The 60,948-nt window shown below is 43.7% G+C and overlaps 2 protein-coding genes across 2 annotated transcripts; both read right to left on the bottom strand.

Moving 5' to 3' along the window:
• Positions 1-2,026: 2,026 nt before the first annotated feature.
• LOC147456179 (protein NRT1/ PTR FAMILY 8.1-like) lies at positions 2,027-22,950 on the bottom strand. Its single transcript, XM_086514727.1, has 6 exons — positions 22,825-22,950; positions 22,644-22,723; positions 22,427-22,557; positions 4,429-4,646; positions 3,465-4,036; positions 2,027-3,048 (listed from the first exon to the last, which is right to left on the bottom strand). Exons 1-6 carry the CDS (start codon positions 22,933-22,935, stop codon positions 2,208-2,210), a joined length of 1,953 nt encoding a protein of 650 aa, XP_086370853.1. The 5' UTR covers positions 22,936-22,950; the 3' UTR covers positions 2,027-2,207.
• Positions 22,951-43,922: 20,972 nt separating this feature from the next.
• Positions 43,923-46,111, bottom strand: LOC147456178 (uncharacterized; the record flags this gene model as incomplete). The annotated part of the gene is made up of 4 exons (XM_086515415.1): positions 43,923-44,615; positions 45,479-45,686; positions 45,785-45,811; positions 45,938-46,111. Coding segments are annotated over 4 exons (588 nt in total), but the record flags the coding sequence as incomplete, so codon positions are not given.
• Between the last annotated feature and the right edge of the window lie 14,837 nt (positions 46,112-60,948).

Below are 60,948 nucleotides of genomic sequence, written 5' to 3'. Positions count from 1 at the left end.
GACGACGACGGCGCCTTGTCCGATGGCGTGCTTACAATGGTGGTCGGCGGCCTAACTGATGACGTGGCAGGCGTCCAACGCAGGCCAAGTTCACACACCGCTAGGTGTTTTGAAGGCAAGGGGGGAGGGCATTAGCGATGTCGCTATTGCCTCCCTGGTGCATATTAAGGAGGCAATCCTGCGAGAGAAGAGAGAGAGGAGATGTGGCCGGCCAGAGCAGCCGGCGGGCCGGAGCCTAGTAGGAGACGAGTCCAACAACAAAGAAAGGGACCCGCAACGACGAAAAGAACCCAACTTCCATCCCTGGCTGAAAACGTGTTGCAGAGAGGTGTGTAGCTTTTGTTTGCCGGCTGAATTTGACGAGCTGACTTTAAACACTGGCTTGGATTATACTGAATTTGACGGGCTGACTTAAAACGCTAGCTTGGCTTATATTAGCTGAGGTGAAAATAATGCCAAGTCAGCATTATAAAACTTACGCAAAGGGTGCAAGGACGAAGGGCGAGCCCAACAAAAGGGCGAGGACGAGGACCCATGGTCTAGGGCGAGGGCGAGGCCAACACTGCTAGCATGGGCCTCTGTTGACCGGCCGGCTTCAAGTAAATCGGGTCCTCAATTATTGTCATGTTCTCTTATACTCTCTCTCTCTTGCAAAAGTATTATTCATGCCAAGTTAATTAAGTACTATGTTTATGTTGCTACCATCAATTAAGTTCACCCTCTATGTTCTTAAAGTAATCTCACAAAAATGCTCACTTGAATCCTCCTAATTTTTCTATTCTCAAAGTTCATAGGCATTTCCATTGCAAAATAGATTTGAGCTTAATTGTGCTTTCTACTTGAGGGGTTTAGGTTCTTGCACTTTGGGCTTGCTGAAAACTATTGGTTTTCAGAATTGTCTTTACCTTGAGAAGATGATGGAGAGGGACTCTTCTTCATAGGTCTTGGCATTAAAAATCATCACACGCACACACGCACACGCATGCGTGCACACACATACACACACGTTTGTATGGTTATGTATACAAACATGTGTGTGTGTGTGTGTAATTTGATGATGCATGGGCATATGAGTGGTTTGGTTGACTAAGCTTATTTTGAATTATGCTTGTTAAGACTTTTATTAGCGAAGAAGTCTTCTTCTTCATAGGTTTTTCCTTTCAATACTTGCTCTGGATTAGACTCCTTGCTATGTAAAATTTATATATTGAAGGTGAGTTGGTCTAAAATAATGGAAAGTGAGGGAGAGCATGGCTTAAATCTGCATTAACACTACCATTTCCTCACACTTTGGGTTTGATCTTGGGATTGATAGGCTTTGCGATGATCTACTAACAAGGTTTACGAAGAATGATTGAGGTCGTTTTCGATTCTAGTAAGCTCAGATGACTGAATAGATTTGAGTTTAGTTGCGCTTTCTACTTGAGGGTTTTAGGTTCTTGCCATCTTTTTTTGCAATTTGGGCTTGATGGAAACTAATGGGCTTAACTAATGTCTTTAACTTGAGAAGATGATGGAGAGGGGTACTCCTCTTCATAGGTCTTGGCATTAAAAATTCTCTCTCTCTCTCTCTCACACACACACACACACACACACACACACACACACACACACACACACACACACACACACATGTTTGGATAATTTTATTAAATTATGTGTGTGTGTGTGTGTGTGTGTGCACGGCCATACATCTTTGTGCTTGTAAGTATTTGAGCCACTTTGCGTGTATGCGTGCATGCACGGCCATTCATTTGTGTGTGTGTATTTGAGCCACTTTTATGTTTGGATGTGGACTTCATTCTTGAGATTTTGATGATGGTAGAGGTTCGAGGACACACTCAAATCACAGAAAATTGACAGTGCCATTTCAAATACTCAGGTAGAGGAATTTAAGGTCTAATATATATGCTTATGCTTCGAGTTTGACCTTTGGATGATTCAATTATGCATGGGCATGTGAGTGGTTTGGTTGACGAAGCATATTTTGACCGAAACACGATTGAACAAGACCACTCACAACACAGAGATGAGTTTTATTTTATCAGAATCAAAACACAATTGTTCTTGTATTTTAATGCCATTCTCCTGAAAAATAGTTATCTTACATAACAATATTTTTTTTTTCCTCCTTTTTGGGGTCATTCCTTTAGGGTTGCATATGCAAACAAACTAGGTTGCAAAAGCTTTCTTCCTAATAAGAGAACTCATGGATCTCTTGTGGATGGCTCATCTTCAAGGTACTCCACATGTTTGTAGCGTAAGGAGCATACAATGAAGAGCACGAGGCCAAGCATGGATATGCCTGCCATCAAATAATAGAAGAAATCAAGGTGCCCTTCATTGATGTTTTGTGGCAACCAGCTCTTGTTTTGCTTTGATGTTGTCTTTGTCACCACATAAACAACTAAGTTACCGATATACGACCCGAGAGCATTTGAACTCCAAAAGAAGGCACCTGCCATGCTCTTCATACCCCTAGGAAGCTCTTCATAGAAGAATTCAAATTGGCCTATTGCTGCAAATGTGTCCGACACGCCAATGATGACACATTGCAGTAGAAGCCACTTGACACCTAGCAATTCTCCATGTACATTGAATGCAATGAGCCTTTTATGCTCCACTTGGCCGGCTACGATCATAGTGAGAGCAAAACCTACTATACCAATTCCTATTCTTTGCAGCAAGCTAAAGCCGCGAGGATTTTTGGTAAAGTGTCGCGCCATTGGCACTATCAAGATATCATACATTGGAATCACTATTATGAATGTAGCAAGAGTTACAACAAATAATGATGCAGGTGCAATCTTGAGGTGTCCCAAATGAGGGTCGACGAAGGTTCCTTGGATCACAGTGAAGAGTCCAAGCTGAGCTTGCACAACCGAAAGCAGAATTGCGCAACCCCATATGGGAAGAAGGTTGAGAAATGTTTTGCACTCCTCCACTCTTTGAACACTGCAAAGCCTCCATGACCCTTTGTTGGCTTCCCCACCACCCTTACCCTCAACATCATCCCTTGCTTCCACAATAGCAGCTTTGTCCAGCCACCTGTACTAATTAAAGATGGGAGGAAACATGCTTTAGACATGTATTCAAAGTTTAGATAATTGAATAGTTGTGTTTGTGTGTGCAAGCGAGCGTGCATGCACGTGTGTGTGTGTGTGTGTGAGAGAGAGAGAGAGAGAGAGAGAAGAAGAGAATTTTAACGTTGCATGAAGTTGTCCCACGAGACCTCAAAGATCTATCTGACAAGTGTTGAACTCAAGACCTGTTATTCAAGAGAGAAATGGCATAACCAATCTACCACAATTGGGTGATAAAAAGATTATACCATTTTACGTCTTCTTATTAACACACGCACACATACACACACCTGAGAAGAAGAGAATTCTAATGTCGAAGGAAGCTATTCCAAGAAACCTCAAAGATCTATCCAGAGAGAGAGAGAGAGAGAGAGAGGTTACCGAAGTCGGGTGGTGTGCTTGAAGAGAGGACCACCATCTTTCATGTTGTTGGTGGAAGAGTTGTGGAGCTCAATCGGATCCGAGGGCAAAGGGAGGTGATACTTGGAGGTAGCGGCAGTGAGGACTTGAATGATAGCAGTGTATGGACCACTATCAGTGGGGAGGTGGAGATAGAAGCGAGTTCCGGCAAGAAATACAACAACAGACAAAACCATGGAAAGAGCAAGCACAAGGTAACCTATGGCCCAACTTATGTCATTTTGAATATAAACAATGACAGTGAGCCCACACAACAAAGAGAGACAACTACAAAAATAGAACCAATTGAAGAAGCTTTGTCTTGCTCTTTTTCCTTCTGGTGTGCTCCCATCAAATTGATCTGCTCCAAAGCTATACACGCACGAGCGTAGTCCTCCGGACCCTATTGCCATAAAAGCAAAGGCCCCCATCAAGAACCACACTTGTGATTTGCTTGCTTGTGGGCATTCATACATGAGTTGTGGACTTGATGGTGTGCAGTCTTCCGGTTGTAAAGATTTGATTGTTGCGGATATACACAACAACGTCAACCCCTATAGTATTTCAAAAGTATGTTGGTGTAATTAGACCTAGTTTGTAAGCAAGACATGCATGCATGCATAAAAGGTTTAAATTAGTTGCATAATCTCTCTCTCTCTCTCTCTCTCTCTCTCTCTCTCTCTCTCTCACACACACACACACACACACAATTCACACAATAATACCCATTTTAGGTACATATATCTACATGGATAGCACGTCAATGCACATAAGCTCGTGCACATGCATACATACACAAACACATCAAACATACATACTCATTGCCTAATCTCCCTCTCTTTCTCGCGTATACATGTGGCATGCATGCACACACGCCCGCGCATGCGCGCGCGCACACACACGACTTAATTGGTGGTACACAATTTGAAATGGGGTGAGAGATCACCATGAAGGCAAAGAAGGAAGAGCCCAAGATGGTGTTGTAACGACCAAAATAAGAATCTGCAAGGTAAGCACCAAGTAGAGGGGTCAAGCTGCAAGTGCCTGACACTGTGTTGACGATGTAGCCTGCCCTTAAGTAGGTCATGTGGTACTCCCCCATCAAGTAAGGTGCCATGTTCCACAACACGCTCAATGATCCCATTCTCTCGCATGCCTCATTTCCTGCATTTTCAACTCTTTTCAATATTACTGCCTGCTCAAATAGGCCTTAGAGAACAAGGGATTAAGGTGTATATTCATAGGATTTTAATCCCAATATTGACTCAATGAAAATTTCCTTAATATTTTACTTTGTAAAAGAGTCCTTCCATTTAAGGACCTCATAAAAGTCCATTTCATTAAATTGCTTGCATAATTATTAGACCTATCTTTTCTTATGAAAGCATTAAAGCATTCTTTCGTTTTAGTTGTCAATGGGTTCCTATATTTTATTGTTTTTATTTCACCTTTTTTTTTAATTTTACTTTGTTTTAAAATGCCAATGTGTGCCTTTCACCTTGTTGTTGAAATGGGCTTTTCGTAATATACATGGTACTTGTGATTGTGTGTGTATAATGGACAATAAAATTTTATATTAAAATACAACAAAAATGACCTGTGATTGTAGACACATTTAAACCTGTTATCCATAACTCTCATCCCCCTTAACTTTAGCAAGGCTTTGTGACTCCTCACCTTGTTTTCTTGATTTTCGACTTTTTCTTATAAAATCTAGATATACGAGATATACTCTCTTATCTAGAGCACTCAAAAAACAATTACGTGATAGATAAATAGGTATTGGTGATACAATTTTATATAAAGACAAAATTCACATGCGATTGTAAGCACTTATTTAGACCTACTCCCCATGATTGTCATCCCTCCTTAACTTAAAATAAGAAAAGACCATAAAATTGAAAGAGTGTAAATTATGTAACTTCCATTTAAACACACTTTGTGAGGATATGTGAATGTGCAAAATGATCTCTATTGTTTGAGCAATTACTGATTTTCTTGAGTAAATTGAATGATGGAAGTGTAACCAAAAATGCAGTTTTCTTTCATAGAAAGCATTTGAATTAACTTTGCGAACCACATGAGTCTTCTCTCAACATAAATCTTTCACAAGGGAATTTCATATTTGAATTATGTTTTGGACGTTGATATTTCTTCAAGGCATTTATTTTGCCTATATGGATAACCAACAACTCATTTATGGCTGAGCGTGTTCAGGCGCTTTAAAAAAAATCATCAGCGCAACATGAGGAAGGAAGTAGGGAGAACTCATACATAAGCATGTATTTACAAGTGTGCATTGTCATACACGAGGGGCCATATCAGGGGAATAACTTTCGCCAATGGAGAAGTGGGTGGCACCCATCAAACGAAACCTGTGAGCCTTGAACCCTCTACCTTGAGGTTACATCACAAAGGCTCAATTAATTGAGCTATGCTCTTTGGGAGTACCTAGTGCATGTTCAACTTTTAGATATAGAACAAAATAGTTGTTCTAAATACGAGTCAAAGGTACAAACATGTGTTACTTTTGGTTGGTGCTCAACACAATCGTGCTGCCTTGATTGGCACTTTACATGGGAATTATCATAGACCATCTCACTCGATGATCTATGTGCTATCTAATGTGTGTGCTTGTAATAGGCAAATATGGGTGATGCATATTGATGAGCAAGAAATGATGCTTAATTACATACTAACATTTATGATATTAGAACATATGGTACTCACATTATGATCTGAGTTTCTTCCAGGTGTCATGACTTTTGCCAAAAGGAGGATTGTCACTTACAAACGCAATGGAAAGATTGCCTCTAAATATGTATAGTAGAGTTATGTGAAAAAAATCATGTATATGTCAATCAGGAGGTAATTCTAAACTATAAAAAATCATTAATCTTTCATAGAATTTTAAAATGGCTAGAATTCAGGTTTGCATGTATGCAATTTGTATTGTGAAGTCTTTGGGTTTAACACGCATGGTAGGTCTAGGACACATGAAGTCTTTGGGTTTAACACGCATAGTAGGTCTAGGACGCAATACTCGACACTACCTACTCTCAATCAGTTCTTGAATCACACAAGTAAATGTTTTCTAATTAAATAACTTGACATTTCTAGGATTCACATCTTTCGTTGCATCTCTTTCTCTATTAAGTTAACATTGCATATAATGTAAGATGATTTATCTGGAAGTAGTAAATTTTATCATATTACCAATCCATTATTTGTTGGCAAGCCCCCTTATTTTCTCACTTGTTTTTCATGGGATTCTATGCTCACTTGGTTTAAAACCATACTGAGGAGGCAAAGAGAGCTAGTAAGACCTTAACGTTAATCAATATGTTAAAATGTATGCATAAATATTAGATTTCAAGTCCTGACAACCAGAATTTGTAGTAGTTTGTTTTATAAAATAAGGGCATGGTCACGCGAGGCTTAGTTTTCCGTAAGGCTTCGACCAGTTCTGACCATGGCAGGTAGGGATCTGCAGAGGTTGACGGGCAGCAGTGGGTAGAGAGAGAGAGAGGTAGACCGGTGCAACAAAAGAGAGAACGGGAGTAGTGACCGGCAACTAACCGGGATAGTTTTGAGATTATGCCTTTTTGGGCATAGTTACATAACTGAGCCGGTGAAAACCTGCGAAAAGCTGCTTCGTCAAAGAGCTGGTCGAGCCGTGTTCCTCAAATTTAAGCCTCGCGTGACCATAGCCTAAGATAGGTGAATATGGAAGCGATCGAAGATAGGGTGTCGAAATTGGAAAAATGGGTCTTGTATAATATCATTAAATGTATTTATTAATGCCAAGTTTAACTAGTCTTGTCAGAACTTTACCAGTGGTGGGTTTCTCTTAGTGGCTCGAGTATGAAAGTCGAACATCACTTGTTGCACTTTTCTACCAAATTGACCTAGGAACTTATTTGTCGAAGCTTTGCCTCCACGTGCGGTGACTTGGTAGCCTTCAATTGAATAGGGGTTGTTTCAAAAAAAGAAAATCACCTCACAAGGGGGGAGAGCTTGTTTCCAACATAAGAAGTTTTTGGACAAATTCTCACAATATTTCCCACATTGTGACTTACCTCAACATCATGAGCTTCTGTGAGGGAGGCGCCGCATACCTAGCTAGGTACGATTGGGGCAGGGGACCACCGGCCCACGGGGGCCGGTGGTCCCCTGCCCCCAATCGTACCTAGCTAGGTATGCGGTGCCTCTCGAGCAGAAGCTCATGATGTTATGCATTGTATAAATTCTGCTCATGATGTTATGCAGTGTATGAAAAACACTGAGAAAGACTCTGTTTTCCTACATGAGAAAATTTGTAAATCTTCTTGTGCAATGGAGTGAACATTGTCAACAAGCCCAAAAATTGCCACCCTTCCCACTCTTCCTTTGTCTCTAGCCCTGCACATGCATGGTCATTTTATGGGAGTCCTTCCCAAAGACAAGCAAGCCATGATTCTCTAGAGACAATCAGGTGTATTATGAGTGCAGAGCGTTCGGCATCAATCTAAAAAGCAGAAACCTTTTTGAGTAGCGTTTTTTAACATTGGATTTCTGCTGAAAACCAAGGCTTGAAGGTGGTCACAGACAGCAGCCCACTGAAATCAGCAGGAGGCAACGAGGAGCACAGGCACACTCATTGTCTCCTGACTTGAAATCACAGTTTTGCAAAAGGCTAAGTTGAAAGAAGAGGAACAACACACGAGCAATGGTGATGGTGGACACGATAGCCAAAGTGAACAAGACAACCAGCACAATGGCAGAAGCTGTAGAAGCAATGATGATGGAGATCACAACAGACATGATCAAGATGATGAGAGATCACTATAGAAATGATTGACATGAGAGAAGGTATGAACGATGAAGAGATCATGACGAGATGATGGAGATCGGAATAGAGAGAAACAACCCGGAAGCAGTGGGAATGGTAGACATGATAGGCGAAGCGAACCGGATAGCCGGCTTATTGACAGAAGTCGCAGAAGCAATGATAATGGAGATCATTGTAGACATGACAGACATGATCGTGACCACCATGCAAGATGGTATGAAAGAGGAAGAGACCATGACAGAGAGGATGAATATGGAAGAGATCATAGCCAGAGGGATGGTGATCAAACGACTCACTGAGAGCATCGCTGTTGAACGTGACATCTGACCTGATGACATAAGTTGAGAAGAGATGGGATGGAGATTGTAGAAGACATGATCGACAAGATGATGGAGATCGTGGCTACCGTGGGAGGAGGTATGAAAGACAGAGCCGTTGACAGAGAGGATGAATATAGAGGAGATTGTAGTGGTGATCGAAGGTCTCATAGAAAGCATCATTTGCTGAACATAACAATCAACACAATGACATAAGGTCACAAAAGAGATGGTGATGGAGATTGTAGTAGACATATGGACATAATGATAGAGACCATGACAGAGAGGATGAATATAGTAAGAGATCGTAGCCAAAGGGATGGTGATTGAAGGACGAAAGAGGCGTTAACCACAAGAACTTGAGTTGTTCAAGGTTTACCAAGGTAGGGTTCACACGCGTGTCATGGACCATGGCTACTTTATGCACCCCGCAGGCTTCACGATTGAAAGCGAGAACATCGTGCATATGTGGGGAAGATCGATCGCTTGAGTGAACATGATACTCGACAGGGCATCAAGAGTCAACGAAACAAGTGGCACAAGTAGCACAAGAAAGGCAAGGAATGTGTCACAAACTGCTGACGTGTCAAGCCACTAAAGACCTAAGCCAACTTGCAGATCCCAGCCGAGGGGCCTAAACCCTAAGAAGCAGAGGAAGTTGAAGTAAGTTCCCACCAACTTATGGGACCCCGTCCGATAAGGCCCAAGTGACATAAAGGCATATAAATAAAGCAAGACACATACACACACGGAAGGATTTGCGTGGAGCTGATGACGCGGCAACAATAGTACGGATTTTCGGATTTCGCGCTGACACTGAACAGTGCTGACGTGGTAGTTGTACGGATTTTTGTAAATCACGATGGCAACTTTTGGGGATCTGCTTTTGGACCGGATGCATTTGAGTTAAAGATTTTCATGTAACTGCTTTTTATGGCCAAGGGTCTTTAAATATGAGCCAAGGGCTCATTCTCTGGCATGCTTCAGTACGAAGGTGCAGAGGGTGGAGTACCGACATTGTACTGAGTTCAAGTAATATAAAGAAATACCAAAAGGAGCGCCAAGGTTTGGGGCCAATACTCTCTGGGGTGGAATTTCGCCACTCCATGTTGAGTGTGCTCTCTCTCTCTTTCAGTTCAGTTGTTATTGAAGTGCTAAAAGTCTATTCAGTCTGTTCTTTTCCGTTGGCACATGGTGCCCATCTTGTGACAAAATGAGGGTTAAGGTAGTGGCTCGGTAGTAGATGCTATCAAATGGTAGCAAATATGGTAGCAGAGACATACAAAGATGCAGCAACACTGAGCACAGCTGCAATTGGAACCATTAACAAAGGAAAGAAAATCTGTGATAAGATTCTGACCTTCCCTTCATGCAATGACCTCTCTGGAGTGTGTTGACAAGGTTAAGGTAATGGATTCCTTCTCATGTACAGTAACTGCCAAAATAAAAAGTGGCTCTCCAACGATAGAGGAGAAGCATGTTGTGACCCTTCAACATTAGAGGAGAACACAAGTATATGAGGAAGGACATGTTCCTTACGGTTATAATATTTGGGTGAGGACGGTGCGACCTCTCCGCGATACCTATGTATGGTTCTTCTTTTCTTTGGGGGCACAAGCATGCGAGCATATAATGCAGTTTCCATGATCTTTTGAAAACCATGTTTGCATATTTTTTTTCACAATCGATATGTGCTAACTCACTATTTCTCATATCTTGTGAGGTTTGGATGTTTGATATGCATAGTATACTCTATGCAAGTGCATCCAGTCAACCTGCACTACAAATTGAGGTATAATACTATTCGTTTATTGCAATGTAGCATACTTGATGACGATTCAAAAGTGGACCCTTTCTGCATGCAGATTGTCTATGAATTGAAATGAACCGTTCCCTATGAAGCAATTATGGGGTTGGATCTCGTCTGCAGTCAGATGTGTGTTCTTGTGTCTGCTCATCTGGCTTCAGGTTATAGGTAGCTAGCTCATTGGTTCTCCAGATTACAGATATAGATTACTCACAGTTATTATCAGATTATGCATGCAATTTTGTGGGATGTATATTGAGCATCGCGTGTTCTCTTTATTTACACATATGGCTATGCCTTCTATGCTCTTTTGAGAATTGTTTATCCCCTGATTTTCTATGCATCCCTTCAAGATGCAAGCAAATGCAATGGTAGATGATTGCATCTGGAGAGATGCCCTCACTTCGTATCCACTGAAAACAGCCCAGTTGAAACCGGCCTGTTCAATCCAAAAAGGGCGGTAGACTTTACTTTAAACCTTGATTTAGCTTTCACCCATTATTAGTCGTCTATTTTACCTGTACTTTCAAGACACAACAAAGGGGAGAGGGATACAGGCTGCTAGATTGCACCTGTATGAGTGGACAGACACCAGATTGGCCCCTAACTTAGGCGCCCCTTTCGGTATTTCTTTATTGTTCAAAAGAGGGAATAAACGCTGTGGTTCCTACAAGCTGCCCCGCACAAACTCGGCTGAATTTCCACTGTTCCAGCCCGATTTCGGCAGCATAACTGTACTAGAACCTTTCACGGTCAGTATTCCCACGCATTGACTGACTTTCCCGACGCCTACGGGCACTTTGCAAAACCTGGCGAGAATCTGCAGCACGCTGAATTCTCTGTTTTCAGCCCTGAAAATGCGCCAGATCACCTGTACAGCGGTCCCCTTGCGTCCCCGAACCTCCTGGGGGTATTAGGGTCCGTTTAGGGCCAAAACCCTAAACCTGCAAAAATACACAGCAGGCTGTAATTCACTGTTTCGGGCTCCGTTTCGCGTGCCGGTCGCATCCCTAGCAAGTCCTCGAGCTCCCGCACCTGTAGGGCTACTTGCCCTTTGAATCGGACGAGATTTCTGGCGTGAAACCTCTCCGAATTCACCTGTACCTGCGGGGGGATTAGCCGCTAGCTAATCCAGTACCTGTGCAAGAGGCTCTTGCCTCGGCAATCGCGCATGAACCCACACAACTGTACATTGGTCAAATGAAGAGCCCACTAGAGGGGCATAACATACTGCCAAAGGGGAGAGAGAGGGCAGTGCGTAGCGTGCAGGGCATCACTCCTGGCACCGCACTGTGCATAAGAGGGAAAGCAAGCACTCCATAGCTCTTAACCTGTGACAGAGACTTGCAAAATGAGCCTCCCCACTATAAATCACGTTTTTGCCTTCTCTATAAGTAGTAAACTGGCCTCAAAGTGCCAAGTGTCACTCATTTGTGCATTTTCCCGCTTTAGACCCTCGGGTCTAAAAATATCTCACCTGCAGCCTCTGTTGACTTGGCCACAGAGTAACAAAATGATCCCCATGTCAAACTGCACGTAATGACGCGAAGACATTTTCAGGTCCCAAAATAGCAGTTCCCTAAATTTTAGGAGATGCTGCCATTGTATCTTTCTAGGTCATCCGACCCTCTTTGTACACTGCGGCCACATCCAGAACTGAAATGTAGCCTCTGTAGCAAAGGATTCCACTTTGGCTAGTCAATGACCCCACTTGGCTAACCATAGTCCTTGTCCAACCTTAGTGCTCTCTTGCCCTCAGGCCTGGACTCCCTCTGGACAGTTCCACACTAGCTATGCAATGCAGGGCAGTTAGATTTCCCGAGGGGTGTTTCCAAAAAGTGAAAGTAAATAGATAATAAGAAAGAAATCAACAAAAAGGATAGATAGTAGTCACACGCTGGTGACATACCCCCCTCTTGAAATCTCAAACGTCCTCGTTTGCATCTATGTCGTCCATGCTTACTGTCAACACTGATGTATTCAACACATGTCGACACATATACGACACATACATGCTCATTGTCAACCCTGGTGTATTCAACACCTCGTCGACTCATGTATTGCCTGCGTGTGAACCCTGTCCCAATGACATAGTGGTAGCTTCGCACTCTGCCATTGCTTTGAGTCACTAACTTTCCAATGACAAAATGGTAGCTGCACATTTTGTCACTGTCTTATAGTACACGTTGGATCCCGTAACACTTTCGAACATACCCAAACCGACAGTTTAAGAATGCAGTTACACATGTACTCTTCAATAGAAGCAATCACTGTATCCTTGACAAACTGACAAGAAATACTCACTTCTATAGCACTAACCAAACTTTTGGACATTCCATAAGAGCAATTGCCAAACTGACAATCTGTACAGCTCTAACATTCATGTAACAGGTATTTGATTTGAGCTCACTTTAAATACCATGTACATCATTTGTTTCAGAAGCCATTGTCCCACTGACAATCCATGTAGCTTTGAAACTCAAGGGGTCAAGGTAGGTTGCAAATCGAAGGCTTCCAGGTAAAGTGATAACACAGTTGGTGACTCTGCAAGTTCACCTTCTTCCATCCACTTAGCATCCATTGGTGGATAGTTTCTGAACTTTACCAAGTAACGCCTAGCAACCTTGCCTTTCACTTTCCTTTCTTTGTGTGCCAAAATCTGTTCAGGGACCAAGATCTCGTCAAGTTCCTCGACTTCCGGCTGATCTTCAGCTGGTATATCTTCTGGCACATCACCCACATAGGGTCTGAGAAGACTCACATGAAACGCATTGTGAATCTTCCAACTGTCAGGCAATTTCAGCCTATATGCAACATCACTGATTATGTCGCACACTTGAAAAGGCCCATAGTAACGCATGCTGAGCTTTGGAAACAGTCTTTCCTTGCCCTTCATCTTCTTTAACCTTGCCTTTTCAAAGCGTAAAAGCACCCAATCACCAAGTGAATATACTACTTCACGACGGTGACGATCAGCTGCTTTCTTTTGCTTTGCCTGAGTCCTTTCTAAGGCCACTTTGACCTTCTGGTACATTTCATCCATGTCCTGAACATACTTATCTGCTTCAAATATCTTGTCCTTTGTATGCAGTATGGGAGGAACTTTCTTGCCACCTTCAACTATCTCAAAAGGTGCCTTGCCAGTTGATGAATGCACTGTATTATTGTATGCATACTCCACCAATGGCAAATACTGCTCCCACTTTCCTTTATGCTCTGACACATAGCACTTCAGCAGATCTAGGACAGTAGAATTTGCCTCTTCTGACTGCCCATCTGTTTGAGGATGAAATGACGAAGAGAATTTGAGCGTGGTGCCCATATTCTCAAACAAGCCTTTCCAGAACAAACTAGTCATGCGTGGATCACGGTCGCTAATAATCGACTGTGGCATGCCATGATACTTGAAAATATTGCTCATAAACAAGCGTGCCATCTGATCTGGCTTTATCTTCTTCCTGACAGGAATAAAATGAGCCTGTTTGCTGAATCTGCAAATAATGGTCCAAATACCATCATTTCCTGTCTGCGTTCTTGGAAGATCAAAGATAAAATCCATAGCAATACTTTCCCATGGTTTATCTGGAATAGGTAGTGGTTGCAATAACCCTGGTGCCTTTTGCCTGTCAAACTTGACCTTTTGGCATATTAGGCATTCTCGCACAAAGGCATCCACATCCCTTCTCAATGTAGGCCAATAGAAGAATGTCTCTACCGCTTTAACTGTAGCATCGATACCACGATGCCCTGCATACGGTGGGACATGACTCTCTTCCATAACTTTGCGTCGCAATGGCTTTGTGACACACAATCTGCCATGCATCATCATGAACCCGTCTTTAAGAAGATAGTGTTCATGACGTTGTCCATCCATTAGTTGCTCGAAGACCCTTGCAAAATCTTCATCATTTGCATACTGTTCTCTCATATCATCAAGTTCATGATGATAAGGAATCGACACAGCTGAAATTTGTGGCTTCCTTGACAAGGCATCAGCCACAACGTTCTTCTTGCCTTCCACATGCACAATCTGAAAATGGAACATGGACAAGATATTTGCCCATCGCATATGCTTCTCAGATAACTTTGTTTGTGTCAAGAAGTATCGCAAGGTCTGATGATCCGTTTGGACAACGAAATCTGCACCTAGCAGGTAGTGTTTCCAACTTAAGAGCGCATGAATCACAGCCAGTAACTCTTTCTCATAGACCTGCATGGTCATCTCTGGCCCTTGCAAAATTCTGCTCTCATAGGCTACTACCCTGCCATCTTGCATTAGCACAGCACCAATGCTACTACCGCAGGCATCACACTGGACCACAAATGACTTCCTAAGATCCGGCAACACAATGACTGGATCTGAAGTCATCTTTTCCTTTAAGAGATTAAAAGCTGAAATCTCTTTCTGTGTCCATCTAAAGGTGACTGCCGTCTTTTGAAGAGCATGTAAAGGTGAAGCAATCTCAGCGAAATTTCGGATAAACCTTCTGTAATAGGAGCATAGTCCCAAAAAGCTTCGGACATCATGCACCGTCTTCAAATTTGGCCATGACTTGATCGCTTCAACTTTTGCAGGATCCATTCTGACACCGTCCTTTGAGACAATGTGTCCCAGAAAGTGAATCTCTTCCAGAAAAAACTCACTTTTCTTTGCATTGATGAGCAACCTATGACTGCGTAGCTCTTTGAACACAATGGCCAAGTGATGCCTATGCTCCTCTTCATTCTTTGAGTAGACTATCATGTCATCAAAGAATGTACCAACAAACTGCTGGTGTGGACGGAAAATTCTGTCCATCATCCTATTGAACGTAGCAGGAGCATTTGTGAGACCAAAGGGCATCACTAAAAATTCGTAAAGGCCAAACGTCGTTCTAAAAGCAGTTTTGTGCACATCCTCTGATCTAATGCGGATCTGATGATACCCACTCTTTAGATCTATCCTGCTAAACATAGCTGCTCCTTCTAATTTGTCCATAATATCATCAATTCTAGGTATAGGGAACCTATTCTTGATGGTATTCTTGTTCAGTGCACGGTAGTCGATGCACATACGCCATGAGCCATCCTTTTTCTGCACCAACAACACTGGAGAACAGAATGGAGATGAACTGGGCTGAATCAGCCCCTTTTCTAACAGCTCCTGTACTTGGCCCATTATCTCTTTCTGCTGAGCCGCACTAACCCTGTACGGAGGCTTATTTGGTGGGCTACTGCCTGGCACCAAATCTATCGCATGGTCCTCGGGTCTCTCTGGCGGTAATTGAGACGGTAATGAATCGGAAAAACAGTCACTATACTGTTGTAAAAACATTGACCTTTCTTTATCTAGCACAGATAAATTTGATTCATCACAATCTGACACTTCACGTGCAAAAACCAAGTACGCAGAAAGATGCTTTTTCATTACAGAAGTAATAACAGAAGCTGATACAGTAGGAATAGACTCCCCTTTAAGCTTTACATCCAGAATGTGAGTCTTTCCCCTGCCCTGTACAGTGATCTTTTTGTTGTAGGCATCCATGATTCCCTGTACACGAAATAACCAAGGAATACCTAACAACACATCACATCCGTCCAGTGGCATGATGTAAAATTCTTCAGCATCTACATAGGACTGGATATGTAGACGCAACTTTCCGATGATGGGTGTCACAGCCTCTGTATGGCCAGGACATGCCAAACCTGCCTCTGCTGTATACCCCATCTCTTCAGGTCTGATTCCCAACTTTGAAGCCAATTCTGGGGAAATGAAGTTGGCTTTGGCACCTGGATCAAAGAAGATAAGCACTGTTTGATCCCTAACCTTTCCCCATGCTCTGCAAAGCTCACTTGCATCTGAATTTGGCTTGTCGCCCACCATATCTGGCACTAGACCAGCCATGGGCTTCTTTCCTTTCTTGTCTTCCTTGTCTTCAGAATCAGCTGGCCTTTTCTTTGTAGGACAATTGTAAGCAATGTGGCCAGGCTGCTCACATATAAAGCATTTGTTCTCTGTCCTTAGGACCTTCTTTTGCTCTTCTGACTTGCGAGGAAAACGTCTTTTCCATTTCTTTGCTGGTCCTTTTTCTGATTCAGCCGTAGCTTTGTCTTTCCCTGTGTTGGCCGACTCCTGAGTCCCTTTAGGAGCCTCATTGGGAACGTGCTTCTTGGCTGAATTTTTCTTGCCTGATCCTGCCTTGACGCCAGTGTTAAATTCACAATCTTCTCCCTTGAGCAAACCATTGCCAGTGTTTGCTACCTCGATGAGCTGCGTCAAAGTAGTGACTTTTGTCTTCGTGCAGTATTTTCTCAATCCTTTGGGTAGGCCACAACAGTATTTTTCAATCTGTTCTGTCAATGGCACAAACCTATAGGAAGTTACTGGAAGTAGAGCTTTCCAAAACTTCCGATTGTAATCATCCAGATTTCTGCAAGTGGCAGCATTTAGCTGGTGCCATTCTGTCATGACATCTGCTTCAAAATCATCAGATAACCATGCTGCTGCAAAAATCTGCTTGAAGTAAATCCATGTGGACGGAGCTTGCCCTTGAAGCAATAAAGTTGTCCACCATTGTCCCGCATTCCCTGTCAAGAAAGTGGCTGCCTTGCGGACCTTTGAAGCCTCTGTAAAGTTTCCCCCTGCATAGGCCTTATCAAACTGCTGGAGGAATGAAAGAGCCTTCTTCCTGTCATCAAACCCTGTAAAGGTCGTGAATGACACACCTTTGCCACCTTCTTTGTACGGAGTTGGCCTCTCCAGCGGCGTTAAATTGTCATATGGAAGTGACTGAAACATGGGAACACTATTAGGGTTCATCTGTGTTCCTTGGCCGCTATTAACTTGACTTGGAAACGCCATATTTGGCTGCTGATTTGTAATTCCAGCCATACCAAAATTTGCTTGTGGCATCCCAAATTGTCCCCGAGTGCTTTGAAACCCTGGTTGCATACCCATGACACTGTACATGGGGTTAGGCATCATCGTTTGAGCACCCGCAAACACTGTTCCTGGCGTGTAAAACTGATTTCCAGGTGCATGACCAGCCATGCTCTGGAATACCGATCCACCTCCAAAATAGCCAGGGTGTACTGAAGGTGGTGGGAAGACCTGTTGCATAGCCTGTAAGTTGCTTCCCTGCCCATTAGAACCAGCTATAGGCTGTTGAAAGGTGGCGGGCTGAATTGGTACAGCTTGAAAAACTGGCATCTCAGCCACCTGTTCTTGCATCTTAGGCATACGTTGTGGAGACTGCATGTTCTCCGTCAAGTGTACAGGTGTTTCCATTGACTGTGCGGTATGAATCACCTGTGCTCGAGCCTTAACAGGCTTTTGAATATGATCCAGTGACCCAACTTGCTGAAACGGAACAAGAGGTTGCAGAAAGGCTAAAAACCTCGGGTTCTGCATTACTTGTGTGAACATAGCCACAGCAGTAGCCAACTGGGTCCTGAATATATCGTCATCTGTCTGTGGTGGTCTTGAGGACTCACCCACTTCATGTGTCTGTTGACCCTGTGAAGAGGAAACCTCTTCAGTCACATCATCTGGTCTGTCAGCCATAATTACAATTCCCTGTGTCTCGTCTATGATCCCCTGTGTCTTCAAGCCCAAAACTGACCAAGGCTCACTTCTATGGGAAAAAGTGATTTAATCCCGTCGATGGAACCATGAAACCGGCCTGTTCAATCCAAAAAGGGCGGTAGACTTTACTTTAAACCTTGATTTAGCTTTCACCCATTATTAGTCGTCTATTTTACCTGTACTTTCAAGACACAACAAAGGGGAGAGGGATACAGGCTGCTAGATTGCACCTGTATGAGTGGACAGACACCAGATTGGCCCCTAGCTTAGGCGCCCCTTTCGGTATTTCTTTATTGTTCAAAAGAGGGAATAAACGCTGTGGTTCCTACAAGCTGCCCCGCACAAACTCGGCTGAATTTCCACTGTTCCAGCCCGATTTCGGCAGCATAACTGTACTAGAACCTTTCACGGTCAGTATTCCCACGCATTGACTGACTTTCCCGACGCCTACGGGCACTTTGCAAAACCTGGCGAGAATCTGCAGCACGCTGAATTCTCTGTTTTCAGCCCTGAAAATGCGCCAGATCACCTGTACAGCGGTCCCCTTGCGTCCCCGAACCTCCTGGGGGTATTAGGGTCCGTTTAGGGCCAAAACCCTAAACCTGCAAAAATACACAGCAGGCTGTAATTCACTGTTTCGGGCTCCGTTTCGCGTGCCGGTCGCATCCCTAGCAAGTCCTCGAGCTCCCGCACCTGTAGGGCTACTTGCCCTTTGAATCGGACGAGATTTCTGGCGTGAAACCTCTCCGAATTCACCTGTACCTGCGGGGGGATTAGCCGCTAGCTAATCCAGTACCTGTGCAAGAGGCTCTTGCCTCGGCAATCGCGCATGAACCCACACAACTGTACATTGGTCAAATGAAGAGCCCACTAGAGGGGCATAACATACTGCCAAAGGGGAGAGAGAGGGCAGTGCGTAGCGTGCAGGGCATCACTCCTGGCACCGCACTGTGCATAAGAGGGAAAGCAAGCACTCCATAGCTCTTAACCTGTGACAGAGACTTGCAAAATGAGCCTCCCCACTATAAATCACGTTTTTGCCTTCTCTATAAGTAGTAAACTGGCCTCAAAGTGCCAAGTGTCACTCATTTGTGCATTTTCCCGCTTTAGACCCTCGGGTCTAAAAATATCTCACCTGCAGCCTCTGTTGACTTGGCCACAGAGTAACAAAATGATCCCCATGTCAAACTGCACGTAATGACGCGAAGACATTTTCAGGTCCCAAAATAGCAGTTCCCTAAATTTTAGGAGATGCTGCCATTGTATCTTTCTAGGTCATCCGACCCTCTTTGTACACTGCGGCCACATCCAGAACTGAAATGTAGCCTCTGTAGCAAAGGATTCCACTTTGGCTAGTCAATGACCCCACTTGGCTAACCATAGTCCTTGTCCAACCTTAGTGCTCTCTTGCCCTCAGGCCTGGACTCCCTCTGGACAGTTCCACACTAGCTATGCAATGCAGGGCAGTTAGATTTCCCGAGGGGTGTTTCCAAAAAGTGAAAGTAAATAGATAATAAGAAAGAAATCAACAAAAAGGATAGATAGTAGTCACACGCTGGTGACACCAGTACTTCCTGGCCCTATACGTTTGGCATACATGTCGATCCAGGCATTGCCAAGCACGCCGTCTTTTTTCAACAACCCCTGAGTAACAATATCATCGTGAATTCTTTTGCCCATAACATTGTTTTGCATAGTGCCGCATGCAAGCCTAGGTGAATGCATCTGGAGAGATGCCCTCGCTTTGCATCTGCTGAAAACAGCCCAGGGCTGCCTGGCCCTGCCCCTGTTGGGCATGTCCCACAATCACTGCGTTCTAAGAGACCGTCTTCCGGACAAGAAGTTCCTCAAGCACTCGTTGTGCTTTCTGAAGTACACTACATGTAGCATACATGTCGACCATGGCATTGCCAAGCACGACATGTTTTTTCAACAGCCCTTCACCAACAATATCAACGTGAATTGTTTTGCCCATATCAGTTATGATTTCGTATTTTCAAACCCTAGTCTGACTTACTAAGCTATGTAGGTTTGGTTTGTTGAGGAGGTCCTCCAAAGTTGACTTTCCTTGCGTGTGTGTTGAGCCGAGCTCCCCGCACACACTGCTTTCCTTGCAAAAGCAAGCTCCACTCTCTCTTGCTGCTTTCTGTTGCACTTCCCTTGACTGTAGCACTCCTCAGTTTGTGCATCTGCATTGAGCATCCATGCGACCAAGGCAGTTCCAAGCCCAACGTTTCTTTCATTTGTCTCCTCTCTTCTCTTTTAAAAGGCGCTGCCTCTAGGCCTATGCCTGATTGTTGAAGCCTTTCCAAAGCTAAGGTTCAACTTAAAAGCTTCCCATCTGCTCCTTTCCCTCTTTTTACAAATCTACCTTCCCCTTCTAAGCTTTGAATTGCTTGCTGTGGCGTAACTCCAAGCCTCCTAAGGTTCCTGCGATGGCTTGATTACTTGGGCTTCCAATGTTCCCACCAGCTACACAATCGATCTGTGTGCTCTTTTTGCTCCAAGTCGATTGTCGACTTCTCACACTGCTCAACTCATTTCCTCCTCCAATTTCCACTCCAGAGCTTTTGAACCAAAGGTCTCTCAAACCTTAGCTCCTCCTAGATCTCATGCACACACCACCAACGAAGCCTGTTGCCGTCTACGCCTGAGCTCGCCTCTCAAGCTCGCTTCCTTTCCCACCACTCCTCACTATGCTTCCATAGCAATGGAAGCTCCGAGCTTTTGCGAAGAAGGCAGTCGAGAGTTCGTCGGGAAGAGGCTAATGCTGCAAAGAAGGAGAAGTACCCACACCTATGCTCTGATACCAATTGTGAGTGCGCAATGCATGCGTGCAGTGTAGGAAGGAGACCATGCATGGGGTGGAGCAAGTCTCAAGCGAGGAGGTCCTTATTCATGTATACATAGAATGAATAAGAGATGCATCAGTGGGTGGTCGGACACCAAACGTCCAGCCCGAGGTAAAAGCACGTCCGTCTCTGACCCCAACATACGGAGATAGCCCACCTTTCTTTGAAGTGCCTACAATTCATGTTCAAGCTTTTCATGTGCGCACATTATTGAGTTGAAATTTGTGTCCAAAGAATAACCGGCTTAACAACACACAGCCCTAATCATGTGGTGGCCCCAATGTTCAAAAACAAAAACAAAAGGATTCTCTAGTTTGTTGGTATCTAGGAGTTGCGAACAGTGATACCTTGCTCATACCACAAGCATCCACAGTTGTTGGGTAAGCCTTAGCTTACACTCATAGCGTGAACACTCCCTAAAAAGCCAAGCAGGCACCATAAAGTGCATAGTCACATTTTTCTATGAAACCTACAAAGCTATACCCACATGAGACAAAATAGTCATATGCTATTAGGCCTAGCCCACATGTTATGTGGCCTTTTTATCACATGTGGAATGAAGCAAGAAAGCTACCTACAATAAACTCTTTTCAAAATCACCACATAATTCCCATGTACTTTATAGGCAACTTGCAGCAGCAACTATGGCAACAGCAAGAAAAACAACGAACAGCAGAGCAAAACCTAGCTCAAAAACCATGCGCACCATCATTAAAGAAAAACAAAAACATTAATGCATTAAAGATGAGACCCTAACGAAGTTCCCAAAAGACAATGATAACCTTGCAATTGTAAGTGTTTGAACACTACCCCAAACCTTATAGTTTGGAGGTAAGACCTACACTATATAATTTTTTTGCATCAGATTCCATCTTTATGAGGCCCATGTAGTTACTCTCTCTCTCTCTCTCTCTCTCTCTCTCTCTCTCTCTCTCTCTCTCTCTCTCTCTCTCAGCAAGAGCACAGCCAGCTAGCAATTTCGAATCTTGTAGGGATGCGTACTTGTGTGGCGCACACTTTTTATGGCCACCAAGTAGTCGACGGCTGGCCGTTGTAGCCCAAGTCTCACCTCACGATCTCTCTACTTCAAATTTATAGGTGAATCCCAAACTTATAGGTTGAATATCAAAGAAACTAAGCATGCTATGGTTACCCCAAGTGTGGTAGATTGGTTATTACGTTAGCTCTTGACCTTGAGCTCAAAACTCGAGGTCTTTAAGACTAAGGACTACGTTAGCCTCTCTCTCTCTCTCTCTCTCTCTCTCTCTCTCTCTCAGCACGAGCACTTAGCGCCGACATGGCACACGCTTTTTATGGCCGCCAAGTGGCTGGCTGGCCGTTGTAGCCAAAGCCTCACCTCTTCCAGTGAACTCGAGCGCCTCCTTTCCAACCAATCAACATCCTTCGCTCCATAAACAAGTAGTCGACTGCCTACGTGCTCAAGATTGTCGGTCGGCCACGGTATATTCCACAGTTTTACTGATGGCAGCTAACTGGCCGCATGGCAAAATGTGCTAAAGGCCTCTCTCTCTCTCTCTCTCTCTCTCTCTCTCTCTCTCTCTCTCTCTCTTACCGATGATAAAGGGCAAGGTCTTCCAGCCGCCCTTTCCTTCAAATTTGTCCTTCTGTACATCTGCATCTATTAACACCATGCTCGGGCTTTGCAGGTCCAACTTCAGCTTTGCAGCAGAAGAGTTCTCAACGCTCTTATCAACAACAGCAGCAGCAGCAGGAGACGGAGTATCAATGGGAGCCATAGCCGTAGCTACAGCAGCAGGGGGAGTATGAACAGGAGCCATAGCAGGCGGAGAAGGAGGACTATCAACAGAACCCATGTCGCAGAATTCGCTAATTCTCTCTCATCGTCTTCCTGCACACATGAGCATATTCTGTGTGAGCGACGAGAGAGAAATTAGAGGCTAGCAGCATGGTTACGAGGAGAGCAAATAGAGGAGCCTTTATAAAATCTACCTCTTTGTTCCCTTGCTCAAAAGGGCGGAGAAACCTATACTTGGCACATACCCACAATTTGTATTCGTATGGACGATTCCACCTTGTATTAAGTGATCTCTCCAATGCCATGTCGAGATTATTGAGAATGTGATTATAAAATTTCCACGATGGAGGTCATTTTGCCGGTGCACGAGATGCAAGCCGAGTAACATCGACGGCATTCTCAAAAGAAACAAAGATGAATTGGTGCCTTTCTACGGATGTCCAGACCACATTCTCTAAACAAGCATAGATAACTTTTGTCCCAATTAGGCATCTGAAGTTGTTTTTGGCCTAAGAAGGCCATAGAAGAGTGGTGGACAAAATGTGCAAATCTCTCACATCAATAGTTTCACTATCACATTAAATGTAATATAGCCTTTGTTTGCACTTTAGTCTTTTTATCACCATATGATTAGATACAATACGATTTTTTCTTCATTTTAGTGTTTTTTAAAGGTGTCTCTATATTCGTGCTGATGTGAGGCATTAAAAATGTATAAAGAAGTTCCTTTCCTTCTCCCTCCCTCCACTAGAAAAATAGATTCTCTCCTACATGTGAAAATAAGGGTAAACTTGAATTTCTTCTTCTTTTGCCGGTAATAACACAAACTTGTATAAATTTCTTGGTTTTCTTGAAGGCAAGCTCAAAATCTAATCGGGATTTTACAATTTTAACCGATTAAAATACATTGGACCGCGGGTTTTTTCTACCACTATCTCCGTCTCTCTCTTTCTCTCTCTCCTCTCTCTCTCTCTCTCTCTCTCTCTCACACACACACATGCACACAAAAGTGTTCGTAAAAAGTGTGTCTCAACTTAGCTTTGAGCCGATTGAAAATCTAAATTAGCTGTCTAAAGGGAGGGAGAAAGAGAAAATCTTCTTGAAAAATTAAAAAAATCTAATAAAATTGCAAAAAAATCAATTATTTTGTAAAATTTCCTCTTTGAATCTACCCCAAAGAAAATTTTGGATGTTTTTTTAAATGAGTTTTTTCAAACCCTCCATGAGTCTCTCTCTCTCATACACACACATATAACTAAAAATATTGTCTTCTGAAGGCCACCGTAAAAACTTTACCTTGTTTAATTTAACTTCACTTCCAACAATTGGAACTCCACAAAATTGACCAATAACTCCATCATGGTTTTGTCCTCTGAAATAGTCACACATCCATACCCACCTTGTTTATCTTATCAAAAGTGCCAAGCAGGTAATCACTCATGAACTTTGTCTTCAGCCAATACTTCGATGATATTCAATTGTGATCTCTCTCTGTACAAAATACACACAAACCCTCAAGTTGGGTTCTAACCAAAAGCAAGTTAAAAGATAAAATTTTGTATAAGTTTTAGCCAAATATGTATGTGGCCCACAATACTAGAAAAAAATTAGGGGGAATCCGAGGAGGCATGCACGTCTCTCTCTCTCTCTCTCTCCCTCCCCAACAACCCAACACACACTCCTGCCTATCTCTCTTGTAGTGCGCACATGCTACCTCTGGCTTGCATCCGGTGGCACCCGGAACCCTCCTCACACTGGATGTGTGTTTATGCACATGAAATCGATCGGTGCTAAACGCTTAATGTTGCTCACGTAGTGATGATGACTTTGGTGTAGGCTGCAGGCCAAAACAGAATTCTCCACGTACCAGATGTTTGGCAGCCTTTGCAGGCTCATGTGCCCTCTCCTCTCTTCTCGCATGTTGAACATCTCCTACGTTCATGGGAACGGGTTGAAGGGGGGCCTCCATTCTGATACGAATGTTAATGCATCCGATGCATATTTATAGGGGCATGGCGGGTCCAGCTGAGGTGGCATCCTTTTTTTGGTCGAATGCAAGACTGAACTTCCCCATGTGCGTATCATATCTATGTCATACGAGGTGTACCTGACTATCGTTGGGCAATAGAAGTAAATTCACAAGGAGGTTGTTAGTGGGGCCTATTGGAGAAAGGCTATCACCATATCTACACACATAGAATCTCTCTCTCTCTCTCTCTCTCTCTCTCTCTCACACACACACACACACACACACACACCCCAAGCTGTCATGGCATGGGCAAAGGCCCCTTACAAGGAAGGTGAAGCATGTAATGGCTTCACTCGATGATCTTTCTCTCGATGTTATCTCTCTCTTGTCCGACAGGCCCAAAAGGCATGGTTCCTTCCAAGGAAGAACTCAGCAAGGCAAAGGGCAATGCAGAAGCCGACTTCTAGTCGAGAAGGGGGGAGAGTTCATGCTGCAAAAAAATAGGAAAGACCAGGCTCTTTAGGTTGGTAGGGGCATGGGGAGTATTACTCGACCCAGCAGCTCTTACTGTCAAGCCCGCCATTGAGTGTTTTCTTCATGCTCTTCTTCGGTGCACCTGTAGGTTTCGGCCATGGCTTCGCTTCCCACATGTTCACATTCTTTCATATATTTTTTTTCCTTTTCAAGTGCCCAAGGGCAGCCAAGGGGCCCATCCCATGGGCAATAGCCCCATGGTGCCTAGCGCCCCGAGGAGGTCACCTAATAAAAATGTAACCTATCACGTGAGTTCAACAGAAGGGTATTTAAAGTTCTTGAAACTTACAGAAATATATATACAAAAAGGTATTATTGTTTCAAATTTGAAAAAAACTTACAGATTTTAAAAGAAAAGGGTACATTATATTCTTAACAAAATTCATAGATAAGGGGTTTTACAAACATGTCTTGAACGTACGTGATATGGTAGTTTTACAATTAGTGAACCCCCCGAGCCTAACGGAGATGGCAAGATTTTTGCAAAGGGTTTGTTGCAAGTTAATCGTGCATAGCAGCGGGCAGAAAAGCCTCGAGAGGTATTGTGGTTCAAGAAAGGGCCTCGGCAAGAGACAGAAAAATATGGTCATGGACCTCAAGCACTACAATAAAACATGAAGATATCGACGCATCATATATCGACGGCCATGCCTTTTCACGCATATATCGGCGGAATTAGAGCACGTCGATATACGCGTCGAAATACGAGTCGCAATGCGCATCGCTAAACACGTGGAAAGGCTTTATTTGCCACGCTTATAAATTTTGGGGGGAAAAAGGGAAACCCGCGTGCGCAGGGGCCATTTTCGCCTCCTCAAATCGTGGCTGAAACCTACTGCACAGGTAGTATGTCACTCTCCCCCCCCAACCCCTCTCTATCTCTCTCTGTGTGTAGGAAAGAGAGAGAGAGAGAGAGAGAGAGAGAGAGAGAGAGAAATGTGTGTGTGTGTAGGTAATCAAAGAGAGAGAGAGAGAGAGAGAATTAATGTATACGTAGGAAATTAAAATTAAAGATTAAAGAGAGAAATGAAATGAAATGTTATATTAACGTCTTCGAAATGCCAAAGTGACCTATGAGACAAGAAAGTTACAATGTGGTGGATCTGATACAAAGTCAGAGTAAAAAGATGACAAAATGACAAAATAAAATATTATGGAATCCTAAACTACTGGGTGTGGACTAAACGGCTAAAACAACTAGCTGGGATAGGTAGATCATAGGAGATCCAGCATCTGTCGTTGGCGGATCTCATCAATCTCCTCCATGGTCAGTAGTCTGACCAGGCGTTGTGCATGTCGAGCCAAAGTGACCTGGATCGTCTGATGCAGCCTATGACTTCATTTGACCAGCTCAAAATACATTCGAAGCTCAACTCTCACCTTTACACATGAAATTCCTCTAGGGAGCAACAACAGCGCCGTCGTTGCTCTTAAAGACAAGCTTCCTCCTCAAAAAAGGTTGGGCAGGGACATATAACAAGCCGTAGATCAAACGGATAGAAGAAACGCCCAAAATACAAGCCGTTTTTGAAGGCCGGTTGGGTTTGTCTACGGAAAAACGCAAACGGACTTCATAAATGGCTTCTACATCGTAGGTCAAATCCGGTTGCGTTTTTCTATGGAAAAACGCAAACGGACTTCGAAAATGGCTTCTATGCCTACCGAAACCAACCGTAGTCCATTAGGTAGTCTTAAGGCAATATCAAGAGCGTGTATGGCAAGCTGTAGGTCAAACGGACAGAAAAAACGTCAAATACACAAGCCGTAGGTCAAATCCGGTTGCGTTTTTCTACGGAAAAACGCAAACGGTCTTCGGAAACTGATTCTATGCTTACCGAAACCATCCGTAGTCCATTAGGTAGTCTTTAGGCAATGTCAAGAGTGCGTATGGCAAGCCGTAGGTCAAACGGATAGAAGAAACGCCAAATACACAAGCCGTAAGTCAAATCCGATTGCGTTTTTCTACGGAAAAATGCAGACGGACTTCGGAAACTGATTCTACGCCTATCGAAACCATCCGTAGTCCATTAAGTAGTCTTAAGGCAATGTCAAGACTGTGTATGGCAAGTCGTAGGTTAAACGGACAGAAGAAACGTCAAATACACAAGCCGTAGGTCAAATCCAGTTGCGTTTTTCTACGAAAAAACGCAAATGGACTTCGGAAATGGCTTTTATGCCTACTGAAACCATCCGTAGATGATTAGGTAGTCTTTAGGCAATGTCAAGAGCGTGTATGGAAAGCCGTAAGTCAAACAAATAGAAGAAATGCCAAATACACAAGACGTAGGTCAAATTCGGTTGCGTTTTTCCACGAAAAAATGCAAATGGACTTCGGAAATGGCTTATATGCCTACCGAAACCATCCGTAGTTCATTAAGTAGTCTTAAAGCAATGTCAAGAGCGTGTATGGCAAGCCATAGGTCAATGGGTTTGAATTAACGTCAACTACATAAGCCGTAGGTCAAATCCGGTTGCGTTTTACTACGGAAAAATGCAAACGGACTTCGGAAATGGCTTCTATGCCTACCGAAACCATCCGTAGTTCATTAAGTAGTCTTAAAGGAGTCTTACAAAATGGTGACCGAGTTTTAAACAAGATAGAACTTGCTTAAGAAAGAAGAAGATTTGGCTAATGATAAAAGGATATAGATTTATTTTGAAAATGTGTAATTGAACAAGATAGAACTTCCTTAGACTTTATCTAAGCAAAAAGGACAATAGTCTTAAAGGAGTCTTACAAAATGGTGAGCGAGTTTTAAACAAGATAGAACTTGCTTAAGAAAGAAGAAGATTTGGCTAATGATAAAAGGATATAGATTTATTTTGAAAATGTGTAATTGAACAAGATAGAACTTCCTTAGACTTTATCTAAGCAAAAAGTACATTTCCAACACTTAGGACAAAGACCATTGAGCAGTTGTCCACATTGGCTTTCTATTTTACTCATCTTTTGTCCATAGAATAGTGATTTTATCACTTGTTTGTTTTAGAATGCCACCTGAGCCTTCATCTTGTTAGAGAGTGTCTTGATGTGAAGCTCTAATCTCTATAAGGCTTTAGAGTCAATGTCAAACTTGGAGCTGTTTTTTTATATAAATTTTATTGTTGTGAATTCAATAGTTAATGCATAGGTTGTGTATGAATTGGCCTCTCTTTAAAGAGGGGATGCAACCTTTGATTCCTTGGAAAATTTATTTATTGAAAGCACATGGTAAGTCTATTCATTATTTCATCTATAACTATTCTTCTATACTATATATATCCATACAATGGATCTTAAAATTTTCAAGAAAGGAGAGGGTCTCCATGTGTCACTCATTGGGTGAGAAAACCTTACAAAACAAGTAATCTAAAATGAAAAATTGAAGGGTAAGATTGTAAGAAACGAAAAGCCTTTTGACAATGTAAGAAAAATCCTTTCAAGTTTCTATTATACATAGATATAGCAAAAAAAAAGTAATTTTAGAAGAGTTGATTTTTGAAGATATATTTGTATTTTTGGTTGAAAACCAATTGGAGCTCCTTTTCAATGAGAAAATTGTGGGTACCTATGAGGTCAAAAGATCTATAAAACAGGGTTGTCCACTTGGCCCTCTAATGTTCGCAATTGGATCCCATCTCTTGGTTACATTGCTTGAAGACAATGCTGCCAAAGGGGAGATTCAATGGTTGGATCTGCCTAACCTAAGAATGATCAACTTTTGGCAAAGCTTTTTACGGATGACTCCTTGCTTTTCCTTATGGCTTGCCCCGAGGTTATCAGGAAGGCCCTAGAAATTGTGCAGTTAAACTTTTTCCCTAGCCTTGGGATTGAAGTGTAGCATTGAAAAATCAAGATTGATCTCTCTCCGAGAATGACTCGCTGGATCCATCTATGTGGGCTGGGGATATAGTTTCAGAAAAGAAGATATTCCAACACTCGGGAGCCCCTTTGGGAGTGGATTGATGTTGTTCTTGATGTATTTGCGATTAGGCAGATTATATAAGAGTAGAAACCTTGTTGTAGGAGATCAAGTTAGCCACATTTCTACATAAGAGAGTGTGAATCAGGGGCCGTTTTCGACCTTAGAGCTAATTCCTGAGGAAAGTCTATCGAATACTTCTTCTGAGAGATCTTACACCTAAATGGCTGAGGGTTTCAAAAGTGTGAGTTTCAAAGAGGGGGCTAGTATGAGAGTAGGACCGTACCAACCTGCATCAACCATGAAACTCTTGTACCTAAAATATCAGTTTGACAATTAACATAGTGTAAAAATTTATAAGGATGGTATGGATCGCTAGTGCACAAAGTTAGAAGAAAGACCTAGTGAGTGTTGGAAATAGAGTTGTAGTGAAACACACACAGCTTGGAGAAGACAAAGAAGCTCAAGGCACACAACAAAGAGTAGTATTTCTTGATGCACAAATGAAAAGATGAGTTATCCCTAAAATGATGTGTGTATAAACAATGCACGGGAGAAAAAACCTCCTAGTGAGGGAAAAAATGTCCCGATCGTCTAGATGTGTTCACACACATCACTATCACATATGTATGGTAATAATTCCCCCCTAGGAGTGATGTGGTTAACGAGAGATGGCACATAGAGTATAGGGAAGTGTCATGCCTTGAGGACATGATCAACCCACAAAGAGGAGTAAGCCCAAAGCTTTGTAGAAAGCTTTGAATTTCTCAGAAGACGATGCGCCTTCATGGAAAGATCAATAGGGTTGTCGTGTATTGGCACATAAGCCAAGGTGAGCTCTCATGCTGAGAGTCTCTCTCTGACATAGTGGTAATGCACCTCAATGTGATTTCTGTGAGCATGAAAAACTGGTTTCCTTGCAACTACCAATGCGCTATGACTATCATGAGTAGCACAGTCGATTGCTTCTTACTCAACCACGATATGCATGAACTACCGATCATGATACGAAACCCGCTTGTGGACATTGTCGTGTCTTAACAACCATCCCAATCCGAGTTCAAAAAAGCATGTAAATCTGGTGGCAATGATCCCCCTTTGGGATAAAACAAGCCAAGATATAAAGTGCAACTCAAGTAGATTTTTTTTTCTCTTGAGAGCGTGTGAATGCTTAGACCTTGGGCTATGCATAGATTTGCTAACTTCTGAGAATATCCAGGCTCATATTGCATTCATAAATAAGGCATCCAACAACAGTCTAGTAAAGAGTGACATCAACAGGATCACCAACATCATGAAGACTCAATTTCAAACTTGTTTCCATGGGAATGTGAATAGGTTTGCAATCCTCAAGCCCAAACTTACATAGCAATGTCTCCATGTAACTTGTTTGACACAAGGAAATACCACCATCACATTGCTTAAGTTGTATGCCCAAGTAATGATGTAACAACCCCAAATCTTTCAACTTGAAAGTAGCGTTCAAATCAGCCTTACTTTCAGCAGTATGTGTCTCATTTGGTCCGGTGATAAGCAAATTATCCACATACAAAACAACAATGAGAAATACATCACCCTCAGGCTTTACATACAAAGTGCTCTCTATTGGACTATCACGAAACCCTGGTTTGACCAAATGAGTTTCAGATTTCTCATACCAATCACGAGGAGACTGCTTCAGCCCATACAAAGCTTTGTTACATTTGCACAATGTATGCTCTTGTCCTTTCTTGAGAAAACCAAGAGGCTTGTTACCATATACATGTGGTGTGATGTGTGTGAACACACTAGGACCGTCGGGACATTTTTTCCCTCTTTAGGAGGTTTTTTCCCCCGTGCATTGTATATACGCCCATCACTCTAGGGCTATCTATCTTTCCATTGCACACTAAGTAACACACTCTCTATTGTGTTCCTTGAGCTTCCTTCGTCTTCTCCAAGCTGTGTGTGTTTCTCTGCAACACTAATTCCAACAATTGGTATCAGAGCAGGTCACGTCCTTCAGGGCTTAGTCGCCAACTGCTCCAGCACACGCCTGCTCACTTTCTCCGATTTCAATGAGCTTTGGCGAGCGTTCGCACGTCGAAAAATAATTTGGGTAAGCTCGAAGAGCTTGGTCTGCTCAGAATTTTGATTTGGGCTCATTTCGGCCTCCGTTTCCACTACAGGCAGTACTGCACAGGCTATTTCGTCATTTAGGTTCATTTAGTGGTGTTGTGTTTGGACAGCAATCAAAAACCATTTGTAATGAATGTTGTCCTTGACAGAGTGATTGTGAGAGAACGTGCTTGATACCATCTGGGTAGCATGCCTTGCAGACAAAGGTGGAAGCCCGTGGCTACCGTGACAGTTGTAAACGTAAACATTAACACCAAAAGTGGCTTGCACCGATTGGACTGGTAAACTTGGTTTCCACCGCTCTTGACTTCAAGTCAATGGTAACACGATTTAGAAACCGCGTTGCACGTGAAATTGGTTAAGCATTTGGCGGTTCACAACAAATCATATTGTGACACGTATACCCTATTGCACAGATATTGTATGCATCTTATAATGTTGTCGGCGGATCGTATACGCCGAGATGATGAAACTGGTCATACCAAAAATGATTATTGCAAAAAAGAAATTGGTGCATAACACTACCCAATGCCAAAAAATGGACAATACTCAGAAAAGCCACAGGCATGTATGAAGACATCTAACTATTGTGCCCTGCACCAAAGCTGGAGTTTATGTTTATAACTACTGTGCCTTGCACCAAAAGTGGAGTTTATGTCGATTCGCCAACTTATGCATCATGCCTACGTTGTCGAACATGTAGACACTGCTTTTTTTGATGCGTTCCTAAGCAAATAAAGCATAATTTTTGACTTTTTGCACGTTGAAAGTCGGATTGTGATAGTCACTTCCTGACCACGTTGGTCGTGACCAGATTTGCTTCTACAACCGAATTATTTTGGACATGTTGGACCTCTTTGGTCATAACTGGTGGATTGACCACCCCGTGGGTTGCTGGCAAGTGGGAAGTTGATTCTGGTAGCATTTTATAAATCAATTGTGTGAGATTTTCCACTTGCGTAGCCCAATTTGGACCCGTACAACTAACTTGCGAAATCGGGCATCAAAAGTTTGTCAGTCCTGTCGAGTGACAAAATCTCAGGCATCTGGCAAGTTACTGTCATCCTCTAGAATATCAAACACGCTTTGAGGAAGAGGAGATAGACTGTCGGGGTATGCATTATCTGTCCCTGTTGCCACGTGGGTACTCTCCGTGAGAGTATCCGGCCACACGACATCCACAAGTGGAGCCGATTCCAGGTATTGGAAATCAAACATATGTTGAGCATCAATTTCCGTACTCATGGCAAAATGTGTTGTATGAAATAAAGAGAAAACAATACCTTGGAGTACCGAAAAGATCTATAGCCGTACCGACACAAAACCTCGTAGCAGAGGCCGGTGATGAACCGTGCTAATTCCGTCGACGATCGTAAAGAAGATGAATTCCAATCCGTGGTAAAATTCGTGAAGGGTTGAAATTACCGAGGAACTTCAAATTGCTGAATTGAAGGTGTCAAGAATTTCAATCGTCCCAAATAATTGCTTGCATCATATGCAGTCCGGCAAGTTGCAAGTCGCCAAATAGAGACGTAAAAAACGCTAATGCAAACTTCCGTCGGCAAATTGGGATCCTTAATTTCTGGTTTTCAGAACTTGCGGAGCTCCGAAAATGGCAAAAATTTACCGAGCGCCGAATCGTATATGCCGGGAAATAATCTGTGTAATCCGCGCGATCGTATGTCGCTTGTATGGGGTGTATTCCGGGGTGGGCATGCACCCTATCTCAAAGAATTTGCCCAAGGCCAAAAGGCCTTAGGGCAATATAGTGTGAAAGGTGGAACCTTTTTTGGCGATGGCGCCTGCTGCAGCGCCGCCGTGAGGGTCCAAGGGAGAAACCGCTCGCGGTGTTGCATATATGTGCCCGCCACAGGGTCGAGATATCGCCCTCTCCGCCTCGCGCTCCCGTAGAGCTCCCAAGCTCCGGGTTTCGAGCAGCTCAACTTTCCACTCCCTTCCCCGCAAGAGGCGCTGCCCATGGTCTTTCTTCCCCAGCTTAGAGCGGCAGCATACGAGCAGCAACCCTCGGCCTTGCCTAGCCCGCCTGAGAAGAACTCTCCTCCATGCCTCCACGCCTCATGCACATGCAAAAGCTAAAAATGGTTGGCTCTGATACTAGTGTAAAAAATAGGGAAAGCTAGACCCAACCCCCCATAATATAGGCGGGCTCCTAGCCCCTTGTCCTAGACGGATCCCCTGTCCACACTGTCTAGCCCGGCCCCTGGCCGAAGTCCATGACCACCCTAGTCCTTAGGTTTGACCCTTGTCCTGACAAAAGTAGGTGGCAATAGATGGTTCTTAGCCCTTCCTATTACCGTATTGACATAAAAAGATTTTAGTAAAATCATGCTTAGTTTCACCGTTCCCATAGAGAATTTGGAATGGAAAAGAGAGAAAATGTTGGGTTGAGAAAAAAATCTTATTCTAATGTGTTGTGTGTCCCTTGCATATGCTCCAGTGCAGACCATGTCTGTGACATAGCTTGTCCTATAAGCGTACGACAATGTGCTGGTACAACTCTCTCGTAGAGAGAGGGAACACAAGTTACTTCTTGACCCAGCTACCTTGAATGTGAGTGTGATTGTATCAAGGTGACTTAAATATGGCACTTTGCCTGTGAATAAACATTAAAAATGTTTTAAAACATCAGTTACTTACCTTGTCCTTGACAAAGTAGTTAGTGTTATAGAGAAAGCGTAAATAGTAATGAGATGAAATTATGTAAATCTCATTGGCATACCATGCACGCAGAGATACAAGCCCTTGGCGACATTGATGGTCCGATAGATTGAGCAGATACCCAAAGTGCCTTGCACACTCAGGCATGGATAATTCACAATTTGTCGTTGTCTAACATAACTTGGGAACTTATATCCGCACCTTGCCGAATTCCCAGAACTATGTGCCAACGTCGTTGATTTGAAGTCAATGGCAGGATCTCAGCACGTGTGAGAAGCCTTGCTTCTCACAAATGTTGTCAAAGCAATTTGCTTTGTACAATAGGGGATCTTTGCCAACTTAAAAGTTAAAATGTAGAAAAACAAGAAAACTTGAAATTGTCTAACTTGGTTGCACTCTTGTGGCCAGGTTTCTGGTAATTCGCTCAAATCTGGCTCATAGCCATATGCACTGCTCGAGTGAGTTAGCGTATGTATCATATACACCCTCGTGTGATTTAAAAATCACAAACATCTTGGCAAGTTTCCCCAAGTTCGTATGCTAATAACATATTTCAAACTATAGAAACCGCGATCTCAAATGCCAAAAGGGAAGCCTTGCTTCACATAAGTGCTCATGGAGTTCTGGTGCTCATAGCTAACAGATACTCTTGCCAATTTGCAATGGCATAGCAAAAGAAAGTCGACCGTGTCGACCATTCATAGATGATCGACCCTGTCAAATTGTATATTGTATTGAAAAACAGAAAAATACTTGCAAAAGATGTACCTCCTACCTGCTTGTCTTGATTACTGTTATCTTGAAGATTTGTAGATAGAGCCTTGCTCCCATGATGTCTTAGCAATTGTCAAATCACACTTGCCGACAATGGGTAGATCATGTCGTTGTCTGATTGCATTAATGACAGACAACCTGCCTAGGAGTCATGCTCTAGCAACTTGAAGCCTTGCTTCCCTCCTCTTCTTGATAGTAGGAAGGGGATAAACAAAGAGATACTTGTTAATCAAAATCTATGACCAAGTGTATGGAGCCTTGCTCCTCTTGGGAACTCTGAATGAGAGAGAAAGAAGTGTCGCTTCATAGGACAATCCGCATGCTATGCACGATAAAAAGCATATCAACAAACAACAAAGAATCAACCTGCAGAGCATCGACATTCATTGCCACCGCTACCTTACACAAGAAGTAACTTGTGAAAATCTCTTAAAGAACCCTTGCAATGTAAAATTATCATAAAGATAGAAAACCTGAAAAGCATGAAATCTCAAACCTACTGATCAGCCTCAATCATGGTGCTCTTCCTGAAACCTTGCTCCAGTCAAACCATGAGTATATCCCTTGGATTAAATCTCCCTTGGAGAATCTTGATAACATGCTATTTGTCGATTTTGCCTTGGAAACTCGTCTAACACTTTGTGTTGCCAAATCCATGTGCGTTAGTAGGACGGTTACGGCTTTGAAAAACCGCCTAAAACACACGTTGATTCGCAGATCCCTGATGTTCGGATAATGTTGAAGGTTTGCCCTTGGCGTCTGGAATTTTTGCACTTTGTCATTGCCTTGCTTCGCAACTCGACATGCAATCAAAATTTCTACAATTTATCATGCATGCAATCGAAATTTCTGCAATTTATCTTCTTTCCTTGATTTTACAACTGGAGGGGTGTATGTCCGGGTTGGCCAGGCACCCTTTAATAAAATTTAGGGGCCAAGGTCAATGGCCTTGGGCACCCATCGTTTGAAAAACGAGCTAACCCTCCTAATGAGGCGATGGCCGCCCGCTGCGCAACAGAAAAGAGAGGAAGAGAACGTTGTGCAGGCTCAGGATCCTCACAATCATATGACGAGTTTGATAGCCCTTCGCAACACGATCCCTACAAGCCAGTCCACTCCGCAAACCATGCAGGTCGACTACCGGCCTTAGCGACCCCTCCCACGCGGTGTCGATTGTCTGCTCCTCTACACAAGAGGCCATACCCGTCTTTCATCATCGAGAAGAGGATCCGAGTCTTCACGAGCTCCTTCTTCCATGCCCTTGATGGCTTGACGAGAGAGAGAGAGAGAGAGAGAGAGAGAGAGAGAGAGAGAGAGAGAGAGAGAGAGAGAGAGAGAGAGAGAGAGAGAGAGAGAGAGACCATGCATGCCTCATGCAACCAATATCCTTCCTCCCTCCTCCATGGCTGCTCTCCCCTATGCTCTGATACCAGTGAAAGGCAGAGGGGACTAGAACATGCTAATCTCCACCTAGCCATGCTCTATATAGTCCCTTGGCCTGCTAAACATAGAGACCCCCTTGACTCAATGTCTGTCATGGCCCTTGGCCTTGCCGGGTCCTACCCTTGGCATGACAGTTAGCAATATTGCACCATGTAGCTTCCCTTTGCGCATGTGCACCCAGACAGAGGAAGCAACTTGTCGTGACATAATCTTGGTAGACTTGAAAAATAAATTCTCGATGTTCAGCACGAACCTTCTATCGACATTCATGAGCTCCCACTTTGTAATCCTCTGGTAATCTTTCGCTGCGGCTTCCCCGTATCTTCGAGGGGACCCAAAGAAAAGAGGTGGGAAACTCAACTCTTAGCAGTACTTGTGTGAAGATGCTCAACCACGAGTTGCCCTCACAAGGTGCAACATAAAGAATCTTACCACTGTAATCAACAACCCCTCCCGCACTTGTGACCTCGTGAAGCATGACGTCAACTGTTCATCCTCATGTTCAACATCGTGCGCAGCGTCGCCAAGGGTATTTACAGGAGGCATATTTAGACTAGAAATATTTTCAAGCCAATTGTTTTTTATGATGATTCCTTTGCGCATGTAGAGTGGTGTACGCAGCAGCGTAGTGGTTGTACGCATCGTGAGCAAAGGGCGCACGTTGCCTCTTAAGTAACATCGATCGTAATCAAGTTTTCATTTGATTCTCACAAGAACAGAAACCTCGTACGCAGCGTCGCCAAGGGTATTTACAGGAGGCATATTTAGACTAGAAATATTTTCAAGCCAATTGTTTTTTATGATGATTCCTTCGCGCATGTAGAGTGGTGTACGCAACAGCGTAGTGGTTGTACGCATCGTGAGCAAAGGGCGCACGTTGCCTCTTAAGTAACATCGATCGTATTCAAGTTTTCATTTGATTCTCACAGAAACCTCATCCACAATGAAGCAAGGTGACATAGCATGACTCTTCTCCAAGTTGGCAAGCACATTGACGACACTACCTCTAAGGTCATACTACCCGTCATATATCAGTTCATGGATCTTGACAAAGGAGATACGGATGGAGACCAAGTGTGCTTCTACAGGGTTTAGGTCCGATACATATGGAAGTGGTGGATTGAGCCCTATCTCTTACAAGGCATGTAGATGAATGATGTTGCTTGCCAAGTGTTTCTTGCACTGGCGCAGATAAATGAGCTCACATATCGTCTTCGCTTCCTCAAAGTGGATTCTGCAGCCAAAGGCAAAAGCTAGTGTATTAGTCGACGACAAAATAGCAAGCGTCCACATTTCTCACAAGGTGTAATAGGCGTGTCCTTGATGGTTTTGATGTATCTCTTAATCGGCTTGCTCAAGCTGGCGCTGGCTCGACGTGTTTGAGCACTAGTAACCAATCCCAAGTCTTTCTTCATACGAGAAAGCTTGCTTTTCACCGCTTGGGTTGTGTGCAACGTGTGTTGATGCCTATCTTGGTACATGCAAACAATCTCAACATCACGCAAGGCACCATTCAACAAACATAACTCATGCAAAATGGCCATCTCATCTTCTTCCCAAACAATGCGCGGATGGCTTGAGCGTGCCGCGGAGACAGGAAGGTATACGATGCCGTTGTTAGTTTTGCAAAGCGAAATGCTCTTTGCAAGAAATGGTTTCGATGGCATACCCAAGGTGATTGTTCTCATGATGTCATTTCTTTGCAAGTACACTTTTAACCTACACCTCGCGTAGTAAGTGAAGGTCGTCAATACATTGAGACTAAGAGCGAGTGAGTTGTTGCATGTTGAATACAAAGATGAGAATTATGTGGCTATCATGTTATTGGCCTTGTCGGTAGGAAAGAAGAGACATGCACCTAGGACAACACATCTTTCAACCAAGAAGCTCTCAGGCAAGCTTTTGAGTAAATTGGATCTAAGTTCATGCATCACACCTCTTGAATTTTGGAGACGGTGAAGCGCAATAAAAATGTCTGAATTGTTAGGAAACTACGATGCAAAAATAGTGTCTACATCGTTGTTGGTTGAATGAGTCGTTGCAAATGCAAGCGAAGGCCTCAAATATTTAGTCGTCGTGTGTGTGTGTGTGTGTGTGTGTGTGTGTGTGTGTGTGTGTGTGTTGGGGGGGGAGGGGAGAGAGAGAGAGTTGTGCTTTGAAAGGTTGAAAAGTTGGAGAGCGAGAAAGAGTATGAAAGCGTATTACGAAGAGAGGATATGGTAACAATGCTGCAAAACAAGCAAAGGATTCTCTTATGAAACTGGGATATACAATGGACAAGGCCAAATTTGATTCATTGACTTCAGATGGGTCTAGACAAGAAAGCGTAGCTATTCATGGTAGAAGCCAAAAAGGTATGGCAAATGGATGCTCTCAAAGCATTTAGGTTTCCATTAACAGAATGGTGAAAGATATCATAGATCCATTTGTGTCAATTTTGAACACACCCTCAACACTAGACATTGATAAAATCTCCCTCGCTTCTGGAATGCACTCTATGTAGATCTCCTTAAAGCTCCTTGGCAAGGTTAGAAGATGATCCATCATAGACCTTGACATTTGAACTGCCACAGCCTGCGTATCGACCTTGCTTCGGATTTGCGCCTCTAGCTTGAGGGTTGTGTTAATGATGCCCTCTTTATTGCAAAGAGAACGGTACGCTCGGCCTTCCACCTTCTTGACCTTTGCGGGGTTGCAAATCGATCACTGGGAATGTAAGAGAGTTCTATTGAAGTTCACAAAGCGCAAAGTCCCCACCACCTACAAAAGATAGAAGTATGGAGACCACTAGCCATGTCTTTATCTAGTTGAGTACAAAGGATGTAAGGTCACCAGTCTTTTGTAGCCAAAGATCTCACATTGCTTGTGAAATGTTGTCAATTCTTCCTTTAAGCACGGTCCCAGTACGGGAACCAAAGTTGTAATGTCTAGAACAGACAATGTGCGCACCTTGCCAACAAAGAGACCAATATTCCTAGCCACGAGCATAACAATGCCCTCCCTATCCATTTGAGCCATGACACGATTGTAGTCATGCTTTCGAGAGTTGACAAAGCTAAACTACATACAACAAAAGGTTTGTCAACCTTGGAAAGAAGGACACATAAAACTAATGTTTCTCATACGCACAACTGCATTGTCTTCTGGGGTCCGGCCTTCAACTATAAGCAAATCTCCAAATGTAGTTCTGATTCTCTCATGGAAATTGCAACTTTGCAAAACAATGAACACCAGTGTGGTCAAAGGTGGACGTGTAGCAGCTGTGTCAAAAATTACAGCATCAAAAAGAAATCTCTTATCTTTGTCTCGGGATAGAAAGCTAAAGATACAAGGAATGGATGACAGACTCGAATGGTTGTCGATGCATCGACATGCAAGAAAAATAATGCTGATCCACCATCATTTGTTAAGTATGGAGCTTGATTTACCCCTTGTAATTTCTGTGGTAAAAATGCACATTTGCAAGGCCCCCATTATGAGGAGAAGCCATCGTGCGTGAAGAAAAATCACTCACCAGAAACCAAAATTTTCACTAGCAAAATTCAGGAGCAACTTTAGGGGCCTTGGGGATGGAAGCCCCCGAGACTTTTTTTTTTCCTTCGTCAGAATATTCTTTTTCGTCGGAATATTATGGCCGGACATCGGAAAATGGTCGGAAAACGATTGGTCGGTTGGTCGATTGGCTGGTGGCCGGTAGCCAATGGTCGGTGGTCGAATTCAATGGCCGGTGGCCGAATTCAAAAGGAGACTTGTCTTCTCAAGGGCAGCCACACATGGGCGGACATTGGCGGTGGTCGAATTCAATGGCCGGTGGCCGAATTCAAAAGCGGACTTGTCTTCTCAAGGGCAGCCACACATGGGCGGATTGAAGAGTCCGCTACACAAGGGCGGCTACACATGGCTGCCTCTCATGAGAGAGGGCTCATGAGAGGCAACCCTTTTGGCCTATAAAAAGAGGCCATTTCTACACACATTTCATAGTGTGAAGTTGATACAACAAGGTGAGTGTGAGGTGGTGAGAGTGAAGCAAGGCGGGAGTTCCATTAAGGGTATAATCCTTTTGTAAACTACTTCTTTTGAAGTACTAAAGCCATTGAGTGGTTGTTTTCTCGTGGACGTAGCCCACATTGGGTGAACCACGTATATCGTGTGTACTCTCTCTCTCTCTCTCTCTCTCTCTCTCTCTCTCTCTCTCTCTAATCTCTTGTGTGTGAAATCTATCTCTCTCCATTAAGTAATCTACTCAAATATCTATTTAGCTACGTCATATTTTCTATCATTATGGTTTTTTAGCCCTCACAACGGGCAATCAAAAACTGACGAACAAGCTGACCCTGGGCTCCTTAGTGTAGGTCTCAATGAAGGGATATGGAAAAACGCTTGTGATCGTGTCGGTGCAAACGGCAACGACGATGTTGAATTTGAAGTAACGTGCATTTTTCTTTTGCCCAAGAGAGATAAAACAGAATTTGCCGTACCAATTTAAGATTTTTCCCTCTATGGAGAACAATTTACTGTCCTCATCTATATCGTCAATAACGAACATCGGCAAGTCTTTCTTGATTAACAGACCTTTCCCTTTGTCCAGCAGCTTGCAATCGTCAAAGGGATTGCGAGCAACGGAAGACTGGCCAACTTCGGACAATGCGGTTTGAGCTGTGTTTGATTCATGAGCTGGAGAAACAAGTTGTTGCAAAGGCAAAGATCGTCCTAGTTTGGGCTCCTCTCCTTGACCGCATGGCTGCGTGAAATAGTGAACAAGTTCGTGAGGTCTGTTGATGTGCCCCTTGGAAATGCGACTCCACATCAACACGATGAGATGCTCTCTTGGCTACGTTACACTGTTGCAGATTCAATCGACAAAATGGAAATGTCGATGTCGAGTGGTTGGCAGGGAATGTGGGTCTCATAAGAGCTCAATAGCAACATGGGGCAAGTTGTGCAGCTCTATATACGCGAACATATCTGTAAAAATATCCAAGTCTTTGGAGGAGAAGAATTGCTTGCAAGAAAAGGGAAGGGCTGATGGGGCTTCTCCTAGCAGGACGTGAGCTTCTTTTGAACAAGATGGTAATGGGCAGAACAAAGGTAATGGAGTTAGCCGCCTGGAGAGAGAGAGATTTTATTCAAAAATACAGTAGGCCTACTCAGTTGTGATCACATGTCCCGATTGCCAAGTGTAAGGAGAGACAGAGCAAAGAGATTTTCCATTATGACCTGCAATATAGACCATCGACATTTGCCGTTGCTACCTGCATGTAGACATACCTCTCTCCGCCTGCCATCTCCTTGGGTCATTTCTAGGTGCTATTTCCTTCTCACTACTTGCCCCATCGCCCTCAAAGTTCTCAAGTCTCTCACAATGCAGGGCAACTTTACCTGGCCCAACCTCGCCCTTGGTCCAGCCATGTCCTGATCACTATAGCCTCCTGTACTTGATACACCATAAGGAAGTATCACGTACGTCGGTAGCAAACAGACGGAGATCATAGAGGGAGAGAGTGAGAGCAAGAGACTGCCTCGCGACCTTAAATCTCTCACTCCATGTCATGCTGTAGCACGCAAAGAGAGGTCCGCCCCCGCCCTCTCTCTCTCTCTCTCTCTCTCTCTCTACCATTGCTTGGCAATGCTTCATCTCCCCATCATTTGGTTGCATCCAGCCTGGTGACAGCACTGTGAGGGAGAACGACAAAAAGATCTCGCCGTCTCTCTTCCTCCTCTCGCCTCCTTGACACATGCATGATGGTAATACTCCTCTCTCTCTCTCTCTCTCTCTCTCTCTCTCTCTCAGCCACGTGCCGGCTCCATCACCCCTCTAATTTGTGGACATTCCCTATAGGGTAAAGGGGCCAATGGTGGGCCAGCTAAGAGGCACTGGCCATAGCTCCCTTCCCCGTTATCAGATTCGAGTCAAAGGAGGAGCAGAAGATGCGCGCTGAAAAGAGGGTTTCATTGCAAAAATCTGAGCGCAATCTGCCTATGATTGCAGAATAATACGTATTCTCCAATGCAAAATGAAGCTTCTCACAAAGACCCAATAATAATCAATTTTTCAACAAATCAAAAGAGGACACATCACCAAGATTCCAAACATATTCTAGTTTTTTGGCTCTTAATTGGAGGGAGGTGCAGCTTTGTTCTGGTACCCGTCTCCTTATTGACCCCTTTACCCTATACCTTTCAAATTTCAAAATTTCCCAAATTACCTCCCATATTTTGTCATAAATTTCCCAAATGCCCTTCAAATTTTCCACAATTCCCACAATATCCCTAGGGAGAGTAATTTTCTCCAAAAAGAGAAATTTTTGTAGCTTTTAATAAGAAAAGTGATGCTCGTTACAAGTTAAAGATATCTTTTGTGAATGTTAACACTTGGGCTTTTTGCTTCAATACATCTTGTATTAGCAGGCCTTGTGATTTTATCACTTGTTTTACTCGTGAGAATTCTTTCAAAATATGAGAATTCTCATGAGTGAAAGAACATCCTTTTTGGCCTACTCCAAGAAGGGTGGCGTCTTATTAGGGATGCCTCTACCTTTTGCTAATGAAAAGAAAAAAATTATTTTGAAAACACACAATATTTTGACTGATTGTTGGAGATGAAAAGATGCTCATTCCAAAGATAAGCAAATATATTCAAATGGCCAGACACATGAATCATATTCACACTAACAGGCTAGTTTTATCAAAAGGTGCTCCAGGAATCATGAAAAATCACACCTTGCATTCATACTTCGTTGCAAATACGCGAATGAAAAGATGCTCATTCCAAAGATAAGCAAATATATTCAAATGGCCAGACACATGAATCATATTCACACTGAGCAGGCTAGTTTTATTAAAAGGTGCTCCAGGAATCATGAAAAATCACACCTTGCATTCATACTTCGTTGCAAATATGCGAATGGCGACTCCGTGTTGACATCACAAAATGAATTAGATATACAAGTCTCTTTCTCAAGAAATTATAGACTCTCTCTCTCTCTCTCTCTCTCTCTCTCTCTCTCTCTCTCAGCATTGTAAACTAGTGGAGGGCCAGGGTTGAGACCCCTCTTTCTTTATGCCTCTCATAATAAGACAATTGTAGCATGTGAGGTGGTTGTAGCCTATCTTGTCAAATGTAAAGCTATTGTGTGTGTGTTTGGGGATCACAAGCAAATTCACACACCTATGGGCTCAATTTTTTGCTTCTCTGTGTGTGGTCCATATCCACTCTGGGTTTAGTGTCCTCTAGGTGTGCAATCTACATCAGTGATACTATATTGCCTACTTCATCAAGTGTATGACAAGGAAGCACTGAGTGTTATGGGGTACACACTTATAGTTCAGTTGTTATTCTCTCAACTCTATATCATGAGGAGGTGGTTGTTTAATTCATCATTCATCAGGCAAGTTTCAACTTGGTTTGGATCTCTCCAGGTGCAACTTCCATGAAGAAGTAGAGCTGATTATTGTAAGATTCACACACTTATAATATGGATGTTATTTACTTAGTCCCATGAGGCTGTTGTTCTTGAACAATTGTCTCACCTAAAGCCCATGAAATACATTGTGCATTCTACTCGTTCCAAGCGCTCGTTTACATTGGGCAGGCTTGTATGTGTAGGATATCCAATGGTCTTGTGCGCTAGTCGATTATGTGTACAAGCTAAAACTAGTAGGCTTGGGCTAAAGAGGATGTTGAAGTTGGAGGATGTTTGCATGTTTAACAATGTGCTATAGGAAGTCTAGCCCGGGGAGTCCACTACGTAAAAATTTCATATAACATCTTTGAACAAGAGGTGTTTAAATAATCTTTTACATGTATATTTTAAAGTATTATAAGTGCCTCTTATGTATGGATTTTTGTTTAAAAAATCAGCCCTAATGTATGAAAATTTTTACTTTTTCAATTAAAATTTTCTTTAAGTATGTATATTTTTTTATAAATTTACTTAATTAAATCCCTTGTTTTGTTTGCACGCGCTATCTTACATATTTCCTAGTGGACGCCCCAAGAAATCTAACAAGTGCAAACAAGCTAATCAATGAAAAAGGAAGTAATTCACCTTGTTCAACAATCAACATACTAAGTTGTCTTTTTGCTATGAATGTAGTATAAGCTTCTATGCATGTACATGATGTTGGAGCTATATATGGCTCACTCTACTCAACTTGGCCTCACCTATATATATGTATCTTGTCCTCCATATGAAACAGTCTTTGGGAGCGTACATGATGAACAGACCGCACAGACTTGTTCACTATTGCACCAATCTGCTTTGGCCACAAAAAGAATCAAAACACTATCTTAATGCAATTCCACATTGAAGAGTGGACTACAACAGACCAGAGCATAGACACATCAAGGCTGCTTCCTAGAGAGTAAATGCCTACGCTGGCCATACCTATGCTGGTAACAAAATGGCTAGCAGAGCTTTCTTCAAACAAGGCACGCCTACGCCTCTTTTCGGCTTCCCTTTGTTTGAAGTTCGAGCTTCGGGTGACTCAGCAGTACTCGTCAATGCCGGGTGCGACAAACATTTGCTTGTAGGGTATGGAGGAGGTTCAATGAATCTGTGCAGCTCTACAAGAGAACAAGAAAATGGAGCCACAACTTAAGATTTTGACAAGTTGAGCAAGGCAAAGACAACATAAAAGCAACCAGCAGACGACAAACTCGCAAAGTGTAAAGCGTGAGCTGCGATGGCACATTAAAAGTTCAAGCTGAAAACGCCAAGGAACAAAACCCAAGAAGACTGGCTGACTGCCTGTTGCAAAAAACGAGGCAGTGGAAGCACAACCAGAACACATTGGCGAGCATGGCCATGGACTCAAACGCACGCACTTGGAAGGACATGAACTGCTTATACATAAGGTGAATGATGATCATCTAGCAGGACTAGCTTGCACCAATCATACAACCTGGTGGACTTGGGAGTACAATATTGGACCCCACACGGGTTTGACAGTAACGCAGCTGATCAGTCCGTAGTTTTCCAAAACGAACACGAAGCGGTGGTTACACCCACCGATCCAAGAACACAAGCTACACCCATCAGTTCAAGAAAACAACCTGCCAAACATTCTTGTGCATCAGCAAAAGCAAAGTTCAGCTCACAAACCATGTCAAAACTTCCCAAAGATGGTGCCCAAGAGAAAAGCAACCAGTTTAGCCACTGCTACCTCTCACGCGTCACAAGAAAACAAAAAAACACTAGCAAACGATATCGACATGACACTTTCGAGCGCATCGCTTATAGTGAGAGAAAAAACCAGCACAAGCAGCGAAAACTTAACACATGAAAGAAACCAGCACCAGCAATGAAACTTAAGGCCAGCACGGGCGAGGCGGGCACCTTAGAGCAGTCTTCTGATCAGGAGCACCAAATTGATTTCACCATGCAAAAGAGCATCACAAGAATCCATCAAAAAATCAGTGGGACACACCTCCGGAGATGCTCTCACCATCGTTAGGTGAGTCATTGCTTGCACTACCCTCACCACCAGCATTGCCACCGCAAGATGCCATGACAATAGATGAGTTCCAGACAATTGTTGATGTGAGTACTTGAAGGAACACACAAGCTTTTTGGGGAGAGGTTGAAGTAGTTAGACAGTGCAGATTACAAATTACAAAATAGCTCATTTCTGCCTTCTATATAAGGCACAAGAAGCATGTGGGGCTCTCTGTACGAGAGCTTAGAGAAAAGCCTAAACAAAACATCGTCCAGCAATGACACACGAAAGAGAGACCTCATGACTTTGCAAGCCTGAGCGGACCTGCAAAGGAGCATTATTAAAGTAAGTTTAATTTCTACATTGGGTTGCCTTCTAAACACGCCACTGTGGGCCACAAACAGTAAACACAAAATAGATGCTAGCATAATAGCATAAAGCAGAGCTCACTGCTGAGAAGTAAAGGCATCCCTCATCCATGATCGGCCCATTCTCGACTGGCTGAGACAGGTTGCTGCCGTTCATTCTTCTTTCTCGCTTGACTACCTTGGTTGAGCCTACACAGGACCCACATTGAATGCAGCCGCTCGCACCGCCATTGAATGCAATCGCTTGACAAGACGTCGTTCAGAGTACCTTGACGAATCTGCACACGGCGCCCACTACACAGCACCCCCATTGAATGCAGCCGCTCGAAACGACTTGGTTCAGAAAACCTTGAAGACTTTGGAGTCGATGTCACAAATTGCTGACGTGTCAAAGCCTTGAAGAATGGAGCCAACTTGCAGATCACGGCCGAGGGGCCTAAACCCTAAGAAGAGTAAGCAACAGCAGAAGAAGAAGAAGTCCTACCCACTTATGGGGGAGCCCGTCCGATGAGGCCCAAGTGACATAAAGGAATTAAAAAGCAAGACCCACACACACACACACCATTACGCAAAAGTTGATGACATGGTAGCTGTACGGACGCTCCGGATTTTCCGCTGACATGATGACGTGGCACTGTAAGGATTTCCGCATTTTACGCTGATTGCTGACGTGGCAGTTGTACGGAATTCCGTGATTTACGCTGGCAGCTTTTTGGCATTGTTTTTTGGACCAGAAGCTTTTGAGTTTGAAGGCTTTTCATGTAAATTGCTTTTGGGGCCTAGGGCCTTCAAATATGAGGTTAGGGCTCATTCTCTGGCATGCATCCTAGAGAAGGTGCAGAGTCTGGAGTACCGGAGTTGTACAAAGTTCAAGTAATATAAACAAGTACCTAAAGAGGCGCCAAGGTTTGGGGCAAATACTCTCTGGGGTCGAATTCCTCCACTCTGTGTCGCGTGTTGTCTCTCTCTTTCAGTTTCAGTTGTTATTGAAGTGCTAAAAATATGTTCAGTCTGTTCTTTTCTATTGGCATGTGGTGCCCATATTGTGACAGTGGTATCAGAGCATCAAGCGTGTGCTTTTCTGAAAGCATACCGGTCCTACAAAAGAGCAAACAGAGCTATTGGAATTTATTTTGAAGTATCTTCGGGGCCCAACCTCGGACCTATTAGCTACTCCCACCCTTACTTAATCGCGCATCGGACGTGCTCCCGTCTTCATCGCCCTGTCTTACAGGGCTTAAGCCATAAAGAACCCAAGACATGGAATTCATGGATTCAGCAGAATATTTGCAGTTTCTGCTCAATGAGCTTCACGACATTCTTTCGCGGCATCCTCAGCAGAATCTTCCCATGCTAGCAGAATCTTCCAATGCTGCAAAGTTTTCAACAATTTTTGAACTACATGTTACCCCCTCTGATGCCCCATGTGATACCTCCTCCTCCGGCATCAGAAAGTACGAGAGCTTCCAACCGGTAACCTTCTCAGCCATCTATTCCGATTGGAGGAGTTTTCAGGAGTATGGTGTAGCCATCTGACCCTGATCCAGTGCAACTGCCTTTGCCACCACCATTGCCCCCACCACCACCACCACCAGGCTACAATGGTTGGAGCCTATATGGATACCCTTATTATCCATACCCGGGATATGCACCTAACCAACCCAAAGATTTCAAAGATGGCGGCACGACAGTAAAATTTTTCACTTTTTCCGAGGAGAAAGATCGCAAGAAAGCATTGCAGTTCCTACAGCAATTCGACAACATCTATGCTTTGGGGAACTATACAGAAGAATCCAAGATTTCTCGAGCAGCAGAATTTCTTAAAGATAATGCTATGCACTGGTGGAGTTCAATCGCGACACAACCGCAAGCTCCAAGGACCTGGCAAGCTTTCAAGACAGTTTTTGCACACAGTTACATGACTTCTATGTTTGAAGTCCGGATTATGGCAGAGTGGGGCAACTTGAAAATGCTTGCCACCGAAACCATGGACGACAACAACCAATGGTTTCTCAACCTGTACCTTCCGGTGTCCTTCTTTAGGATCCTTCCCTTGGAGGCCCAATGCGAGCGATACACCATTGGGCTACCATCACCATTGCAAGAATATTATCTCTCCAAGCAAGTCTCCACCATGCAAGAGCTTATGGACCATGCCGCGGTCGGCTACAAACTGATGAAGGGAAAGCTAGAGTTCACCACAGAAGAATCTCCGGTCACTTACCACAACTCTCGGCAACAATGAACAAATTCTTGAGAGTCTCGTGAAAACCAACCGCAAAGGCCTCGTTTAACGCCTCAACAACGAGACACCTTACTACAAGAAGGCCGATGCTTTGGATGCTTTCAAACAGGGCATAACCATTCTATTTGTCCCCATCGCACTAACTAGCGAAGCCGACGCCCGCACCAAGGTCGACAAAACCCCAGCGCCACCTCCAACTAAGAGAGCTAGACCCGCTATTGGACTAGTTCTTGATATTTATGGCAACCCCGGAGCTACAGAGAACTTCATCCATCCAAAATTCTTAAAGCAGATGCACTTTGATTATGATGCAGAGGGTGGAGAAATTGAAGCGAGCTAGTCACAGGGCAAACTCAAAAAGTGGTACTACTCATTGGTGCTCTTCCAATGACTATCCAAGATTATCATGGAAAAGCTGATTTCCACATCATGAAGTTGGACAATTGCGATGTTCTCTTGGGCATACCTTGGCACGACAAGAATGATGTGACTCTCCAGGTTCGGAACCAAACCATCACTGTGATGCAAAAGGACAAGCCAATCGTCCTCAAAGTTCGGTTGTCCGAACAAAACCTCACATGAACTCTCTACTTGTTTTTTATTCATAGCTAGAAAGTATTGTTTGAAAATTTGTTTGAAATGGATGGTATCTGTTTTAAACTTGTCTTGGTGCCGATTTGAATTGTTTGACTCTGGTTTTAAATAGTGGTTTCAATGATTGGTGATTTTACTCCTAGGTGGAGTAATGAGAAATGTTGTTTTAGTATTGTTTGAACCTCCGAACGTCGCAGACGGGATGTCTGGGGAGCATTTAGTCGTATGCTTGAAAAATATTATTGTTGTTACTCCCGGCCGTTATGCGGGAGGAGTATTAAGACGTATGAGCAATGGTTACTCTCACCACATCCAAACGACGCAAGTTGCGGTCTGGGGGGCGTTTGGTTGTAAAAGGCCTCTATATCTCCTGGCCCAGACCTTTTTTAAGTTATGCGGGAGGAGTGATGAGGGAGTTGTTGAATATCTTCCGGCCCGAACTGTAAGGTGTAGCGGAATGAATGTTGTACTTTGCTCAAGATGAGTGCTCCGAACTGTGCTCAAGGTTCCTTTTGTTCTTATGGCAGGGAGAGCCTTCCATTCTTAATGAGAGAGTGCAATGATCACTAACAAAGTGAATGGACACTGTGCATGAGAGTGTGTGAGACTGAGAGATAGAGAGAGAAGAGAATACGACACCAGAGACGTAAAACCCTCCTCCGAAGGCCCCACTCTCGTTGGCGAGAGTGGTCTACGATTGATTGCACAAACTGGTACAAAGTGAATGCATGTGTCTGATGCAAGTCTAGGCTAGATCGATGTCGACGACGGGGATGACGAGACCGACGCTATGGCTGAAATCTAAGGCTCTTTATCTGCTGTCCAAAAACGCTAATAGGCTGAATTCTGCTGGCTGAAATCGCTGAAAATTCTGCTTCTAAAAACGCTGATATGGCTGGTTCTTAATGGCTGAAATCTGTTGGTCTTTATCTGCTGAAAACGCCAGGCAAATGGGGGCGACTTGGGGTTCTGGGAACGCTAGGCTGAGGTTGTTTGGCGGTGAAACTTCTTGATGAAAAACACCAATGCATGGGAGGCTATGGCGATGCTAATGCCTGCTAAAAACGCCAATGCTTGGGAGGCTATGGGCGATGGGTGCTTGATGGAAAACGCTAGGGCTAGGGGAGTCTTTGCTTGGAGGGAAAACGCCACCAAGGGGGGGATCTTGCTGAGAAGTTGCCTGTTAAGCAAGGTGCTCCTACTGCCTCTTCTGCCAATTAGTGCTAGCTTAGGTTTGCTTATATACAACCTTACTCAATTTGCCCTACCTACTTTCCAACAAAAGTCACTTAAATTAATAAGTGAAAAATGTCAAAAATAGGAAAAATAGGTTAAATGCACTGGAAAATTCCCCTGAAGGATTCTGATGGGAATGCTTATGATCATGCTGTGTGCAACCGGAGGATATGCATCTACACTAAGTGCTTGGGCATGCACGGTCTGCGAACACTCACAAAAGTGCCAGAGCACTTGCTAATCTAGACTGACTGGACTGACGGAACCCTTGCCGTGCTGTAGCTTGTTCACGGACACATAGGGTTGGATGTGTCACGTGACATCCCCTCCTTTTCAAAGTGAGGTACTGGTACCGAACTGTATGGCGTCGAGGGAGATCGCCAATAGCATCTGGAATCCTGGAAGGGACTCTTTGCCGGCCCACTCTGATGTATGGGTCGTGCAGTACTTGAACTTCATAAAGGTCTGCAACGCTTGCTTCTTTGGGCCGCGCCGAAAGCGACACAAAGTCTTGTGTGGCTCCTTCAATGCTTCAACTTCGTCGAGTGTCATGCTTCTTTCTTCTTCAAGAATCTTCATGGTTGAAAATTCCTGAAACCATTTCCAACACAAAACCATGAACATACCTATTCCATGTAAAGTGATTGGAAAAAATCATATCGTCCTAATAGACTGTGCATGCAATGTAGATGAACAAAGAGACGGAGTGCCAAACCGTTGACCACACACACGCAAACAATGAGATTGAATCTTTCTCTCATGATCTAGAGCAATCAACTGTGGCAATTCACAACGGAAATGCCCATGCTTGGTGCTCATACTTCCATGTGTTCTTTCTACAACTGTGTCGTGCCAAGGAAGAGACATGGAATGCGACTTCCTTGAATGCATACTTTTTAGCTTTTCATGAATAATCCGCATACATCCGTGCTCATTCACGAGTGAAACGTGTTCAACGTACAATATGTCATGCCTAAGAAAAGGGATCACGTAACGACGCTGTGTCACGATTGTGACTATGTTGCAGTATAACATCTACTCCTAGTTGCAAATATGCGAAGTGCCATGCCAAGCAGAACCCCTGCGCTTGGATGGTCACGACCCTTCGCTCAAGAGACGTGCCTCGTCGCCAAAAGCCACACTCCTTCGACGACTAGTCACACCCCTTTGCTCTACGGGTGCGACTCTTCGCCTAATGGTTGTAGCTCTTCGCCGAAAGGATGTGTCTTTACGTCTAAAGTCATGTCTCTTCACCAGGAGATGTGTCTTTTCATTTGTGTCTCTTCGTCTCCTATATAAGGAGCCTGTTGTACTCAGTTTTAGAAAAGTCAATCAATCAAACACAAAGTCTTCTAAGTCTTGTTCTAAGTTCAGTTTCAGTTTCTTAAGTCTTAATCATGAGTTTAAGTACTTAATTAAGGATTAGCGACTCCTTACAGTGGTATCAGAGCAATTTTTTCCCGGGACCCGAAGGTTGTGAGCCTCTCACCCTCGCCGCTCCCCTCTCCCGCCCTTCCTGCAGTTGTATGGAAGCCACAGAAAGGTGGATTTTGATGCCAGTGTGTAACCTACGTATGTAAACCTGCATACGTACCCTCTTCCGGACACACACACACCGAGTGGCAAATAGGGGATTGCCTTCTTACCCATGTAGAGATGGCGCTGATGGTGGAAATCTCCCTCACATGCGCACATTCATAGTGGCTCCTTTCTGGCTGGTCTCCCTCGCGCAATGCGCACATCTTATGCCACCGGTGTGCCCCTTGGTGAAGGGACACTCCTCTTGCGGCAGTGGCTGGCTGTAGAATCTCACGCTGGAGTTCTTTCATCGAATGTGCCTGTTGCACATTTCACATCAGATTGGCTAGGTTTTTTTTTTTTTTACTGAGCGGGACCAAATTGCTAAACTATTGGCCAATTAACTCAAACCCATTAAAATATAACCAGCCCCAAAGTTGGAAGCCAGCGTACACTTCTTAGCCACCCGTGGTATCTCTTTGCATGCTCGTGGGCATTCTCCTGTCACGTATGCGGCTGCCTTGCACGTGGTTTTGCTCCAGTGTAGAGATTTTGAGCTACTATCTTCTATTTGATAAGCTAGAGCTTGAATATTTTTCCAGACAAGGTTTATTAACATAGGCTGGTCAATTCCAAAATTTTGGCCCAATTTTAAGAAGTAGTGTGGACACAAAATGCTTCAATTGTTTTAACCCCTTCCAAGCCACGTAAGAAATTCCCAGCCAACATACGATTTCAGCCCAGCCAGCAGCCTCCTAGCGTCCACACTTCGTCGCCTTCACGAATCAGAGGCATGCGGTGGGCAGCAGATTCGAAAAAAACCCTCCATATATACTGGCAATTAACCGCCCTAAGATTTACAATGGCTTCGCTACCCCCTTGGTGCCTGGTTTGCAGACAAACATTTAACAAAGCCCAACAAGAAACAATTGTTCTCTCGCGCTTGTTCTCGATGTTTTTGGGTGGTTCCCCACACTCCTCTTTCCCAGTAGCTGATCGGCGATGGAGCCAGATTTTGCCTCTACGTCGCATACACCTGTACCCGAGGATCTAATAGCAGTTCTCAGAAAGGAGATGGCAGCAATTTCATCAAGCCTCGCATCAATTCACACTCGCTTGGATCAAATGCAAATGCAAACCCCTTCTCGGAGTCAACCAACAACTTCTCAGACAATACATACATCTTCTTCCGGCGCTTCAGTGGTCAACCAGAAAGAACCACTCAAACATAAGCCTTCGGAACCAAAATTTTCTCACCCAAAGCATGGTTTCTCAGAGACAACTAGACGCAAAGTACCTTCGTGCGAGCAGGAACCAAAATTTTCTCACCTAAAGCATGGTTTCTCAGAGACAACTAGACGCAAAGTACCTTCGTGCGAGCAGCAACACTCTCACCATGAATATTCTTGGAAATGTTACAGTACTAAGCAACCAACTTCTTATTCGAATCATCAACAACAAAAGCAGCAATATGAAGCTTCCAAAGGATCACCAACGATATCAAGATGGGCTTACTTAGTGGCACAATTATCCGATCCTAGTCGAGTACTCGGTCGTGAATGCTACAACGCTGGACAAGTTACTCCTCGCGAGCCATGTCCTACATTTAAGTCTTTCTTATCCGATGGTGGTAAAGTTGAAGATTTAGTGATCCTTTCCTTGTGCAAGAGGATCCTTCAGAGGTCTAAGAGGCAACAACTCCCTCGACCTCCCCCTTCTCAATTGGAAGCCTTAATACCTGCTGAGAAAGCTAAAGATTCAGAAGATTCCAGTTCTTATGTGACAACCAACAAGCACATAAACCCTTCTTTGACCGTGATCCTCGGGAGGTTCACTATGTGTAAAACTACCATATCACGTGCGTTCAAAACATGTTTGTAAAACCCCTTATCTATGAATTTTGTTAAGAATATAATGTACCCTTTTCTTTTAAAATCTGTAAGTTTTTTTCAAATTTGAAAAAATAATGCCCTTCTGTATATATATTCTGTAAGTTTCAAGAACTTTAAATACCCTTCTGTTGAACTCACGTGATAGATTACATTTTTATTAGGTGACCTACCCGGGCCGTGATCCAGGCAGGAAAATTCGCCTCATCACCGCCCTTGCAGAATACAGTCTTTGTCTCTAAACAGATACCAGATGCTATGGTGAATGATAATTCTTCAAACTTGAAGACTCCAGTCCTTACCTTCAACGGTGCAAAGGATAAAGCAGATACAGACTCTTGCAGCACGACTTTAGTTGCTGCAAATGAATCCTTTGATATGAATTGTTCTAGTGATAAGCCTTTACAGATGGATATACCTCCAAACACTACTCTGTCTCAGTCTACGACATCCCTTCAGGAGGATTTTACTGTTCCAGACAAACCAATGGAGTACCTTACAGATTTCCAACCAGTGGTCATCACTCAACCGACAACTCAAGTCAGTTTATCAATAATTTCACTCGAAGCAAATACAGATTCAATCTTTTCTTGGACAAAGCTTGAAGTTACAAAAGACTTTGACAAAGGCACTTATCAAGTTGCAAATATGATCAGTTTTCAGTTTGGCAAAATAGTCATGGTCAATAACAGTGCCATGACATGGGACTTAACAGAGAGAGCTTTGGATGCAGAAGCACTACAACAATACATTTCCTTCTTCTCGGAGTTTTCTTCAACTAACCTGGGTTTTATTTTAAGAGGGAGGGAATGTCACGATTGTGACTATGTTGCAGTATAACATCTACTCCTAGTTGCAGATATGCGAAGTGCCATGCCAAGCAGAACCCCTGCGCTTGGATGGTCACGACCCTTCGCTCAAGAGACGTGCCTCGTCTCCAAAAGCCACACTCCTTCGACGACTGGTCACACCCCTTTGCTCTACGGGTGCGACTCTTCGCCTAATGGTTGCAGCTCTTCGCCGAAAGGATGTGTCTTTACGTCTAAAGTCATGTCTCTTCACCAGGAGATGTGTCTTTTCATTTGTGTCTCTTCATCTCCTATATAAGGAGCCTATTGTACTCAGTTTTAGAAAAGTCAATCAATCAAACACAGAGTCTTCTAAGTCTTGTTCTAAGTTCAGTTTCAGTTTCTTAAGTCTTAATCATGAGTTTAAGTACTTAATTAAGGATTAGCGACTAGAATCCTTACACGCTGACTAAAATACAGGAAACGATCATGAATGAAACACTCGAACAATGCATGCTGACGCATCATTCAAACACATAATACTTCATATAAGGGTTCTTTGGACCTAGGCTCGAGAGCCAAGATCGATCCTTCGTGATTGATCAAATCTGCAACGAGGTTAGCTTCGCTAGAAAAAGCATCAACTAACTCATCATCTTTGTGAACAATCACGTCATCTTCATGTAAATCATCATGCTTGTGAGAAATCACATCTTTATCATGCAAATCATCATGCTTGTCAGTGTCATCCAAATCATCATGCTCATCATTATCATTCAAATCATCATGCTTATCATTATCATTCAAATCATCATCATGCTCATCATTATCATTCAAATCCTGTGTGTCATGCTTTGGAGAAGAGACTGAGAGAGTCTCTTGTTCCGGATCCTGTGCAAACTGGGCCTGCACATGAGAAAAAAGTCACAACATCTCTTTCATGTGTCGGGCGCTCTGTTCTTCATACTCTTGTATGTATCGGTTTCTCTGTTCATCCGCCAAGCGTGCTTGCTCACGCTCACGCTCAAAGGCTAACCGACTTTCTTCGCGCTAGCAAGCCATTTCTACTCTTCTTTCTTGGGACTCGCGCTTTATGGCTGCCATTCTTTCTGCTGTTCTAACTTCATGTCCATCACCATCTTGTCGAAAAGCATCATAGGATCTAGTGCAAGCTTTGGCGTAGATGGGGAAGGGGGAGGGTCGGAAAAACCTCCTTGTGGGGAAAATTCTTCTTCACCTCTCTCATGCTCATCACCTCCAAGCGAAGTATCCATTCCGCTTCGAGTGATGACCATCCACTGAAGTCGTGGGTTCTTGTGAGTTCTTGGGTTCCTAAGTTCACGAGGAACTTGGGGTTCTTGGGGTTCTTGGTTTCTTAAGGTTCTTGCGGGTCTTGAGGTTCTTGCGGTTCTTGAGGGTCTTGAGGTTCTTCTTTAGCTTGCAATCTGTGTTAGAGAAGGATCTTCTCTTCACCCGAGTTCTGCTCTTTTCCGCGGGTGCACCCCTTGGTGGCCTTGCGCTCACACAAAGGTTGTATTTTCCTGCCTCACGTCGATTGGCCAGCCGCTAAGTGCACGGTCCGCTCTCAATGAGTGAAAAGAGGCACAAGGGGAGGCTGGACAAGCCCTTCTTTCCTCAGTTTCCTGTCACTCTTCAAAAACACGATTAGGAATCGACACGCCCAAGTAGACTTGGGTTACGTGCGACCACAACAAGCAAAACAAATTATGTGGTTCTTGTGCTTCTTTCCTTGAGTGATGCAGAACACTACCAAAGCTCTAATACCAATGTACAGGTGCAGCGGAATGAATGTTGTACTTTGCTCAAGATGAGTGCTCCGAATTGTGCTCAAGGTTCCTTTTGTTCTTATGGAAGGGAGAGCCTTCCGTTCTTAATGAGAGAGTGCAATGATCACTAACAAAGTGAATGGACACTGTGCATGAGAGTGTGTGAGACTGAGAGATAGAGAGAGAAGAGAATACGACACCAGAGACGTTGTAAAACCCTCCTCCGAAGGCCCCACTCTTGTTGGCGAGAGTGGTCTACGATTGATTGCACAAACTGGTACAAAGTGAATGCATGTGACTGATGCAAGTCTAGGCTAGATCGATGTCAACGACGGGGATGACGAGACCGACGCTATGGCTGAAATCTAAGGCTCTTTATCTGCTGTCCAAAAACGCTAATAGGCTGAATTTTGCTGGCTGAAATCGCTGAAAATTCTGCTTCTAAAAACGCTGATATGGCTGGATCTTAATGGCTGAAATCTGTTGGTCTTTATCTGCTGAAAACGCCAAGCAAATGGGGGCGACTTGGGGTTCTGGAAACGCTAGGCTGAGGTTGTCTGGAGGTGAAACTTCTTGATGAAAAACGCCAATGCATGAGAGGCTATGGCGATGCTAATGCCTGTTGAAAACGGCAATGCTTGGGAGGCTATGGGCGATGGGTGCTTGATGGAAAACGCTAGGGCTAGGGGAGTCTTTGCTTGGAGGGAAAACGCCACCAAGGGGGGGATCTTGCTGAGAAGTTGCATGTTGAGCAAGGTGCTCCTGTTGCCTCTTCTGCCAATTAGTGCTAGCCTAGGTTTGCTTATATACAACCTTACTCATTTTGCCCTACCTACTTTCCAACAAAAGTCACTTAAATTAATATGTGAAAAATGTCAAAAGTAGGGAAAATAGGTTAAATACACTGGAAAATTCTCCTGAAGGATTCTGATGGATTCTGATGGGAATGCTTATGATAATGCTGTGTGCAACCAGAGGATATGCATCTACACTAAGTGCCTAGGCATGCACGTTCTGCAAACAGACTCACAAAAGTGCCAGAACACTTGCTAATCTAGACTGACTGGACTGACAGAACCCTTGTCGTGCTGTAGCTTGTCCACTGACACATAGGGTTGGGTGTGTCATGTGACACGAACCTTGTTAGGTTATGCGGGAGGAATGTTCATCGGTGACTTTATGTTTCTATGTCTTGCAACATGCATATGTGAGCATTTGTGTTGCATTTTGATGTGCCAACCACTGAATATTCCTAATTGGATGAGATTGCCTGGATATGTAATTTTAGTGCATCAAGACACTCGTGGAAGATTAGTGCGGACTGGGTGTGATTGCTAATTTTACTACGCCGGAATATCAACAGTTCCGATCTGGATGAGAGGAGAAGCCAACTCCTTGATCAGCTCTTGTGTGCCGAGAGGTGTACCTGGGTGTCGAAGCATCTGTGGACCCTCCTCCACATCAACCACCACCTCCACCTGACGATCGTCGAGATCGGCGAGTGCGCCTGTGCTGCAGAGATGAGGACGTACCCGCCTCTGTCCCACCCCTAGGTGTCGAAACGGCCGTGATGGGAGAAGCAGGCGTCGTACCCATAGACATCCCCCCCCCGTAGGTGTCCCCCCCCAAGGTGTCGGACCCTCGGGTGTGAAGCCCGAAGGCGTAGTACCCGTGCCTCTGGCTACTGAGAAGCCTCTGTGTTTCTTCTATTCGTTTGACCTACGGCTTGCCATACGCGCTCTTGACATTGCTTTAAGACGACCTAATGGACTACGGATGGTTCGTCGGTAGCCATAAAAGCCATTTTCGAAGTCCGTTTGCGTTTTTTCGTAGAAAAACGCAATCGGATTTGACCTACGGCTTGTGTATTTGGCGTTTCTTCTATCCGTTTGACCTACGGCTTGTCATACGTGCTCTTGACATTGCCTAAAGACAACCTAATCGTCTACGGATGGTTTCAGTAGGCATAGAAGCCATTTCCGATAGCCATTTACGTTTTTTCGTAGAAAAACGCAACCGGATTTGACCTACGGCTTGTGTATTTGGCGTTAATTCAAACCCATTGACCTACGACTTTCCATACACGCTCTTGACATTGCTTTAAGACGGGGCTTTCCAATCAACGAGCAAAGAAAATTGAGCAAAGCTAATTACTGAGCAAATATGTGCAGCACCCTTGAAAAATTGATGCAAGTGTAAGATATATTGAAGAAAATAATCATGTCCATGCTGGATTCGACTAGAACCACAACACAAAAAGGTCGTACATCTAAAATTACCACAAAGCAGAGGAGGCTTCAAAATCTCAAACCTCCTTACATGTTGAGGCCCTAAGAAAATTCCATGTCATAAAGTATCTCTAGCTATCTAATAAACTTCGCTACCATGGAACCTTGTGGTGGATTCCGTGGAAGAGGTGTCACACGTGGAATTTTCTTCAGACTCAAGGGCACTATGTTCTTTGGGTATTGGATCAACCCAACTTGGGTTAAGCCATGTCTCGATTTCTACGGGCGAATGCTCTTGAAGGAACTTTTGAACCCGATGCTAGGGTTGTTCCAAACCTAAATAACATGTGGTTTCCCCCTCTATGGATTGCTATGAGCAAATGCAACACTTTTTAAAGAAATTTTTCTCAATTTTTAATTGTTTTTAGATTTTTTAAAAATCTACATGCACGAAGAGAAATAAAAATTATAAGACAAAGTAGGCCGACTCCCTTTTTGTGACTTAGATCAGTGGATAGTTGTTAGATCAGTGATGAGCCTCTGGTCCTTAGATCGGTAGAGAGCCCTCTCATCAATTTATGTCAAATATGAAGTCCTTGGCCAAACAAAATATTGTCAAAGTGATCAAGTGTCCTTTCCTTAGATAAAAGCTAGTTTTCCCCTCATAGATCTAAGCTAAATTGATGGAGGAAAATTGGTCTCGAACCTGCGAGCAGGTTGCCTAGTCAGTGTAGACATGTGGGAATCACCTCTGTGTGACGTCAAATCTTGGAGATAAACCCTTAAAATGGCTCAAATTTTTTAGTAGCCCCTTGCGTGAAAATTGATTGAAAGCAACACCAAATGTGTCCCCATGTGCCAATAATAGCCCTTGGCCCATTTTTCTCATCTTAATATCGTGTCGTTTCAATTTCAAAAATGCCGGTTGAAGGCAAGCGGAAAAGGAGAAATGCCGCCCCAAAATAGAGAAAAATAGTGTGAAAATTTGAAAAAACAACCTTATTTTTTATAAAAAATCCTCTTGACAAATTCAAGAAAAGGAATTTTGTATAATTGGGAAAATGGTTTGTCCCGAATACTAAGTACTACGATCTTCTCTCACAAGAAGTTTTGGACAAATTCTCACAATAATTCCCACATTCTGACTTACCTCGACATCATGAGCTTTTGCTCGAGAGGCACTGCATACCTAGCTAGGTACGATTGGGCCCCCCGGCCCGACCTGCCCCCAATCGTACCTAGCTAGGTATGTTGTGCCTCTCGAGCAGAAGCTCATGATGTTATGCATTGTATGAAGAACACTGAAAAGACTCCGTTTTCTTACATGAGAAAATTTCCAAATCTTCTTCTCTCTCTCTCTCTCTCTCTCTCTCTCTCTCTCTCTCTCTCTTTGTGCACCAGTCCCGGAGAACTTTTTCCACCCTTGATTGCGGGAACAAGCCCATGAAAGTTTTTTAATAGAGAAAAAATGGATTTTTTAATTATTATTATGAGGGTAGCAGCTTGGCGCCGCCACCCTCCCAAAGCGCCAAAGGCCCTCCCCCATCGCCATACATCATCGCCATCAGCTCTCTCTCTGTGGCTCGTTCTTAGCTGGCCAGGAATCTCTCTCTCTCTCTCTCTCTCTCTCTCTCTCTCTCTCTCTCTATTTTTGGCGGCATAAGCAGACACACACCCTCTCCCTCATGCTGTGCGTATTCTGTCTAGCTGATCTTTCTTGTCGATGCATCATGGCCATACCAGACATCCGTGTCCATCTCTATCACATGGAGTTAAACACGCAAGCAGCTTCTTTGCCCTCGCTAGTGACCGTACGATGTGATCATGGCTTCTTAAGAGCATGACAGAGTTTTATTTTGCGCTTGCCTAGCAGACATAGGATCAGCACCTCCAACTGCGCCTTCCGCCGTTCAAAGCTGTGTAGTGATGCTCGTCTAGGCATCTCATCGGCCAATGAGGCTATGAGGCCTTTGGGTGAAGAAGCCATCGGAGTAGATGCAGGGTGGTCGATACTGAATACGTCCACCAGTAATCAGAGGTAGAGCATATTGAAGCTTCATGGGAAACCTGTTGGAACCAGTCCGCGCCGGCGCGGACCAGTTCCAACAGGTTCAACAAGCACTATATATTTGAAGCTTTCAAAGCTGCATAGTAGTAATGGGAGAGAGTTAGAGAGAAGTGCCAGGTTTTGCCGTTTGCGATCGTCGCGCCCCTCTCCAACTGCCCCTCTCCAATCCTTCTGAAACCTGTTAGAACTAGTCCGCGGCGGCGCGGACCAGTTCCAGCAGGCTTTCGAATCTTTATTTATAAACATATTATCAACTTCAGCGGGCCCGAGTACGGCTAGAAAAATACTTTTTACTAACCGGTGAAAATAAGGACAAGCTTAAAATTCTATCGGCTTTTAGGTCAAAATTTGAAGCTTTTGCCGGTAATTACACTAAAACTTGTGTAAATTTTCCCGATTTCTCAAAAGCAATCTCAAAATTTAATCGAGATTTAAAATTTTCAGAAGGTTAAATACATTGCATCCCGATTTTCTTCTAGCACATGGTCTTCCTATAGACTTTGTGATTGTAAGCGAGACCAATACATGCTAGCGTATACCGATTTTAGCACTGGGCGGCACCACTTTCGGCGATGGAGAATTTGAGCGCTATTGCAATGGGATCGGATGCTACTGCTATATATTTTTTGTTTTTTTATATAAAATGAGCAAGTTGTCAAAACTAGATTCCACACACTTACTAGATCTAAGTGTAGATTTAATCATAGGAATCCGTAAGATCCCATTTCTCATCTCTCATG

This window comes from Adiantum capillus-veneris, chromosome 6 (genome assembly GCF_014529385.1).
Source record: "Adiantum capillus-veneris isolate H3 chromosome 6, ASM1452938v2, whole genome shotgun sequence".
Classification (NCBI taxonomy): domain Eukaryota; kingdom Viridiplantae; phylum Streptophyta; class Polypodiopsida; order Polypodiales; family Pteridaceae; genus Adiantum; species Adiantum capillus-veneris.
This window is presented reverse-complemented; position numbering and strand designations above follow the sequence as displayed.

Excerpts from the sequence above, each read along its gene's own strand:
- LOC147456179 (XM_086514727.1), bottom strand. The coding sequence starts at position 22,935 with ATGGCATTGGAGAGATCACTTAATACAAGGTGGAATCGTCCATACGAA. Across the intron at positions 4,647-22,426 it reads GACCTTGCCCTTTATCATCG|GAAATGAGGCATGCGAGAGA; the intron begins GTAAGAGAGAGA and ends TTGAAAATGCAG. Across the intron at positions 4,037-4,428 it reads CTTCCTTCTTTGCCTTCATG|GGGTTGACGTTGTTGTGTAT; the intron begins GTGATCTCTCAC and ends GAAATACTATAG.